Source organism: Genypterus blacodes, unplaced genomic scaffold (genome assembly GCF_046128005.1).
Source record: "Genypterus blacodes isolate CSIRO-AG114 ecotype Tasmania unplaced genomic scaffold, CSIRO-AGI_Gbla_v1 ptg000061l_1, whole genome shotgun sequence".
NCBI classification, from domain to species: domain Eukaryota; kingdom Metazoa; phylum Chordata; class Actinopteri; order Ophidiiformes; family Ophidiidae; genus Genypterus; species Genypterus blacodes.
Genome location: NW_027466873.1, coordinates 685,230 through 751,162, shown reverse-complemented (window position 1 = coordinate 751,162; position 65,933 = coordinate 685,230). Strand labels below are relative to the sequence as shown.

Genomic DNA, 65,933 nt, shown 5'->3' with positions numbered 1-65,933 from the left:
GAGGTATTGAGTTCCCTGTATCCATCATTTTCGACGAGTTGGGACCTTGGAGTAGCGCCAGCAGCGTCTGCGCTAGCCAGCCGTAACTGACATTGAGTGCATTGTTTGCAGTGGGAAGCTCACGGCTGTGGCCTAAAGGTACATTCCTGAGATCAGAATGCTGTTTGAAACACAAACAGCCTTTGTGCCCTCCCTGCTCTCTTTCCCTGACTCCCTCATCCACATCAAGCCTCAAGAACTAAACTGCCTTCTCCTGCTCAAGTGTCAACATGTGGGCTATCATCTTACTCACACCCACACACACCATTGAGGATGAGGTCCAGGTTGATCTTATAGTGCCTATCTAAGGTTTTTGAAAGGAGACTTGGAATCAAAACGTTGAGTTCTTTGGATGTTCAGTTGCATTTTTCATGGTCAGAGAACAGTTCATAACACTTCATAGTGGAGGCTGATGTCAGAGCAGCAGTGACGTAGTCTGCACTTTATGATGGTGATTTATAGGTGAAACACTCCCGGCTTAGTTTAACTAATGACTTAAGTAATGGGTAATAAAATGTATTAATAACCTACAGATTGACAATTATTTTCTCCATTTCAGTGATTTGGGGTTTTTCATATTGTGGCGTTCTGTAGTTGCAGATCAACATCTGCAGCCTTGATTACAATCAGGATATTTTTTTGCAATTTTAAGTTCAACTTGTCCTCATCAATAAAACTCTTTGGAAAACCATCATACGCAGTGTGAGAAAATGTTTATTACTGATGTCCAATCAGTTCAGGGTTACATGCAAAAGCCTGTAACTCTTTTAATGGGAGACACATTTTTGGACTGAATCACTTTATGTCATTGCTGTATATCAGCGGTTGCAAAATAGATGAACTCCATGAAATTCCCGTGCGATCCCACAGTCAAATTTACAATCTTTGCATCTTGTTGTTTTTCAAAGTGGCTGTCACATTATCTTAAAGCGAACCTGGCATTTAATGAAAACTGTTTTAGATGTGAATCCTGATCGATCTAGTCCAATGAACACAAAAACATTCTGATAACGAGCGCCACAGAAATGCTATTTCTGATGTACGGCATGTTTACTTTATTGTTTGATGTACTTTGCTTCTCCTCCAAGCTCACATGCCACTCAAAAACTTTTCGGGCCTTGACAGCCCTGTTACCATGGTGATTGGCACCGACGTACTTTCATGAATCACACAAAACAGAGAGTTGTAGAGTGTCGATAGCCTGAACCAGAGATTGAGATGGAATACACCAGAATGCAATGCAGCCATGCATGGGCGACTCTCCCTGGGGCGGCAGTGGCTCAGTCCATAGGGGATTCAGCTTGGGAACCGGAGGGTCGCCGGTTCGAGTCCCATATGGACCAAGAAAGTGGACTAACGTCTGGAGAGTTGCCATGTTTGCCTCCAGGGCACTGCCGAGGTGCCCTTGAGCAAGGCACCGAACCCCTAACACTGCTCCACGGGCGCCGTATAATGGCTGCCCTGCACCCCCTCTGTGATGCATGTGTTTGTGTGTGTGTGATATGAGGGGGTGCAAGATAAATTTCAATTGCATGCAAATTTGCTGTGAATTGCATGCAAAATGACGATTAATAAAGTATCTTAAATCTTAAATCTTAAATCAGATGCTGGATGATGATGAACACTTTCTACCTTTATACATTGCAGACTGTAGTGGTGATTTGCTCCAGAAACAACTGGGACATTTTCTAAGGAAGGCAAAACAAGTCCCTTCTCCAGGCAGACGCTGCATTTCTGTGAAGGTTATTTCACAAGATTGAAACAAACGATAGAACGCTGGTACCTGCCTCCCCTCTTGCTCTATTAAACCCTCCACCCTCCCGCTAACATACAGAACTGGTCCCATACCTACATACCTACAACCACTCCATATACTGTATACTGACCTGAAGTGAAGGCAGTAGCTCAGTGGGTAGAGCTTCCACTTCGGAACCGGAGGGTCGCCCGTTAGAGTCCCTGCCGAGGTGTCCCTGAGCAAGGCACCGAACCCTCAAATGCTCCCCCCCTCTGTAATGGGTGGTAATGTAAGGTAAAAAAAAGTATTCTTGATCATTGTCAAATATTTGTATACATTCCGTGGGAGACATCTAACTATATGTTCTTTGAAATTTGAATAACACTGCAGATCCCAATTACATTCAATGATCTGTATATGTTTTAGTTTTTCATCCTCGATTCCCCTGATTTAATATTCATGCTTTCCTTAACTTGACTGACCTTACATGTTGCAGCTCCAATGTTAAGGGTTCCCATTAGTAATACACACATTACTCACAACTCTAAATGTGGATACTTACGTGTATTTACTGGTATAATTTATTCAATTTTGGTTTCAGAATTTGACCATTGTGTTGCTGCTTCTTTTTCTTGAAAAAAAAAAGGATCTGATTCGTTTGGACTTCTGTGCGTGTAGAATGTTGTGCAAACTCTGTAGGCTCAGTCTTCATCAATGTTCCCCTCTCGTCCTTCCTCACCTCTCTCCAGACCATCTTCCTCCCCAAACTCCCGCCCATCACTACGTAGATCCACAACAAGTGGCCAACCAATGGGAGGCCCCTCGCTCATATCGGAGAGGGGGGCTGAGGAACAGTAAGACAAACGCTCAGAGGGGGACAGGACCACTTTGCGACCCAGGAGCCGTGTTTTTCCCCCCGTGCGCTGTTTGTTTGCACTCCTGCGGATACGAGGACCGCGGATACGATCCAGCTCAGCCCCAGCTAAGGACTCCAGGGACTGCGGCTTCGCTTTCTGGTGGAGACCCGCTAGGAGCGACGAGAGAGGAAAACAGGCGAGAGGAGGAATCGCTGAGTTGGGAGCAGTTTGGTTGCGTTCGCTGCATTGGAATGAGCCGCTACAAAGTTTTCCTAAAGTAGCGGATCTCTTTTCCTCGGCGTTTGCGTTGCTTCCCGTACGCGTAGATGTCCGCGCTCGCCGCAGTAATGTATGGATAACATCACCATGGATCCACGCTGACGGGCTTTTCCACGGGCGCGTTGGCTGGAGGCGATACCGAGCCGGGATTACACACTCAGTGCCAGCCTGTTGAACGCCCACACACACTCACACACACACACACGGGTCTATCAGGCACCATCTGCTGCGGAATTAAATAAACACTCCGATGAAGAAGCTTTTCCGTGGAAGCACCGCAGTAGCTAAACACATATGCATCTAGCGTGAGTTTAACCGCGTTTGTAGCCATAACAATGGCCAGCTCTGGCACACTGGCACACGGCGCTTCCAGATACGTTTGGCCGCTCGGTTGTGTACTTTTGGTTTTTGGCTACTTAGCCGTCGCCTCGCCGTCCCACAATCGGAGACTGATATGTTGGCAAGCCATCATGAACTGCCAAGCCGAGCCCGAGTGCCATTACGCGTACGGACAGTACATGCACGCGTGCGGCCAAGTGCTGAACGGCCACAGGAGGAAGTGTCCCAGCCACTGCATCTCCTCTCTCGTCCAGCTCAACCTCACCAAAAACGGCCCGGCGCTGGAGGACTGCAGCTGCGCCCAGGACTCGGTGTGCATGAGCACGAAACGGGCCATCGAGCCGTGCCTGCCCCGGACCACCAGCACCGGTTGCACGGAAGCGCGGCGCCAGTGCGAGAGGGACCAGCAGTGCAGCTCGTCGATGCGCGACTATCTGATCCACTGCGGGAAACTGTTCAGCGGCGCTACCTGCACTAACGCCTGCAGGAACGTCATCGCCAACATGCGTAAAATCCCCAAAGCGGAGCAGCTGGACACATGCGTGTGTGACGGGACAGAGAGAGCCATCTGCGAGTTCGTGAAGAACAGCATGAAGACGCTGTGCTTCGACGCGCCGGTGCAGGCGGAGGACGGCAGCGGCTCGGAGTACTACGACGACGACGAGGACTTCCCGCAGGAGCTGGAGTCTGTCGGGGAGAGCGGAGCCTCTAGGGGGGCGAACGGAGCCTCCGTGCCGGCGGCCCGCTGCGCTCTGACCCTGCTGGCATCCATTTTGGCTCTATTGCCTCTCCTTTAATCCCCGGGTTCATAATCTGACCCTGACTTTTGTCCGGATGAAAGGCAATCTAAACTTTTGTCACTCATTGACCTGCAGCCATTGTGTGACGTTTAGGGGCTCGGAGTGTAAAGCAGAGCGTGTTTTGGGGGGACACAGAGTCTTGACATGCTGAAGGATCCTCACATCAGGATATTTTCTATGCAAAACAGTCCGGACAGAACAAGTTTTTATCGGGTTCACGGCTCTCAAGATGCTTTTCTGATGTGATAAGCTATATTAGATCCTCTCAGACTCTGATTAGGTTGTTCAGACGCAGAGGGTCGCTGTCTTGTTTTTAGTAACAATGCAATTTAAATCAGTATAAGCTGTGCACTGCCAATCTATGGAAAGATATGAACTATTTTTATACGACAGACTGTTGCCATTGGTGTCAGGCGATCGGATTTAATGTTTTAGTATTTAATGCTGGAATCTACTCCAATGGAATTGTAAATATATTCGGTAAACTGAAACAGTAATTTATTACTTTCCACCTAGTTACATCCAAATGATCATCGTGTGAATAAAAAGTGAGAATTCCAGCTTTAAAGGGAAGTTATTTAGTGTGTATTCTCTTCAAAGTTACTATGTACATTGTATATATGTGTATAGCCTATAGATTTTTTTTTCAGAGAATCCTCTATGTGTAAGGCTATGAGATGATTTATTCACTGTGTAGCCTGGAACAACAAATGTCTAAATCCACTGTATGACTGCCTTAACGATATACTTTTATAGAAGGCATAAAAGAGACTTGAAATTATCCCTCTTGACTCTGAGTTATTTCTTATTTTCCACATTAGTTGAAAGTGTTTTGACTCATTCCAAATGGAAAAACGTGAATGTTTTGTAATGAGATTGCAACACATTTATTTTGCCGGAGTATTTGAACAGTTGGCTGAGAGATTGAATTCTTGATGTTTTGTTATCGTCAGTAATGTGGGAGAAAAATAGTGAAGTAGTAAAAGCAACACCAGCTAGCATGAATGTGACAAAGACAGAGATCTTTGCAAGCACCTATTTAGGTTGTCAAAATGAATATCAGGCTGTCAGAAGTATGAGGGTTTATTTCCATGTTGACTTTCAGTGCTTAAAGTTCACTTGTCACATAGCAAGTGAAAATGTGAATGAATCAGTGTCAAGTGCGCAAATAATCAGGCCTAAAAGTTCTGAAATATGTTTCAACAACAATCTGGATTTACGCCGTTCTCTCTCCTGGGACACGAGCACAGCAGTATCACCCCTGGTTACATCTTCACTATCACACCCAGCGGTCACAGCTGTGGCACAAAATAGCAACTTTTGACACCCCAGCATCGGTAACTGTTGGAGGATTCAGGCGTAATGAGGTCATTTAAAATGCAGGCCATCTTCCCCCAGTTAACTGATAGCCTAATGATCTGCTATGTCTTGATTTAGCTGGCTGTTGTCAAAAGCAACTGTCACCATAAATCTACAAAACGCCTCCCCCCCCTGCCCCCGTCACCCCCACAACCCTCACTAGTGCCGTCTGCACTTATCAGGTCGAATCAGTTCCTAGCTGTGACCACAAACAGTGACTGTATTTGCATTTATAATGGGAGAATATAATATGAAACAGAAGGGGATAATGTTTCTCAAATCTCAATCATTAAAGATATACATGATGGCAATGTTACTACTGTAAACAAACTTTAAACAGTATGAACTTGGCTTGTCAGTCAGATCATGGGAGTGACAGCAGGTCCTGAGCTTTGATCTCTTGTATATCTATTTATATATTTTGTACCGTTAGGCTCAAACTTCCCATGAATCAGTGCAAATAATTCTATTTATTTAACCAATTGTTCATTTTACTCACATCTGAAGTATTTATGTGTGATCCTGCTTATTTATTAGTGTAATGATTACACTTGGCCCTATTATAAATGCAGTTTGTAATGATATAGCAGATCAGGCCACCTCTCTCTGGTCGGCTTCGGAGACTTAAATGCAATGATTTGCTGCAAAATGTTTTATTAGCAGAGGGACAAGAGCCCTCCAGCTGAATGGATGGAGGAGAAGTCGAGTGGCATCTTTGTCATGGAAATGTTAAGCACATAATAGTTGGGCAGCACAATAGGGAGGCACTTCATTCTTTCAGGCTGGCTTGACACCTCTGGAGAGCCGAGCGGCAGGGAAGCATGTGGGAACGATCTGCCGCCGCTTGGGTTTCAACTCAAACCTCCACTGCAACATAAGAAGAAGAAGAAGAAGAAGAAGATGAAGAAGAACTAGAAGAAAAGAGCAAACACATGACAGTCCTGCTCAGAGTTTTATCTCCACTTCACACTCACCATCCCCCATGTTTTTCATCACATTATCTCCTTCCACGCATTTCACTTTATTCACACACTTTTGGCTTCTTTCAGAGAACAAACAAAAATCAAATCGTTTGCATTGTTGGTAGAACTAAGACACTTTTACTAAGCCTTTGCCCTTGCTTACATTTCTCAACTTAAACACAATAAAAAGTTACAATTTACATAACAAACCCAGCCTTATAATAATTTAAATGTAGCATTCGGAGTGTTAGGGCTAAAATAAAACATCTTGTGTAGCTGAGTTTCAAGCAGTGTCAGTGTATGAAGCTTTCCATGAGGAGAATAATGAGGTGGTGCAGTCTACACCCCCCGTCCCCCCTCCCCCTTTTTCTTTGCTTTGCATTTGTTGGAGCACTTTAGAAAAAGCGCAGCATGTGTTGATTAGGCTATAATAATGCACGGTGTGTGAATGGATGAATGAGCTGACAAAAATTCTCACAAAACTATGCCTGCTTGTAATAAAATGTAAACGAGTGTTTCTGAACCTTTTCATTCAGAATACTTGGGTTTTTAAATTGATAAAACACTTTAATTGAAGCAGGAATCCATTGAAAAGTCACCACGGAATGCAAAAAGAAGATTTGTTTATACTTACATAGTTTTAAAATGTATCCCTGCACACACACATACACACACACACACATACTGAGACAGGGTTGGGGGGGATGGAGGGGGGGTGGGGGGGTTCTGGTGTAATTTACAAACTGTGGCTGTTTGTGTTCCAGCTCTTTGAGCGTGTGTAAGGTATCTCTGCCATCGACTTTGCTTCAGTGAGTTCAGTTCACCTCCGAGCTCTGTTTCTTTGGCCTCCGTGAACAAAACACCCCACACTTCACCTCATGCAGATCACCTCACCCCATGTAGATCACAGGACGATACGTTTAGAAAGGTTAAAGCGGTGCAGCTCTGTAATGCGAGGGCGCTTTAATCACATCTGCGGTTTGCCTAACAGCAATCCGGACCATGGGATTCTCTTCAAATAACATATTTATTCACTGTTTTCGCTTCAATTTGATCAACATTTTCACATGTTTGCTCTCATGAGAACAGAACATTTAGTCTGTTTGGCTTCCATGTGTGGTCAGATGTATAAATACACAATTTCGTTTTTTTTTTCAAGACTATGTGGCTGCATGGAGGATTTGGCCTCTGACCCCTTTTTTTCTGTGCAATGTTTCTAATTAAGTCCTGACATCAGCTGCAAGCATGCTTTCATGCAGACGTGAATGGAAAATCTATCTGGAACCTTTCAACACAGGAAGTAGAGAAAAAGACGAAATCAAATTGCAAAACTCCTGAACCTTGAATGTGACGTGAATGTTGTGGTTGTTGAAGTTTGTGTGTACAAACTTGGTATGTTAAATCTGAAACCTTTTCCCATATTGAGCATTACATTACATTACGATCATTTGGCAGACGCTTTTATCCAAAGCGACTTACATTACATTACCACCCTTCGCAGAGGGGGGAGCACTTGAGGGTTTGGTGCCTTGCTCAGGGGCACCTCGGCAGGGGCTCGAGCCGGCAACCCTCCGGTTCCCAAGTGGAAGCACTACCCACTGAGCCACTGCCTCCCACTGAGCAGCTTCCCATATGTGTGCCAATGCTCATGTGCATTGGTCCCAGTTTAGTTCCTGGTGTCTGTTTTCCACATTGCCAAACACTAAACTGTATTTCTGATATTCTACCTGCTGAGACCTTGAAGTTTGCTCCTGGCTGCTGATTTGCAGCGACCGTATTTCTCACAGGCATTCATTTTGGCCTCACCCCCGTGAGTGCTTATGCAGAAAGTGATGTAGAAGCGGTCGGACAGTTAGAATGGCTGAGACGAAGGAGGAGGCACTGAGATGGAAAGTTCATTTGAAAGGATTTGGAAATAATCCCCTAAAGTTACCGCAGGGTATTCCATGGAATGGGCTCCACCTCTGCTCCCCTCTGTGCTCTGGCCATGGCTGAGGTATGCACTGGCGAAAAGGTTATTGGTTTTAGGAAGAAGTGTGTGTGTGTTTATTTTTGTTTGTGATTTCTCTGTAAGTGCTTTTCTTTCATCAATCCAATGCGATGCTCTCCTCTACACCTTGCTGTCTGAATTCACGGTGTTGGACGATGCTGATGACACGGCCAAGCAAAGATCATTGATCCTGCATCTCCCTCGTTAGCTGCTCGGCCGGTGCCAGAGGACTTTCTGGAAACCCTTGTTGTTTTTCTCCCTTCTATTTCAGCTGCCACTTTGATTTCATCATGCAAGACCTCTGCTGAGTTCACAACCCTTTGAAATGAGAAAAAGGCCTGTAATCCAGTTACTCAAGCTGCTGCCCAACTCCTCGGGTCCTGAGAGAAAACCGGCAGGACTAATCCCACTGTCACTACGAGAATGCTTTGCTACCTGACTGTTTGTGGCAGCCATTTGATATATTCCCTGTTTAAAAATGTTACTGTGGAGTTCTGCACAAAGAGGGTCACAAAGTGTTGCACACTAGTTTTGTTAGTCGCGCTGCAGTGATTGTACGGCTACCATAAGTTTAGAAGATCCAAATGGATGATTTGGATAAAGTTCACTTGGTTTACCAGGGAAGGATCACAGTGTTGCTCTGGCACATGAGGGCTGCAAGAGTAAATTCCTTCTCTTCCCTCTTTCCTTTCCTGATGTCTATTCATCATCTAATCATTGTTAAAGCACAGTCACGAGGAGTTGGACGGCTGGCTTGTTCTTCTAGTGACAGAGGGTGTGATCGAGGCTGACACTTTTCCAAATCTTTATGACAGAATTAGTAAATGTTGCAGGTGAAAGTCCAACACTCCGTCCGTGCTCTGCAGAGAGAAATGAAAGTAAAAACTGTGCCATGTTATTCCTGTTTGTATCCCAGTTTATAATTGTGACACATGACACACACACATTACCATCGGCAACGCCCCCTCCCCTCTCCTAAAGTTCACCTTTGTACCATTTCTCCTGTTTACATCCTGGATTGCATCAAGATTACAAATACAGACACACTTACTAACCCCTCCCCTCTATTGGACAGGACGCGTTTCACTCTGTCTTCCACCGTGGACGTTTGGAAAAGGTTTTAATGCGTTTACCTTCCGACTGGGTTGCGATTGCGATGTGGCGGCTTGCCTTGGAAGAGCCGTAGAGCCGGTGGGTGTTAAGAGAAGAAGAAAAAGCCTCATCATATATGGGAGCCTATAGGCCTGAGGTCATCATAAGGAGAGCAGCAGTAAGCAGAGAGTGTGTGTTTGGTCTTGTGCATACCCTTGATTTTCTAAAGTAGCCCATGGGTTAACATTAATGAAGTTTTTTATTTTAGTCTATTATAATCTAAGAGATGATTTACTGGATGGATGGATGGACGCATAATCGAATGCCTGCAAAGTGAGGTTTGAAACCCAAAAGTGTCAGCGCTAGGCAAGTGCCATCGTGAGTAATTGATATTGATCTACAGCCCTATCAGCATCCCACAGGCATTTTATGGCCATTTTGAGGAGTGGGACAATAAATTCCTATTTCCTGCCCTTTAAGTAAATTTTTTTTCACTTTATTACACTCTGTCAGCCAGGTTGGAATGGAGCTGCTCCTCATCATCTAGTAATAGCCGGCAGGTCCAGCTGCTTTGCGGGCTCAGAGGGACATTCCCGGCGTGTTCGCACATCACTGGAGCAAGAGTGTTTGCCTTTCACTTTGACCACAGCACAAACAAACGCACCCACAAATAAACAAAACACGAAGCCGGGGCCACAAGTGTAGCAGGATGCCGTCCAAGAGATGCTAAACTTCAGGACAAGCAGTACTCAGGGCTAAACGGGTGTGTATGTCTATGTGTATTAGGTTTATTTGACCCAATAAAGTTTCTGTGTGTGTGTGGAGCATGGCAGGTTCCTATCACACTAATCTTGCGTGTCATTTTGTGTTTACAGGCCGATGAGTGTGTGCGCTTTTCTTGGAGATAGCCGTTTCGTCAATCCTTTCTTTTTCCAGGCACGATTACCCATAACCCACCTCTACCTCTAAAAGCCCTCACCAGGCTGTGCACTTTTGACAAGCCCCCCTACAATTCAGGGAATGGAAGGCGAGGGGCAGAGGAAAGGGGGGAGGGGCAGGGACGAGAGACAGAGAAAGAGACAGAGAGAGGAAAACACAAAACTTGCTGACACGGGGCATAACTTAATTTCCACGGTAGGGGGACAGCTGCGCGGTGTAATCTGCCATGGCAGGCCATTCAGACTTCAATGGCAGGCTTGACCCGCCAAGGAAAACTCAGACTGCAGCCAAGCCCCTTCTCAGTGAAGGAGATGGTGACCGGGCCACCATTTATGGGCTTGTCTTAAAGAAACATACCCCTCTCGCTTGTTATTGATAACACCCCCAGCCCCCATACACACACACACACACACATACACACACACACACACACACACACACACACACACACACTCACTCATTCACACACAATATGTGCGTTGGCCTGCCCTGAGAACAAAAAGTAGAATTATATTTGTGTGTGCATGCACAGACAGGTTTTTAATGTTCATACGTTCAGGTTATTTGTTTTAAGTATGTGTGTAAAAAAATGTAGTGACCCCTGATGCGTTGACACATTTTGATCCTGAATTCATACTCTGGCAGTTCAGTTCAAGCTTAAGATGTTTTTGAACAGATCGACTAAGAAACGATAAAAGAGATAAACAGGAAATGCGCCCCTCAAAATGAATAATGAGGCCGGAGCTCAGGAGTTGTGGGGAGTTAATAGTGTTGCAGTGGAAGTCAATAGGGGCCAGGGTCTCACTCCATTAAGTTGACCCCCAGGGCCATGTATTCATCCCTCACACATTCATTTCCTCTTTTATGCTCTCCCCTTTCACAGCGGAGGGCGAGGCATGAGTGCGGGCTCACGGAAGAACAGCCCCTGTACAGTCCGCAGGTCATAAATATGTTGGGTCGGTGTGTGAGCTGATGTGGCTTTGTTAACCCAAACACAAACAGGAGCCGTCACCGTAACTCATGGAAAGGCAGCTGTGGGACAGAGGACACTGAGAGAGGGATCCACTACCACTCCTACTTTCACTACATTTATCACTGCAGTAAGTGTGTTTGTGCGTGTGTGTGTGTGTGTGTGTGTGTGTGTGTGTTATCGTTATTGTAGCCTCTTCAATGTAAGCCTGCTGTATATTTATATATGTGAATGAGTTTATGGATTCAGTTGCCAGTCCGTCAACATATGAAAACACTAGACGTTCTATAACTTCAGGAATAAAAAAACATATTTAGAATTACAATTTTAATCATAATTACAACATAATTTTCAACACTGTGAAATAGAGCGCTCTCTCTCTCTCTCTCTCTCTCCCTCTCTCCCTCTCTCCCTCTCTCTCTCTCTCTCTCTCTCTCTCCCTCTCTCCCTCTCTCTCTCTCTCTCTCTCTCTCTCTCTCTCTCTCTCTCTCGTGTGTTTGTCACTTGAGATCCTCTTAAGTGTTGTGTTTATTTTATTTTCCTATATTGTCACATCTCTTCTGGCCTCTCCAGGAGGAGACTCTCTTTGCGTTGCCTCTCCCTCAGATTTCTCTCTTTCTCTCCTTTTTTGGGTGTTAAAGATAAGTTAAATTGAACCATACAGATACCCTTGACCAGATCTATCCCACTGGATAGATCTGGATAGATTCCCTGGATCTGGATGCACTACCTAAATATTATTTACAGATGCAAACACATTTTTCTGTCAGAACATAAAATCATTCTAATAATGTTGTACTAAAAGGTCTTATCATGTGTTTCTAATAATCTCTTTCTGGTATAAAGCTGTGATCGCTTCACAAAACAGACACAGATTTTAGTCTCAAAAGCACAAAACATGATGAATCTGTTATTAACTGCTCTGACATGAGCTGAACATAATGAATAATCCCACTTGGGTGACACAGCCATGACACAATGCTCCAGTTTACCAAAGCAACTCAGAATACAGCGGGTGAGTCATGGTCATTAATAATAATAAAGCCCCCTTTGTGCATTATTCCATGATGGAGCAAGACTTTTTTTCACATGTCTGCATTGTTTCAGGTTGACAGACTCAATCCAAAGATTTTAGCGCAAATGTGAACCAGGGAGACTTCCTGACGTTTCATTTCCTATGCGGTCATTTGTGCGCAGGCCACCGCCGACAAAATGCTACAGTCAAGTTCTGCAGTGGTGGTAACACTTTTGTGAATTAAGATGTTTTTTTACGCTCATGCTGTCGTGCTGAATTATTACATCTCTACGTGTGTGTGTGCATATTTCCCAGTCGGAGTATAAAATCATTACAAGGTGGTTGGAAGCCGAAAAACTAATGAAGCAGGAAGTTCTTTGACTTCTAACAAAGTATATGACTATAAGTGACTGACTATGACTGTAAGTTTATTGTGCATTTCCACTGTTCCAAGTTATTTTTGGTGGACTGCCACAGAGAGACGCAACTACCGCAACTAAAAATGGTGGCAGTTCTAGCTTGAAGTCCACATGACAAATAATTAAATTTGTTCTTTTGACGTGTGTATAATCCTCAAGGATGATGAGGTCAAACTAAGGAAAAATATATTACATATATTACATGAGTCAACAATGACAACATACAGAGGAAAATAAACTATGATGATGGCAATGACAATAATAAAGACGAGGAAGAGAAGGAAAAGTGTAACAATGGCAAAAATGATGACAATTACATAAAATGTCAAAACCATTCCACCATATAAAACTTTATGAACAGCCTCTCTGTTTGCTTGATGATGTTTGAGCTCTGCAGTAAGGGAAGGGAAAGCTGAGCGAGAGTTTTCCTGAGCTGCTCATATGTCATGTTAAAGACACTGCAGGAAAAGCAGAGGAAGGCGGCGCTTACAGTACAACAGGGAGTTAGTAATGTCTGGGACTAGAAACACAAGGTATGTGTGTAGTTGTGTGTGTGTGTGTTATGGGGGGAGGGTGCTGCACGAACTAGAGTGAAAGTGAACAGGCCAAAATGTAGGAATGGAAGAGGGAGTGTTTGTTTCAGCAAAAGCAAGCACGAAAGCAACATAGAGAAAAAAACGAGAGGTGTTTGGCCTGAAACCAAGGAAAATGGCTGTTGACATGTGCTGTATGTACTCTATATGGCCACGTATGAGGCTGCTGGTGAGTATGAGTTATGGATAAAGACCATAACAGACTGTTTACTTTTAGTTAGTTTAGTTCATTTGGTAACTCTACTGATAGCCATGGAAATCAAATGATTGAAAATGTTTGTTTAAATTCCACTAAGACTCAATCTTTCCCTCAGCATTATTACTAAGAACACAAAAAACATTGTTTACCTTGAATGAAATGAGCTTAAGGAGATAAGGAGTTCCAAGGAACGATCTGAAGTCCTCTAGCATTGCAAAAGTTACGTAAAGAGGATTGATTTTAAAAGCCATTTGTATAACCCATTTCCTCTATTACTTCTTTTTATTAATACCTGCACATGTGTTGTATATCTGCACATGAGTACTGGCAAGAAAATAAAACAGTTGGGATAAACAAAACAATATGTTTGTGTGACTTTCGATCATTAAATGCTTGGTAAAGTTACAGATAGGGACTGAAAAGCAGCACAGAGGCTGTACATGAATGCTATATGTACTGACTGTACAGTATATGGCCAGGTATGCATTTGATGATATGTATGAGTTATGGATAAGGAGCAAAGCATACAGCATATAAATAATTTCTACTCCGAAAACGAATACCATGGCACATATTCACATTTAAACCATATAGCTTTTCCATAATATTCAACCTCCCATACATGTTCCATGTTACAGAAATAAATGTGCTTTATATCATAGATATGTACTCCAAGTACATAGTTTGTAAAGGTTCAAGTGGGCATGGATTTATATGTGCAAACACTTTGATAGATTCAACTGGATTATAAAGTCGTTAGGCTCCTGGTGTGGATCAGACGGCTGCAGACAGTTCAGGGCTGGAGGCGGCCAGACAGGTAAAGCTCTGCAGCCAGCTGCTTCCACTCAGCTATGAAAGACACACACACGCACACACACACACACGCACACACAACACACACGGAATGAGAGAGCGAGAAAGACGAGAGGGAGAGAGAGAGAGAAGAATTCAGGCATAAATTATACTGTATATGAGAAATCTTTCTTAGCTCATTTCAGATCTTTTCGACATGATCTGATCTGAGTCAGCATGTTCACATTCCCACGTTTGTTTGTACTGCAGTTAAGTCAAAAATATGGAGTGCCTATATACATGGATGGAATTAACAGGATTGCGGTACAGCTCAATCAGTTCACAATCCGCCAGGTGAGGAATTACAGATGCACATTACAATTTTTACATGCTTCCGTCAATTTACAATCACATATACTAGGTCTGATACTCAGAGTACACCAATGTATTTCAGGCTGATTATATAATTTCCACGACACCCGAAAAAAATGACCTACTGCCATAATCGGATTCATCAAAGCTTGAATTTGTATGTAAACAAAAGGACATAATGCAGCTGTGTTCTCTGGAGCAACACACATAGTCGGCTTCAGATAAGATGATAAAGTGTCCCTGAGCTGCTCTAAGAAAACATAAACATTTCTGTGCATTGTCATATTCATAAGAAATAGACTCCAGTCCCACAGTGAGGCCTGAGATCCGTGTTTTACTGCCATTCAACACTTTCCCCTGCTCATGTCCAACAACTGTAAATCATGCAACGCCAACATCGAGCTTGTGGTCGGCTCTAGAAATTATAGGTGATTGATTAAAATGTAAAAAAAAGAAACCCTTCTTCGGCCTTATGGTTCAAGTTGGTAACACAGCAAAGAATTATGGGTCGCTGTCCGACTTTGAGCCGTGAGATTATTTACTGAGACATTAAAACCTAAAACCCTGACACTGGACTCGTAGAGAGTAGGATGTAAATATTTAGAATGGAGTCTGACCCTCTGCTGCACCTCAGGTAGCAGGCAAAGGGATAACATTATTCATGCTTTACAGTTAGATTTTATTACCATAAAGTTATGGCGATCTTGCTGGGTCTTGTTTAACTAAAGGCATTTTACTTCACATTTTAATCAATTACAAACAAGGGTTACAGTTTGATTTCCGATGCAGTAGAATTAATTACAGATATGCGAGATCAGTGCTGAAATAAATGTTTGTTCGCATGAATAATGCATGAATACATCATCCTCCTCTCCGCAAATGATTTGCTGTCAAGTGTGAGCAAGTGGTGAAGGTGTTGCTTATGTGTCGGATTTTCTGTGCTTTTCTTTGCTCATTTGTTCGGCACCTCCCCCCGCTGGCAACCCAGCTGAATAAATTAATCACCGGGTGTCTGATGATACACACACAAGTTCCTTAAGTTTCCCTGTGCTTCTTAGCTGAAGCTCAGAAAGTCTTTGAGGGTTCATGCCCTCAGACATTCTCTTCCCGTTGGACCGTCCCTGCCTGAAGCGACAAATCGTCACGGCTTAAGAAGAGAAGTGACTCATTCCTGTGCCGCCGTTTCATTTTACAGCCGCCCCTGAATGGCGTATCAGCTTCCAGTGGGTCCTTGGCCTTTGTTTGGGGAAAAGGAACAACAGCTGTTGCTTTCACAGGGTTTTGTAACTCAGAGTCATTGAAAAGGAAAGAAATCTCTCTTAGAAAAATGAAATAAGCAAAGAATCCCCTCACCACGGAAACAGCAGGATCACCTCTCTCTCACTCTGAAACCTGCATATCTCTTTTCTATCATTCTCTTTCTTTCCGTCCCACTTGTAAGCATGCACACACACACAGCCTTGCCTTGGGTTTTCCTGCCTTTGGGGGGCGGAGAGGGAAATCCAGCGAAAACAGGCAGGTTCAGCTCCTTCTTTCACCTGTCTCATTATTAACAGCGATGAAGGACACAGTCAGAATTCCCTCCAATTATTCTGTCTGTGGGCCGCCTGTCTCCCTCCATCCACCTGTTGACAGAGCAGCTAAATGAGTCCCGGGCCAGGAATGTTAATCAAAGAATCTGACATGTTGCTGGAGATTTGGCCTTCAGCCTTTCGGCCAGGTGGCTTTGTCTCCTTCTCCGTGGAGGAGATCTAGTATCAGGACTGCACTGTGTGAATGTTTCTAAAGTCCTGCTCTTTTCTCGGAAGATAACTGGTATTGTTGTGTTCTTGCTTTGGATATCTTTCTTGTAATGTCCTCTCTCTTCAGGACATTAAGTTTAGAGAGCTCAAGGATAAAAGTCGAAATCAGTGTGTAATTTGACATTTTTCTGTGGAACAAACCTAAGTAGCAAATAGAGGTTAGAAGTTTTGTTGACTACGGCAGCAAATTGGATTCACGTTGGTTTGGACTCGTCCATGGTCTGGTGTTGACTTCATCGCCTATCGTTTCTTTTCTATCATTTACATCCAAACCACAGAGCCAAGCTGGCAGTGGAAGTCTGAATTGTATTCACATCCATAAATTATTCAGATGGCAAACTAATTGAGATAAATTCATAGATGACCCATGCTTCCACATCATTAAGTGAACAATGTATGATTAAAATGGGATGTCGATACGATCACTAAAAAACAAAACACAAGAATATGCATGTAAGTGTATTGATTGATTGAGTTGATAATGTGTTAATAGTTATATTAACAGTAGACAAATAAAGGTAACATTTTCCAGTGCTATTTGTTTACTGAACTGTGTATTATAAAATCATAATTTATTATTTAACATTAGTAAAGACCATACAGTTTGTCTTTCATCCCAATATTGCAACACTGCATAAATATGTGATCATGTGACTCTATTGTAAACAGAAATGCAGTGTGTGTGTTTCCTGTGCCAGTGGAGAGTGAGGAGGCGGTGAGAGCTGCTGCTGGAGGATGGGATCGCATGGAGAGGTTGGTAGGACTAATTCATCATGTAGCTGAAGGGCCTCTGGGCAAAGCAGATCAACATCAAACAAAACACAAACTAATTGCAGAGCATTATATGGCAGGTTCAGTAGCTGAGGTGTTTGATGTGTGTGCGTGCATGAGTGTGTATGTGTGTGTGTATGTGTGTGTGTGTGTTCGTACGTGCTCTGGTCTCATTTTGGGGAGAAACCACAATGTTTAATCTTAACATTAGTACTTCTTTAGCAGCCCTGGGGCCAAGCTGTGTATGTTTGGTGGTGGTTAACCAGCCAAAGAAAAGAAGATAATGAAATACCTGTGAACACTAATGAGCCTAAGACCAAACATCTGTTCACCCCCAAGAAAGAAAATGATGGTATACTGTATCTGGAATATTACAAGAAAGCATTTATGGGGATTTCTTGGCGCAGAAATGAAGTAAAGACAAGGAGCTTTATAAATGACCACATGACGACACTATTCATACCAAAAACACACGATTTACTGCCATGTTGGGTGATAGTAGCAGAAAGAGACGTCTCAATATATAACAGGTGATAATTCCGCGGTGTGGCCTCGTTTGTTGATGGCCTGTGGATTTTTGTCAAGTGATTTACAAGCTAATCACATTTCTTGCCACATTAAAAACCCTTCTAAAATTCAGTTTCCACATCTGCCTGTGCTGTTCGATTGTTGGCGTGCATTTGTTGGCATTGAAAAGTCACACTTTCCCCTTTTTTGAAGAATGAGCAATGCCGGTGTTTGATTCTTCAGGAGAATCTCATTGGCTTTGGTGCTACCTGATGAGAAACAAACTGCAGGAGGTGCTTCCCACCCTGAAATCCTCCCTGTGTGACTGGATCCAGGCAATTTAGCAGCAGATGATGCTAAACCTGAACTATTGAGGGCAATATTTCTCTCTAATCTACCGTGTCTACAATCAAACAGATCCTAGACATTGCTAGGGGGGTATGTCTTATTCTTACTTGCTGTCTGCTTATGTGTAAACGGGACACTGGAGCCTGCTGGCTGTTTCCTCATTGGGCTCCTCCTGGGTCACGGTCCTCGCAAGGTGGAAACACGATGCGTTTGCTGACAGATGAGGTGTGTCATGGTCTTCTTCAAAACTCTTCCCCTGGTTCATCCTTCTCTCGCTTCTTACTGCCACTGTAGAACGACCTCAGTGTTTACATCAGATGAAATTACCAAAGTCATTCTCAGGGTTAATCATGTCATCATGCAGCTTCCGTCAAACCACATCAAAAGCCCCTTAGACGTACAATTGTGTGTGGCTAAGCTGCTTTACTGACTTTTAGAGGGTTTGTTTGGAAACATAGAGGTCACACACGGTAACTGAAACATGCCCAAACATACTTTTTAAAGAATGTTGCCTTTTATATCTACATATTCTTAAACTGTTTCGCAAATTTGCAGCAGTTGTGTGTTTAAACAAAACCTAGATGCCTCCCTGCAGATGAGCTCTAGGTTTATGGGAAGGGGGCTCTTGATACCCAGCCTGCTCAGCCTATTTAGCACCTCTAAAGAGCTTCCAGGATCTAACGCTGTTAAACAAACAAAAACTCAAGGAGAAGAGCAAAGGGCACAGGGCCACATCCTAACACCCCCCCCCCCCCCCTCCCCCCCTGCCTGCATAATCACACCACTTTTGTTGCTTTATTTATCCCTGGATTAGTTTTCATTCACATACTGTTCTGTGCGGGGTTTTTACTGTTCTGCTGCAATTCAGAAGCTGTTTTAGGTTTGTTCTTCTAAGTGCAGCACAATGTGGATTAAAGACATCTCAATGACTTTGCTCAGCTGTCAGTATTATCTCACATGTAGCTTTATACTCTCTTTGTCACTCCATGTTCATCAACAAAGGAAAGTGTCTTAATGGCACTCAGAGGAATTAGGTCTGACCAAACAAAGTGACCACAGTGTAAAATCTTGTGATCTCCTTTCAAATCCCTGCTTGACTGGGTTCTAATGAACACCAGCCAAAGAAAACTACAACTCTTGATATGTGCAAAAACCTGTAGGTGTAGCAGCAAAGCCCAATAAAGCCGTGCTTGTGAAGCGGCATTTTACTGGAAACTACGACCTACTGTAAGCACCACTTAGGTAAGGTGCTAATTCCACCTTTAAAAGCTGTCGGGACCATTTGGGTTTTGTTGGAACAAGCTGCAGACAGTGACTGTTAGACTGCAACACCTTCATGTAATTTTACACACACATACAGTACACACGCCAAATGGTAACATTTTCCACCAAGTTGTATGTAATCAAAAGTATGGACTCAGGAGGAATGCAATTAAAAACTACAATGTTTGCATGCAGCCTTGAAGTTGATGATTTAATTGAATTTAAGCATCCAGTGTTTTTAAATTGATTTCATTCATATAGTAATGTCATGTCACTGAATAAAAGTCACTAAAATAATTAATGCTGCTCAAAATGTGCCTAAAAACAAAGTTAATGTACATAAAAACACAAGGTAACAGACAAACACAAAGAACCCAAAGATTATCAAAGAAGACCTGCAGAAACATTTGGAACTAAATTCATTCAGGAATCAGAAGTTCTCATACATTTTCCAGCATGGACAGGATCGTTGTCATGGTAATTTGCTGAATCTCCTGCTATTACTGCTACAATGTCTCTACTCCTCAAATAGAAAAATGTTGTCCCTCATATAGAAAGGATCCAAAGAGAAATATGTAAAGTTATTGGTGGCAGGGGAGGCAGTGGCACAGTGGTAGAGCTTCCGCTTCGAAACCGGAGGGTTGCCGGTTCGAGTCCCTGCTGAGGTGCCCCTAAGCAAGGCACCGAACCCTCAATTGCTCTTTCCTCTGTAACTTTCCGGGTGGTAATGTAATGTAAGTCGCTTTGGATAAAAGTGTCTGCTAAATGCTCGTAATGTAATGTAATTGGTCACAACACTGTTTGTGGAGCGATGACCAGGAAGCAGAACAACCATTAGTTACATTTGAAAAAAGCTTTGGTCAGAAACCCAGATGGGTCATAATCCTTCCTGTGGTGGTGTACAACATAACCAAAGGAGAATTATTTCTTCATGGGTCTAAGATTGAATATCTCTTTGGTTTCCTTGGCCGAAAAAGTCAAAGAACGTTGCCCATCTTAATATTTATTTTTACAAATGAACCTCGCTGCGGTCATACGTCTCCACAAAATTAACACTGGTCACAGTGAGGAAAAACCACTGATGAACCGCAGCAGCACATCCACTTATAATTCACCTTATGATTATTCACATCATTTCAGGCAAAGAGAGAAAGAGGGAAAGACGAAGGCAGAAAGGTTAGAGTTGAAAAACTTCACAGAGTCGGTGCTGATCTCCGAGAGAGAGCAGCGGCGCGGCACAGACTGTTCCCAGAGCAGAGGAATACTGTAGTGACCAATCCCATCGCAGGGCTGCCGCACCACAGGAAATGGCCGTTAGACTGACTGGCGAATGACTCAGTTCTCCATCTCTCCGCTGGCCCGAGGCCTGACAGACAGAGACGGGAAACATCGAGATTATTGTTCACCGCACAGTCGTAAGTGAAAAAAAAGAGGGAAGAAGAAGAAGCATGCTTAGGGCTGTACATGGATTTACAGCACGGCAGGCAAAACAGATTTACACACCCGCTGAGGGAAGAGAGAGAGACAGTAACATGTTCTAGCCAAGGCAAACCCAGACTTGTGTTTATGGACTTTGTTTTTTCTCACAGACCACAAACTTTCCGGCCGTGGCTTTGGATGCGCGTGTGAAATTCTCAACAACATTTATTTCTTTCCATCGCTCTGATCAGTATTTTAATCCAAGCATGGATTAAATGTTTCGATTTTTTTAGTTTTTACTTTGATGTTTAACTAACTATAGCAGGCTTGGGGAGAATAACGGCCTAATTACAAATTTAGCAAGTAATCATGACAAATCTCTTCCCGTGGCGCTCACGAGTCAACAAGTCACCTGCAGTCGCAGCACATTGTTCCAAGATGAATGCAGGCGCCGCTTCTCCTCAGCAGAACGTCTTTATTATCTGTGCAGAATGATTTTTCGTCGCTGTTCCTTGTTGTGCAACGACAAATAACACAATCCACGTTGGTATTGATCGTCTGCCTGCTCAGTTTATGAAGGGAACTATTTCACGGTTTCTTTTCCAAACACAAAGCCCGATGTGTCTTGGTGTTCTTGTCTGAGCCTGTAATTTGAGCTCAAAGCACAGAGCCCGAAATTGTGTGACAAATAAACCATAAAGCACAAAACCGCAATTTTGGTATTGTGAATAAATTTAAAATTGCGACTCTGGTCCTAATGATGGCCTAAGCTATTTGGGAATATCATGTTTTCGAGCCTTGTAGTGTTTTTGCAGATGGCCAGCTGCTAGTGTTTTGGCCAGCCATGGGAAATCTCCCCCCCATTAGCTTGTCTCCTGCCCTTAGTCGTCTCTCTTATCTTCGAGCTCGGCCCCCAGAGCACGCAGTCCTCCGCCAAACGGACAGAAATATTTCCCCATGAATGGAGCTATAGATAAAATTTCCACCATGATACCCTAGAGCATAGTCCGTCTCCCTGAGCGCTACCCAGAGATATCAGAGGTACATTCAAGCCCTCCATCTCCTAAACTATTCTGATGAATGCACAATTAGAGCAGCCCTAGGTCAGCTGGCCTGGGGGTCCAAATGAAATCCTTTTTCTAAGACAGTAACTGGTTTAGATACAGTGTTGAAATCAATTGGGTATTTCAGATTTCATCTTTGTTGTCTCATGAGACTTCAGCAATGTCACCAAAAGCTTGTGCTTATGTAAAAGTGAATATTATAAGACCTCTGTTACATGTGAAAAGTTTCCTTGCATCCTGTCCTCTATTGAGGGTTCAGTGCAACGGCCCTGCAGTTATTAACTGATGACATGTGAGCAAGTTTGTTGCATTATGTTCCATGCAGGATGACGATGTCACTGACCAGCTCATGGTGATGTATGCGTTGGTTGCGTGAAGCCAAAAACAAAAAATATTTTGAATCGACTGTCACCCCATGAGCAAGAAACAGCATAATGAACGCTTACGGCAATCCAATCACAGTGCAGGAAGGATACAGATAACGAGAATGCACTTTAATGTGATGTGTCAACACAAGTCCCAGTTGGACCAGCAGCCAGAAAAGTGTTGCAGCTCGTTGTACACCGTGGTTGGCGACGGAGGTCAAGATCAGAGGTTGGCCAGGCCATCTGGGAAACAGAGAAAGGACTTTGTTTGGCCCTGATTATGTACAATACATTCACCACACCTCAATATATGATTTGCCTTCTCTAAAAACTGATCAAGGGTATCGTTTTGAAATGAAAGTGTCACTTGCAACTCAGGCCCAGGTGCCGTAGAGTGATTTTGTCATTTCTGGCGTCTGAGATCAGGAGACCAGGAGGTGAGCTTTCATACTGACCCTGTCTCTCTAGGATTGGCCAAACCCTCTAGTGGGAATTTAGCCAGGATACAGTAATGGTTATCAGGTGCTTCTACCACCGTAGCTCCATCTGGTTTACTTTAATGTGGTCATCTTTAGTTATTGTATCTAAAGTAAAAAATGCAGCAAAAACTCAGCCCTTTTCTTCTTCTTTGATTTGAATGTGACTTTACTTTATTCCAGCGAATTGTTGGAATGCTTGAAACTCAAGAAACCTGCTGATCCAATGGAGAAAGTGGTGCTAGTGTTAACATGCAAATGCCGGTCATGAGTTACGCAGGCTGCAGCTGGATACACCAGAGTGTGCAAAGATGTGTGTTTTCTTCAAAACAAAACAAATACTGTGGATAATTAACAGAGCTGTGTTGCCAGTAAAACCACACCGAAATACAACGGTTCTGCATCAATCTCTCACCCAAAATGTGACGTGACTCTGTGGATAGGAACAGAGTCATGAGTGTAGATGTCAATTATGTCACACACTCATCATACAGGGACTTAAGTTACCACAGTGACAATGTACTGCTGAGCGAAAAATAAAAACAGGCAATCAGATTATGCATACCATTTAAATATACTTGGTCAGATTGCAAGTGAGAAAGGACCTGAGTTTTCATTGGTCACCTTCAGCACTTGTACCTGTTGTATATGTTTTAGTGCTAGCAGCCCCCGCCTGCACGCTCTCTGCAAAAGCAGGAGACATTCTTGGCCAGCAGTGCAGATAGCACCAGCACAAGCAGGAGATGGAGAGATAAGGAAAGACTGTCATGACACGCATGTTATCTTTTCAGCGAAAACTAGATGCGCAGAAATCACCGGAGGAATTCCCGCATTGAGTATTTCTAGGATTTAGAGTGGAACAAAGACAAACTCTGGTGTGATGTTTGAATTAGAGAAACAGACTCCTTTCTGATAATAAAATGATGGCACACATGGTCTAACACCTCTAAAATCCACATGGAAGCACAATGAAATGTTTAATACACTGTCTCATGCCAGAAAAAAACAAATTGTGGTGAAGGAATCTAAACAATAACTGCGATGTAAAAGAGTTGTCTCGGTCCATTTCAAACCGCCTTTGCCTCGGGGACTGTTGGCCAGCTGCTCTTCATAAGCCTTTCGCCGACCAAAGACGCTAGTTAATAAAGAGTCTCAGAGCAAACTCCTTCAGGTTTCATATCTGGGCCCCCAAAAGCTTGACTTCATTATTTCAATTTCCTCCGCTCAACTTGTATTTTCAATTTCCTACTGAGAAGCATTCCTGTGCACTCACACACTATAGAGGACATGTGGTGCATGAGCAGGCTGTCATTACTGATTAGCCTGCACCGACTCAATACTTTTCTTTGAAGCCTAAGGTAAACAATTAAACATATTTTCTCGAATAAATAGTTTACAGTGCATCTAGAATGATGGAAAGTTTTGTAGGGGAGCAGAGTGGTGAACATGAAATGAATTGCTTTTGCACTGAGCATTGGCATGCATATACTGTACATTTGTGACCTGCAGGATTCTCCAGTATCAATGTTTGGCCTCACTTAGAGCCATTTAGGTTTAATTGAGCAATTAATAAAATAAGAAACTCCCTTTTGTAGTTATCCTTTGAAGTGAACAGACTTTACAAACAACGTTGTCAGATGTCACTGAAACAACGTCATGAAGCAGATTATCACTGTGATTGTGTGTGATTCTCTCTATTCTTTTGTTTTCAGTTCTATCTAACTGTAAGCAACTGTCCTGGATGTGTTCGGCATCAGGCCCTCCTCCAAAACTTGGATACTCATGATGTCATGTAAATTCCTCTGGTAGGGTATCATTTACTGCGTCAGCTCTTGTAATTCGGAGGAGGTAACATGCTCGATATCACAAGTGACAACCTGTTGATATGTTTTTGCAGAGTAGCAGAGGGAGTTGCTAGGCGCCTTTTCTTTTCTTTTTCTTTTTTTACCCAGCGATTAATTTCAGCTCTGGCCAACAGTGGGTGTGGAGAGAGAGAGAGAGAGAGAGAGAGAGAGAGAGAGAGAGAGAGAGAGAGAGAGAGAGAGAGAGAGAGAGAGAGAGGAGGAGAGACACAGAGAGAGAGAGAGAGAGAGAGAGAGAGAGAGAGAGAGAGGAGGAGAGACAGAGAGAGAGAGAGAGAGATTCCTTTTCAGCTGACTTTCTTTATTTTTATGACTTGCAAACCGCAGTAAACAAACAAAGAAGCACATAAATTGTTCATTGACTCCCTTTAAAACCCAAAGCCTTGGAGCAGTTCTGTAGAGAGCAACAAGTCTGTTTGCATGAGAAATGTACAGTAAGAGTTATCAGATAGTTCATCCTCTTTCATTAAACCACAGCATAATTGCAAATGAAGCAATGTAAGTATACGTGATGCTGAGCGTTCATGTTTTGAGCAATCCAAGTAAGTTCTCCTTTCCATGTGCCCTGACTGTGTCCAGATACACTGGAGAGAACATGTGACACCTTAGTAGTGCATCACTGTGAATGTGCAAAATGATGACTCAAATCTCAAATATATGACTAAGTCAAATTTAATCTCTTTTAGATAAGACAGAGACTCTTACCATTCCATCATTTCCCTTATTTAGCCGGGATGACAGTGTTTTGACACGGAGGTGTAAGCACCCGAGGGCCAAGATAGGAAAACCCAAACACCAGCAGCACAATAATAACCCAAACCCACCCTCAGTGCGGAAATACATTTAAAGATGTCAAATGCACACAAGTGTGCGTTAAAGACAGTTGTGTCAGGGCCTCCTCAGTCAGAGGAAACTTGCCGAGGCATGTGCTCGTCTTTGTCAATCCTCAAATCCAAGAAGTTTACACAAGTCAAAGTGGAGCCAGCGAGAGGAAGTGTGAGCAGTCAGAGTCTGTTTGAACCAAATGGGCACTTAAAGGGCACATATTGTACAGATGTTATAGATGCATGTTGCTATTTTCCTTTTTGGGGTCTATTTTAAAATAAACTCACATTGTTTGACTTCTACTCTCCCTTGCAGCAACACCACTGAGCATAGTGAGTGAAAACCAGGCTGTTGAGTCTCTGTGAGCCCCAAACATGGTGTATGGTAGACAAACAAATCTTGTACTTTGTCGGTGTGTTTAACCAGGTGTGTCATATATGAGGATGATGATGTGTGTGATACAGGGCAGAGCAAGCAAATACCAGAAACTATGATTTAAATAAATCTTGTGCTTTGTTTCATAGCAATGTAGTAGCATAAAAAGCAGTTGCTCTAGCATATTTTGGTCAGACAGTGTGTATTTTGCCTCGATTTTGTTTAGGGGCGAGTCTGATTCTTGTTGTTGTGGTCGCTCTCTCTGTGGAGCAACTTGAACTAACGGGGGCTAACAGCATCTGGACTCACTAAAGGGCTATTAGCAGTTTGCTTATAATTGGCCCTGACCTCTTATTCTGAGGGGGCATTGGTCAGAACAGGCTGGGTAGTTTAGGAACAGGAAAATTAACTTCCTGTTATTCAATGATAATGACCGCATTAGGTGCAAAGTTAACTAAGGGTCATTAGAAAGGACGTCACACATACCAGGGGGGAATGGGCTTAGCATGTTGCTTTGATTTGCTGAAAACAACATATAGTAAGGAACACTATTGTTTACCACTGAATATACTTAGAGACAGAGACACAGATAGAGACACATATATATACTTATCATTATAATTACTTTCTAATTATCTCCGTAATGTCAACAGTTACTTCACAACAAAATGTGGTGTTTTGAGTTTAGGATCGTTGAAGAGCCAAATGTTCTCAACCTTTAAAGCACCGTGTGCCTCCTGAAGGAAACAAACATCCCTCCATTCTCCATCATAGTGTTGAGGATTCTTATTATCTCATTCCAAACGTGATTGGTCATTTTTTCACTTAGGGGTTAAACACCTCACCTCCTTAATTTAAGAGATTTCACATTATACAATTTGGACATTTCATCATTGAGGCATTAAAATGCTTCAGCCACTTAATAGATTAGCAGCTCATGTGATTCTTCTTCTTCTTCTTCTTACTTGTGATGCCTGAATAGACTGTAGCAGTGATACAGCCACGCATTTACTTAATTGAGTGAATTCTCCGTTGTGATGTTACTACCTTCGCTCAAGTTAATGAGCGTATGTGTATTCATCCATCATCGCAGGTGTCTATATACTACTTTGTTATTCCCATAGTAACTTCCAAATGAGTATTGATAAAGTCATATAATGCTTAAAAGCTTTTGAAGGCAAAAACCTTCTCAGAAAACCTTTCATCATCAGCAGATGCTAACTTTTCGCTGTTACCTCCCAAAACATAAACTTTCACTGTAATCTTTGAAGCTTTATGCAGCCTGCAGCAATTTGAAAATGCCTCAGTGGGGCGACTGCTCACTGCTTGTCCTGTGCAGAGGAAGAGAAAGGCCTGAGGCGCGCCCTTCTGTTGCTAACTAACTCCATATGGCAACGGTCTGGACATCCAACTGACTTTTAAGACTGTGGCAGACTGGTACAGCGTAAACTCAACATCTCATCTGAACGGGGCTATGAGCAACAATCACCTCTTCCCCCAACACACATGCACATGTTCTAAAGAGAAGCATCTGTCCCCTGCACTCCTCTGTTCGTCTCATTATCCACCTTACCTCTTGCCTAAGGCTCTGACAGTAACGTGGCTCACGTTTTCAAATTTAATTTTGAGTTTCCCCATTTAAGTTTACACTAATCAAATCACGCTAAAGTACCATAAGGGTCAGAGGTTTTAATAAGAAATACTTGAGAGTTTAAACAAGCGGCACAGAAAGTTCCCCTGTTTCAGAGTTTGTCAGGCTCTTTCTATAAGGAATTTTCGTTGAGAAGTCTTTACAGAATGGGACGGTGAAAGAGACTGCTGGCACTGAGAATGTGTTCATGAATGAGCAGGGCAAGAAAGAGTACAACAGGTAACAAGGACCTACTGCTGAGAGACAGATGGCTGAGCTGCACAATGAGAGGCCCGTACACTAATGGGAAACTCTCTCTCTGTGTGTGTGTGTGTGTGTATGAGTGTGTGTGTGAAAAACTTTCTTTTATTTGCTGCATATCAATTTGTCCAATGAATGTCTCATGAATGACTGTTTCACAGAACAGTTCTTTGGGGGTTACTCACTCCCACCTCTCTAATGAGCAGAGTAAATGTGACCACTTGCAAGAAATAATATTCAATGGCTGCAGAATTTCACACAAACTGAGCCTAATCACAGATACTACAGGATTTGAAAAACCATATTACAACAAAATAAAACAAAACACATAAGATTTTCATAAAATTATTGTTTCCAGTATTTAAATATGATAATATATAATAATAATAATAATAATAATATTTAAATTTGAGGCTGTAAATTGAGGCAAATTTCCATAAAACTTGGATTTATGTACCTTCATTCAAATTGAACCAATTTCATCTAACACAGGTAAAATTCTCAGAAGAAGCAGTCAGTGTGTTTACATGGAGGTTAAAACTTTGATCATACTCAAATTTCAGCGCATTATGTAAATTATCCACTGCACAACAATGAAACAAAGCACAAAACGCACAGAAATGCAAAGTACATTGCAAGCAGCTGTTACAGGACACTTAAGTGATTAAATTAGTGTAAGAAACAAGCCTCTATTAAAAGGTAAAGGCTCCACTTAACTTTCAGTGAATGCATCATAGAACAATGTAACCGTGGATGCCATGACAGCAATGAACATGTCAAGACTTTTTTTCCCAGGCACAGACTGGTAATCAGAATTTGCATTGTGATTATAGCAAGTGAACACGCATACAAGCCAAGCCTGCGAGAATAGCATGGATGAATCACAGTGGATCTCTGATTGCAGGGCTCCAGCCACTGTAATTGATAGGCAAGCCACCATCCCCCACCTCGGGGAGAAAAACCTACGGCAAAGAATCAAACCACATCCAGTTTGGATCTGTGCCAGAGAGTGATTCATTCCTTCAGCTATCTGCCTCATGGTACCAATGCATATGAAATCCATACACAGCCACACACACACACACACACACGCACACACACACACACACACACACACGCACTCCACAAACACACTGGTGCCATATCGGGGGCTGGCTGAGCTATTTTCTGGATGTGAACTTGTTGGCTGCAGCGGCTCTCCACACTAAATAGCGAGGCTAACCAGTGTTTGCTTTGTGGAAATCCCTTTGGCGTTTGCTGAGTGAGATGGGATGGATGGTTCACACAAGCCTATTGCACTCCCTTCTGCAGTCACGTGCCTTGTGTCATGTGTGAGAGGCTGTGTGCTTTCACTCATAGTTCTTGTGGCGGTGGTGGCACAAGAGAAAATATGATACGAATGAAAAAGTGCTTGTGGCAAAGTGGTGCGTAATTCTAAATGAGGAGCTAAGAGTAACTTTTTGAAGTTAGATTCCATTGTTTGGAGGGCAATGGACCAAGTTTATAATGAAATGTACATTAATCAATATTATCATCAATCAAATCAATCATATATTCTTCTTCTATCTTCAGCCACTTGGCCACATTATTTTGGTTTTATGCCAACACATTTCATGTATATTTGAGGCCTGTCTGGTCTCGTCTGCTGCATTTTGAGCATTGGAAGGCAGTTGTTTCCATTTTAAAAAGCTGTGATAAGACTGTCGGCTGCGTTACAATTTCAGCAACCCAGACAGATAAAGGTAATACCTCACTGTTTCTTGGGAGTTAGTGGAGAACATTGCTGCAGGTTTCTGAGTTCCTCTTACATTTGCTGTTTACCACCAGTATTGCTCAGAGCCATGAGGTTCCATATGTACTTCCCATGTCTTTGTGTGTTCCACAAGAGGATGGATGGATGAATGGGTGGATGGATTCATCACAAGGCCAGAAAGCGTAATGAATGACGATGTGTTTTGCACAAAGAGTGGATGAGATTTGCAAATGGATTATAACTACCTCAACCTGTTTAAGGTTTTGCCAAAAGAGTGATTGATTAGACAAATGGGATGAGCATTGGGCTCAGAGAATGGAAGTTTAGTTTTTCAGCAATTCAGTGAAACTGTAATCAAGATATATTGGCCATGATACAATTTGAAACCTTTTGTAAACACAAAAGAGAATGTTTCTCAAGGTTCTGTAATTTTGATCTCTTCCCCATGATCCAGGCAGGATGGGGGTCTTCCCTATCAGGATTCGACCCAGCAACCTGCAGACCCAAAGTGAACGCTCAGTCAGAGTTGGGGCCCAGGCCACGTATCATCTGGTTTCTATTCTCTCCGCCCTGTCCAATGAAACCTGACCTGCTTCTGAGGAGCGCTGAATTATGGGCCCATCAATAAATACCATATTTCTGCCTTTGAAGTTGCAAGCGTGATGGAAAGTGGTAAGATGTCATGTGTTAAAGTTATTACCCAATTCCTCAGCGCTAATCTACTGTGCTTGATGTTCCTCACTTTTGAAGACTGTTGTGGCTTTATCTTTTCTGACAGCAGCCAGACTCACCACTTTTTTCATTTCGCCCAAATGTCAGAACTATTTTCTATCTGCCTTTGGTTTGATATTGCCCCCACAGAGGGAAAGGGGGAGGGGATAGGTGAGTGTATTACAGGAGAATGATTGGCTTCGTGTGGTGACTATGGTGGATCGTCTTACCAGCTGGTGAATAGTCTACTTTTGAGTCATTTTGAAGGTACGTATAAAGCCTGTGTGTAATCTTCCTGCCTCTCACCCTTTAATTGTGCCTCTCACGGAACGAGTTGCCTTTGTTAAAAGAAGAGATCGCCTAAGGTTCTTCAATCCAACCAGGCCAAAAGACAATAAACAAGACAATAAACACATATTTTGAAGAAGGCCAGAGATGAATTCTTGGATTTGTAAACACATGCAAGGCAAACTTCAGTCACCAGGAAGTGTCACACAGGATGTTTACGTGTTCTTTTGTCAGATGTTGTGTGTATATGCTTATTTGAGGTAATAGACCTAGATTATGCAATCTAGGTCTAGGCACACAGAGTGAAAGTCCATTTTCCTTCCTCTCTTCATTGAGGGAACTGAGTTTTGTTGCTACTCGATTACAAAAATAGCATTCAGCATGTTGACTTAAAATGGTAGTTCAAAGTATTTTGAAGTAATTAATATTGTGTAACTTAGCCACGATTAGTTATTGTCACGTTTGTGTTCAGCCAGTGTACAATGTGCTGTGGGTAGCGTCTAGTGGAGCAAAAGAAGATGTTCAGCCCATTTGACTGCCTGAGAGCGAGGAAAACTCTGTCACATTGTTGATATCGTTCATTTCTGCAGGGCAGGGAACACTGACATGTCATGCCCTGTTGGAAACAACACATGACTGGCTACAATCCCCCAGTAGACTGATGCGTTGCTTGCCTATCACTGCTTGTGTTTACCAGGACAAAGAACTGTAAACAGATCCCTTTGTGCCGTCGGTGTTTGCAGAGCTTGTTGTAACTTGTGTGTTGTGGAAAAGCAGGATATAATGAAAACTGCATTGATAAAGCCTCATTATTATTATGAATGGAAAATTCAAATAATCAACTACTAATCAGCAACTAAGCAAATCCTGAAAATGGTGTGTGAGTCATACATATAACATATAGTAGAGTGCAATTTTCAAATTCTTTCTTCTGATTGATATTTTGTTAGTCTTGTGTTTGTACAACCGACAACGAAGTGACAATCCTGGGTAAACTCATGGTCACAAGGTAAAAGTTTGTGTAAGCTTATACTGTATTTATACCAACATTGTATTTATTATACTGCATTATTTGTACTGCTACCATAACCTATTATACCAGTAAGTGGATTCTGTAAAAAAAAATGTACTATTATCTAATTTTGTGACGTACTTTGTGTGTTTGTGTATAAGAGGAATGACACACTTCTTCAACAGTGGCTTGTATAGTATTGTGTATCTGTTGACACAGTCATTGTGTAATTTCAGTGGTGTGGAGGAGGAGGTGTAAAGATCTTGTGGGTGATATTCATTACAAACCAGCACATCAGCCCATCAAAGCTCTCCTTTGTGGCGGGGATCAAGCCAGAGGCAGGTTAAGGCTTTCCACAGAAAGGCCTGCGGTTTTTTCCTTCCTCTCAGTTTCCTCTTTTCCTCTTTTCCTCTGCTGCCACGTTCTCAAACATCTCCTCAGGAGGGCTGCACAAGCTCAAATCAAACCTTTTTCTAAGCTTTACCTTTTCTTTCCACCACAGACTGATACTGACATGCTTACAATTTCTGACCAGGATCCATTATCTTTTCAATTGAGCTTTTTTAAGACTACGTCTAATCATTAGTGCACCAAGGTAGGGAACGCGTCTGGAGTAACATTTAAGTCATCGCTCGACGCAACAGTTTTCCACTGAAGCCCGAGGAAATCAGACTTGAGTGGGTGGGAGTGTGTTTGCAGCTGTTTAAGGTGACGTGACCCACTGAACCTCTGGGTTGCATCACTGTCTGTCATTGAAAACGCAGCTCAAGAGCGAATAAAAATTACATTGCAGACTTGACACCGTGTTTATGTCTTTAGGAAGCCTCTGTTATATTATGTTATGGGGTTTATTTAGATTTTGATTTATTTGATCTTGATTAGCTAAACATTTACGGCGCAACAATTTACAGGAGAATTCTAAATCAGAAATTGAGCATTGGTTTACAGTTTTTGTAGTAGTTTGCATTAAATATATATGGAATTGAATTGGTCTCTGTTCAACATGAGGGCGAGGGTTATGTTTAGAGAGATTAGGAGATTTTTTTACAAGAAACTGGTGAAAAATTCAGAAACATCCATTTTCTTTCATGTGACCCGACACACACACACACACACAGACCATGGGGGAATGGAGGAGCGATAGAGTTCAGCGTGATGCAGAAGGTCGGGTCACTGAGTGATCGGGAGCTTGCAGGGTCTTGTTCCTCTGCAGCTCAGGTTATGACCCAGAAGGATGCAGCAGCTGCTGCAGACAGAGCCGTCTGTTCAGATAAAACGCTGAGCCAACAGAGCTGGAGGAGACCAGAAGAAGCTGCCCTGAGACCTTTGACAGATTCAGATCAATCAGCCGAAACCACCAAGGCCTCAAGGGGTAAACCCGAACGGAGAGCATCCCACCTTGACCAGCGGAGGTCAAAGCCTTTTAAGTTTCAATTTTAGATCTCCGCACAGAATCTTGTGTCCTGTCTTTCAAACAACACACTGAGGAATTGCTGGGAATAGATCTGATCTGCCTGTGTGACTAATGAGCCTTCACACACTTCTGTCTAAATCAGGAAGACTAATCACCGGTCTAATCAGGTGACTATGACTGTGTGGAAGCTACAGTGTGTTTACTTTGTGCTTTATTATTGTGATAAAACCACTGAAGTGTTTATCTGTGTCCAGATAAAGCCCAGTCAGAATGTTTACATGCACAGTAAAACATTACTTATACCGCTATTCTTTCAAACAGCCTGTGTAGACTATATTGCCAATGAAATTCATCATACATCAAAGTATGTTTAGTCTGCGTATAAGACCACAGTTGATGTATAGCTTTCTAAAGGTTAATCTGTTGTCATATGTGTATAAGTCTGTTTTATTAATAGAGGTGGATTTAGCACCTTGTGTGCATTCCAATGCACGTGTGTCTTGTGTGTAAGATTCATAGTATATGACACACAGTTTGAGCATTTGATATAATATCTTACAATATTGTATGAATATACTTCTTACACAGCTGAGTTTGTCCTACAGAAGCTCTGGATTTGGTCCCTAAGTGTCCAGCGGGACAGTCTGTGAAGAATTACTAGGAGTGTGTTACATGACGCCCCCCTCCTCCTCCTTCCAACTCAGTCATTGGGCCCTTTTTACTCCTCGGGGCTCAAACACCAAGCAGCAGGCTCCAACATGCAAAAAGGGCCTTTGAAACTCTGGTCAAACCAGAAAAAGGGTGTCTCTTTAACACATAAACTTTCAGACTCTCCACCCCTTTTGTCATTCAGGGTTCACAGGATCCCATAGTCTCGATCTGCCAACGAGAGGACAATGCTCCAGTCCTCCCGAATTCTGCGTGTTGCCAGTTTAATCCCAGTGAAATGGTTGCTCGTGAAAGCACGGCTGCTTTTAATAATTCATACTGAAGAAAGCAAGATTGATGATTAGATCGTTAAATAAAGGTTTTTCCTCAACTGTGGTGTCCGAGAAATGTTAGAGTACAGAAACATTAGAGTGGATGAAAAAGAGAATAAGGAATCGAAAGAAAGGGAAGCAAAAGAAAAACCATGAATGAAGCACCCATGAAACCCATGAAAAAGTATTCATGAGTCTCTCTCTCTCTCTCTCTCTCTCTCTCTCTCTCTCTCTCTCTCTCTCTGTCCATCCATTCATCTCCATCTTTCCCCTGTCCGCCCAGCCAGGACTTTGCACTGTACTTTGCAGAGAAAGTGTTAGCTGACAGATTTCTCTCTTTCCTTACAGACTGATGACACCTGTGTAGGACTCATTTAAGACTGTTTTCAGCCCCCTTTCAACAGGGCACACACACACACACACACACACACACACACACACACACACACACACACGCACACATTTTATTTGGTCAGGACATTCTAGCCCTTTTTAAATGGCCCTGATTGTCCTGCCCTATATCACACACAGATAAAGTCTTTTGGTGAATGTAAACATTATATCTACATTCAACATGCAATTGACTAAGACATGTCAAAATGCAGACCACTGCATCTAAACAAGGGTAACAGATTTGTTACTAATTGGCCAAAATACTGACATATCACATACTTTCTGCTGATTTAGTTTAACAATACCATCAAATTGACAGATGCATTCAAGCACCAACATGGGAATACACACACACACACACACACACACACACACACACACGTTAGGTATCTAAAGAGAGAGGGAAAAGAACAGAACAAAGTTGGGAAATAAAACCTATAAATACCACAACATGACTTAACAAGTGAGACGTGTAGGCAGAGAGACGGCTGTTTAGCCAAAGGATATAGGAAACACACATTCCAGCGTGTGTCAATTAGGCTGCGTCTTATTATTATTATTAATTTACTTTCATGTTTCAACTCAAGACTTACAAGGTTACACTCGTTATTCTATAGAGAAACCAGCTCTGCGTCTCTGTTGCACCTACAAAACATTTGCCAAACGTCATGACAGCAGCAACCACAACATCACATCACTTTGTTGTCCTGACATATCGACATAGCGTAGTTATGTAAGTAAGCTGGCAGAGATGGTGTGTGACTTAGCTCTGGCGACGGTATCTCACAGTGGAGAAAAAGTGCTTATATATCAATGAAGTTTCTGTGTGAGTCTTTGGACCCCTGTGGCTCCCTAATACCCCCTTCAATCCTCTTTTTTGGGGTAATCGAATCAAAGTTCACAACTCCACGGGGGACGGGGTGGGGGTGAGGGGCTCTCCTGTGTTGGACAGCTTACTGCAATTAAAATTTATTTAAGGCTTACAAGGAATCCTTTCACTCCTGAATAAATCAGAGTGAATTCCTCTGACTCTGACAAGGTTGTCCCTCCCTGTAATTATCCTCTGCACTGAGGGAGCTGCTCCTCTTTAGCTCCTCCCTCCCCCTCCTGCAATACCTCCAGACTTTACACTTGTAATTAAATCATAAAATAACAACTGCACATTCGGAGCTTTCAAACCTGTCCTACGAGGTGAAGATTCAAGGGAACTTGACGCTGAACAGACTGTTTTTGTTTTCTTGATATTTTGAAGTTTGATTTCAGGGGCATTGGACCTTCAGAAGTGATTCAGGGCGCTCTGGACGCTCATTCTCCTGCAGGGAGTATCGCCTCATTTATTTACTTGAGGCGGTACTTATTCAATTCGTATCGCTCCTCTTCCAATCACACGCACCCTAACCCGCCCCCCACTTTGGGAACCACTGGACTAAGGGAAGTAAATGACTAATGAAAAACAAAGATGCACTTCTACAAGCGTCAACTTCAACTTTTGAGGCTTTGACGATATTTAACACTGCTGTACTTTATCTATAACTCCTGTTTACAGCATTGCCTCTTTGACCTCCATCATTCAGTTTCTGTAGTTGTCGTCAGCAGTTCCTCACATAACCAAAAGTTACTTTGTGAGCTATCTGACACTCTCTCTTGTCCTTTTAATATGTTATCTGAATTCCCACTGATTACTTTGCCCTTGTGACCGAATGTTGAATTAAATGCCTAATTTAACATGGGCCTTTTGTTAGCCGCCGCTTTGTTAGGAAGCTCTTTCTAATCGTTCAGCAGGGGCCTTGGTGTTGTTGATGGCCGGGGGCCACTCAGTCCGCTCTTATTATGCCCCAGTGACAGCGTGTCCCTGGGCAAGGCAGCGAACCTGTCAGGTCTCTCTGTCACACTCCTCTGCAGGCAGGATACAGCCAGCCCATGGCACAGCTTGGGGTCCTAAAGACTCAGGGCGAAGCTGCTCCTCTCCAAAGATGCCTACCTTGGTTGTTTAGCAACCAACTGTGCTTGACAGCGTTTGTTGGTTTGCGTTTGGCTGCCGTGTGATGGAACGATGCTCGTTACAGGAAAACTAACCAAACAACACGCTGCTTTTGTTGCCTCGCTAAAAGAGGAGGAGCTATCAGGAGAGCGCATTGTGTATGCTTTCAGGCCTCCAAGTCATGGGAGGAGTACACACAAGGAGAGAGAGAGAGAGAGAGAGAGAGAGAGAGAGAGGGTGTGTGTGTGTGTGTATGTGTGTGTGTGTGTGGGGTGGGGGGGGGGGGGGGGGGGGGGGGGATAAAGGGAAGCTCTTAATATTGTATTAATAACCACACATTTAAGCATCAAACTTAACACACACATCTGACTCACGCCCTCAACTTTTGCAACCCTCGCTTGGCTCCTTCCCTGCTGCGGTTCTTGGGTTGTATCATATCAGTGTTTTTCACAGTTTCTAAGTGTTTTATCATGACTCAAACTTGATTTCAATCCAAATTCTACGAAGCAACAACACTGATTCAGGTTTCGACACCCTCAGCTGGATACAGTAGCATGAAGCTGCAGCCTGCTGCCAAGGACTGACTGCACCAGCGTCCTGTCTCTGCCTCTTTCATCTCCCCTCTAATCTCCTGTTTGCACAGCTCTTCGTCTTGTCAGAGTAGTTTGTTTAGGTCTTACGCCCGTCAATACAGCTGTATTCCTTCATCGTGGAGTTTCACCCACATCTGAAAAGACCAACGGTGATAGATTTGAGGCAGAACATTTCCTCGGCTACTATCCCAGGGCTTTGTCTGCAAAATGATTAAGGCTAATTTAGCGTTGCGACCTAAATGGCAGCAAAGGAAACATCCTTGTGCTACTGAAAGTCTCCACATTTCCTCTGTTTTCAACACCTGCTCTAAGTTCATCCAAGAAGTGACAGCTAATTACAGAAGAGATTTTTATTCTATAAATTCATGGGTAAGAATTGGTGGGGTCTTATTACATCATTTTAGACCGAAACTCACACATATAAATCTACATATTGGTCATCTGACAAATAAGGGCCCTACTGCGGTTAGAATGAAAACGAAAGAAGATTCTGTCTTGTTGTTGTTGTGGTTTTTTCATGCACAAGCAAAAGGTTTAATGCCTGTCACTCTTTCATGAACAAAGATGCAGTGGAACCAACAGTTTCTTGTGTGAAGATCTTCTGCACCTCAATGTTTATACTTGTTTCTTACAACAAGTACTTGATTGCACTGAAGTCGCACCATGTTAACATTTGGCATACACTGCCGTCTGATGAGCAACTGAACGCAGCGCCAGCCCTTCAGCTCTGATATGTTGTTTTTCATCCAGGGGAGACTTCAGGCTAACCGCAAAAGAGTAAAAAGGATTATGCTTAATTAACAATTAGATGCAGCAGCAACTGCAACACATGTAAGCCCCCGCTCTCCCCTCTCCACACAGATACTCTGATCACACCCCACCACCAGAAATGTGTTGTTATGTATTCTTTCACTAAATAAAATGTTACTGCAATAAAAGACATGTTTCATTGTAACCATAATAAATAAATAAATTAGATATACAGCACAAAGTATACAAGATGCAGTAACATATACGATACACATACAAAGAATGAACGTTAATATGCAAACGTTCTTTCTCAGCTCACCTCTGCCGCGCTGAGCAGCCCTTCTCAGCAGAGAAAGAGTGTGTTGTTTTCCTTCACCCTCAGCAGTCAGTGACTCACACTGGAACGTGTTGCCAACAGACAGAGTTTGACAGTTTAATATTTATGCTGTCAATTCCAAAGACTAACCTTAGTAATTAGGGGAGGTGATTCCCGGACAGATGTGGATGGAGGGACAAAAGAGCCTTTTGTTTGGCTCTTGTGAATGCAGTCACCTCTCCCATGACAGCATTAAAAAACAGGCCCTAAGTCACTGGCAGGCTGATGGTTTCACTGAATGAAGTCACTTTTCCTCACGCCATGACGTCACTGCGACATCACGTCATGCAGCATTAGAGGGAGACGTCCTGTCAGGCTGTGTTTGTTGAGTGCTGAGCAAATAGTTGAGCTAATTTCATTTCCGAACCGGTGATTATTCAGAAACTCCCGGCTCAGTATTTTGCTAAAGGTGTGTTTCAAACAGATGAGCAGGTGAGCCTTGTGTGACAGACTGCTCTATAACAAGAGTCACAAGTGTCAACAGAGGGGAAAATACACCTTCATGTATTACTGAATTCAACGATTTCACTTCTTACTCTGTTTGTACTTTGGGTAAATAGCATAAAAGAAATGAACAGAATCTGCCCACTTGTTTTTAATCTCTGCTGCTTTTCTCAACTTAAAGCCTTTGGATGTGTTCACTGAGCGTGCACCGGTTCTGATCCTAGGTCTTTCTCCGCCCTGACCACTGCTTGTAAAATGTTTTTCTTCCTTACAAATCTCGCACCACAACCGCTGAAGACAAACACCACAAACTGCTGCCCACGCGGAGCCAAACGTCAGGTAATGCAAACCTCCAGCATCAATCATCTACGCTCCTGAGCAAGGTAAGGAAATGAAAAAGGAAATACTACTCTAAGGCTTCCATTAAGAAACCACCGCGTGTCATAAATTGGCCCTCTTCTTGGTCTGCGGTGGGAGATTGTCAGTGAATATTCTGGAGCTAAAGATGAAGCTGAAGTCATTGGATAAGATGTCACTGGACAATAATCACACAGGATCTGACAAAGTGGTAAAGCTGAAGTGAAGGACAAAAGAGTGAACGTCTGGGTGTGATTTTCCTTCATTCAGCTTCTTCTTCATGCTTTGGCAGGGGTGTGCATTTCTCCCACCTCAATGAATCGTGAGGAGAAACTCTGAATGAGTTGAAACATAAAATATAGGCAGTTGGCCTGGGGTGAGCAAACCCACATTAACATGACCCATTGATTATACCAAATATGGGCAAATGTACAAAACACATAATAAGAACTTTTCAGTTCTAAGCATCAGAATAATGATGTGGCGACTAAGATCCATATAATCTTTTCGATTCCCTTTAACTTTGACAATCAATTGTTTGTTGCAGGAATAACAAGCAACAGATTCCATAAATGCTCATTTTCTACATTTAAACTTTCAAAAAAGGAAATCAAGAAAGTCTCAAGATCTTGTTAGAAGAACCAGAGACGTCTGGCGTACCACCAGGGGGCGCTGCAAGTACCACTGCTGGTTCACATCCCTCAGTTAGAGAACCCCTGCATCAGATTATCTTCGCTGGTACTAAGACAGCATGGTTGACTCAAACATCATTAGAGATACATTTAAAAGAATTCACTTATATCTTATAAAAGTAGATGTAGAAAAACTTTTTGAAACATTTAAAAGCTTGAATCGAATTTCTTTCTGTAACATTTAACAGAGACAATGTGATCACTCCAATTAGTTTTTACTATATTACAGAATATATTAATATTTTGTGTGTTAACGTTCAAATCATTTTATCCATTTCACTCCTGGGAAAGTTGCACAGACTTTCATCATTCGCTGCAGTCATCGGACACAACATGAGGTCAGACATGCTGGGAAACATGGAGAGGAGGAGCCTTGTACATGCACGCACAGACCTGACAGCACGGGGGCCTTCACCAGAGGCACACTGTTGTTGTGCAGGGGCCCAGGGGCCCAGACCTTTAAACTGAGCAATGTGCTCTGATTTGTGATCTTTTGTTTTATCTCCCTTTTACAAAGACGGAGGCCAGACTGAAGATACATTTATGTAGTCAGCTTAAACTATTTACCCTGTACTGTTAAGCACAATTTTGTCATTTTGTGAAACGTTTTACTTTGTGCCATTGTGGTACTAGTTCTTCCACCACTGTACACTCTCTCTCACACACACACACACACACACACACACACACACACACACACACACACACAGGATAACGGTTAGTGTTCCGCTTTTCTCTCCTGACTGTGAGGAGAGCAACACACAATGTGCTGAGATCTTCATATGAAAGAGGAAAAACAGAAACTTCTGTTTAGTTATCGGCTTTGAAAAGTTTATAGGTTTCTTTCCTAAAGGGGAATTGAGAAGTGAAGCGCTCGACATTACACCCCGAAAAACTCCAGCAGCTTGGAACCTTTATGAAAGTGCCAAATATGAATCACTGCACTGCGGATGCCAGACGGGCCTTTCCTGTGTTGCTAAGAGAGCTCATTGGACTGGAACAGGCCGGGGAGCCGGAGGGGGGTTAAGTGTTTCGGATGGCTGTACAGTGCTGCACGGTAGATATGACTTGATGCTCCTATTCCTGCCCCTCAGCATGGGTGGTCTTGCTCTTGATTTTATACTGCCACCTATTAGCACCGTGAGCCACTGATTTATGCAGCTGTCAACATTCAACTTCATCAGCTCCGTTGGCCACTGGTGAATTGTGGGTAGGCTGGCAAAGCCTTTCCTCTCTGCACCTCCTACATTGGCCTAAAGTAAACCACCCCTGTGAGCAAAAAAGGAAAAAAGAAATGCTGTTGGAGAGAAAAATACAATTTAGATAAATAACAACCGTGCATACCACCGAGCCTCCTCTATGGAGGATTTCCAGCCTAAACATCTGGCTTGCTGCATATAAGGAAGAGACTGTTCTTCAGTTAAAACAAGGTGAGAATGGAGGAATTCATGGCGAAAACAGCCGTCTAACAGTTATACTGAATCAAGGATCAGTACAACTACACCGTATTATTAAAGGAAATATTGTATCACATACAGAAAGTATGTGTTGGCTATTGTTCATGAGAAAAAACAGCGACGGGAAAATCATTTGGAAATTACTAAGCAGAATGAGGGGCAACTTATTTAATGTTTGGAGTGTGGAGAACAAAGTAACACTGTAATGGAAACCGGGCACTATAGTAACAACTCTTATTGGTTGGTTAATGAAGAAAAAGGTGTTGTTCCCTATGGGCTAATAGAGTAATGGGCTTTTGGGTTGTAATGAGGCCACATGATTCATGCCGGACTGCTGCTGCAGGCCAAATTCAACAAACAGCGGCATGAAAGGAAGGTGGACGTTACATGTGTGTGCTTTACAATATGTAATTCTTTACCATACGGCTAACATTAGGGCCAAAAAGGTCCTCTGCTGCTACTGAAAGGCCCAAACACACGCTGATTCCATTCCTGAGCCCATCCTCAGCTTTTATTGAAGTCACAGCCTAAGAATCTTAATTCCTCACCTGTTAAAAAGCACATTTGTTAGTGGTATTATGTTATTGTCGTTGTGTCGTTCTATCTTCCTCCCTTTTTTCCTGTTCTGCCCCTTTTTCTCATTTTCTCATTGTGTCGTTTTTCTTTCCCTCTTTCTTTTTCTTTTTCTTGTTTTTTTGCCCTCTTTTCATTCATTTTCTTTTCTCATTTTGTCTTTCTTTCTCTCTTTTTTGTCATTGTGTTGTTCTTTTTGCCCTCTTTTTTCAGTCTCCATACATAAGGACAAAACCCTAAACTGTTTCAAGTTTTTGTCTGGGTCATTGGGAAACACACTAGACTCCATAAAAACGATAAAAACCCTGACACAAGGACAACGGAATGAGAAAATGAGAAAACAGGCCTGAAAGTATGAAGTGCCTAAAGGAAATTTGAATGTATCTTAACATGGAATGGCTGAAAGACCTTTACAATGGGAAGCATTTTAAATTGGCGGAAGTAGTTGAGTGTCAACAAAGAAAGAGAACAAAATACTTGTGATAGCTGGAAGCAAGAACAAACACGACAACACAACACACACAGAAATCTCACAACGCTCTCACAATCAAACGGGAATGGACAAAAAAAAAGTTGTGTGACGTCATGGAGAGGGTGTAAACTAAATCCATACATGTTGCTCCATAAGCTGAAGGTCAGTAGAACCTGGAAGAATTGGAAGATTTACTACAACTACTGGTATGAACAGGTCAAACTCTCAGCTGCACTCAGGGTGTTTGCATTTGTCTCTGTGATGCTGATGCACAGGCGCGGTGCAAAACCACACCGCTGCTCAGTTTGCGATGACGTGCAGCCGTTTTTTGGTGTTTGCAGATGCAGCAGACCTACATCACAGACGTTCACAGTGTAATGTTGGTGTTGGCTACACGCAGGGTGTGACTGGTGGCAAAGGCCTCCCCCTCAGTGTAACGTGGTTTACTTCATTTATGCTGGGTCACAAGGAAAGGTCATACTTTGAGATTTAAAAAAAAACAGCCTGTTAAGGTCACACGCAAGCTTTCCAGATGCCAGAAAGTGTGATCAAACAGTTCCCAATTAGAAGCATATAATTTGGTAACATTATGATATTAAAGATGGCAGTTTGGTTTTCCCAAGCAAAACTAACTTCACGAGCGGCTGACCATAATTTGGGGGTTCTGTTGCATTTATGCAGAGGGGTAATGGTAGCGGTGGTGGTGTGTGTGTGTGTGTGTGTGTGTGTGTGTGTGTGTGTGTGTGGGATGGGGGTGGGGGGTGGGGGGTTGCTCAGAGACAGAGAAGTATTCGGAGGGGAAAATGGTTGGTAAGCTTTCAAATATGCATTTCTTTGGTCCAGAAGCAACATGAGTCTGGGATGAAAGGGCGGAGAGGAGGCAGGAACATGAGTGTGTCACCGAGGAGGCTGCTGGCTGTGAGCGTCGGAAAACACGAGGGGGCGGGGGACTTTACATACATACATCTGAACACCAACAGCTGTAAGTTGTCATGGTGACAAAGGAAAATAAACACCCAAACAACAGCAACAACAACTTCTTACCGCAGAGTAAAAACATGGCAGACTGGAAAAGAAACCTCAGCAGATGAAGGAGTTTAAGGCTCAGTGTATTTAGAATGATTTATTATAACATAATACTATGATGATACCATACTGGATTTGTGAGACCAATGATAAATGTTAGTCAATATTTTTTTACATGGTTACATTACGTCTCAGTTTTGGTTACTAAAGATTTCCCTCAGAGAACTCAGAAATGAACTCAGAAATGAATAGTATAGTTCATATGGATGTTGTTGTGTGTGGGTGTGAAATCTATAAATATCCGTTCATAGATAAGAAATGTTTGCTTCACGCGTGTATATTTATATTACACATTATTATATTATCATATACAGTTTATCACACATATACAGGAATATATAAAATCTTATTTATTCATATCTAGCATATATTGGATGTTATGTATGAGCGAGAGAGAGAGAGAGAGAGAGAGAGAGAGAGAGAGAGAGAGAGAGAGGAGTTTGCTCAGTTCAGTGAAGCGCTGTGACCCCTTCACGGCCAGGCTGTCAGTGAAGCGTACTGGGAGGATCCAGCGGGGCAACGGGGAGCGGGGATTCACTGAGAGTTCATGGCTGAGCCGAGTCCCAGAGGATCCTGCCGCTGTTGACACTCTCCCACTCCGATGACTTTTTCATTAACCCCTTATCAAAATGTTTTCCTCTCCCACACTCCATCAACATTAGCCCCATTTCCCCTCTGTATCATGGTCCAGCTGTTCCACCTTGTGGTCATATAGGATATGAATGTAGTTTTCCTCACACACACCTAAAGGTTTTTTTCTTACCTTTTATTAATTTATTTAATTGGTAAAGAAACACAGAAGGATAAGGAAACTTTTACCTGTAATATTAGAATATCTTTTTTTTACCAATATAGCTTTAATTGGAAAAATAACGCTGCATCTCTCAAACCCTTGTTTTCATCACATCACACACACCAAGTTGCAGTCAACATGAAAAACTGACCTAACAGAAACACATTTTATTTGGTGCTGAAATGTTCTCATTCGGCTTCTCACTTATTTTAATTACTAACTTGTCGCACAGCCAAAATCAATGTTTTGGTTGGCCTGTATGGAGAGCTGAGTCCCTGCTGCCCCGTATGCAGCCATGAGGTCGTCTTACACTCTAACGCCAACCTGAGGACCAATGTGCTTCATGAGAAATGTGCAGGACTCTTAACAGGCCATTTACAAATAAAAGGTCACGCTCATGTCCGGTTGCCAGAAGCAAATTCTTTCCCAATCCCAGTTTCCTATACCTGCTCTGCTTACCACCTTGTGACCGTCATGAGTCTTACGCCCTTAAGACTTTGAGAGAAATTTGCAGTGCTTGTGGTGTTTATCTCCCACGTAAAATCCATTAAAATGGACTCAGCGGGGGCGCCATTCAGTCACTTGCTGTCACTGCTAGTCTGTTGCAGCTGTGAAATGTGTACTACACAGGTACAGCACCCACTAGTGGCTATAAAAGGTATCATACTTGTAGTACAGTACAGTGCATCTCTCCTCCAGTCTCAGGTTGAAGATTTCCATTGGCAGGAAACTACTTTTGACTGAATGAAATGTATGTTATGTGATTTTAAATTTTAAAATGTCAGATTCAGCTGGAGATTTGTGCTTTATTGCTGTTTTAATTTCTTTTTTCAAGAAAATCGTCCAAGACACACATTAACTCTAATCTTTGCTTTTACTTGAGTACGTTTTACTATCATTATTTCTTGAAGGGCAACTTGGGAGTACACATTATTTAGCATTTATTTGTACTGATGGCACTCTAATGCTTGTAATCATCGACACCCAATAAACAACAGAGCCAGAGTGGCGGTACTTAACACTTCTCCTTCTGCATTTGTTCCACACACCTTTTAAAAAGCTCCATCTACTCAGAAGTGTTGAAGTGCACATCCTCCTCCGAGCTCAAGTGTAATGGAGCGGAGGGTGTAAGTAAATAACCTGCGAATCCAGTAAGCATGTAATGAGCAGCAGTAGGTGTAAACCCTCCACCGCATCACATCCATCACTGAGCTCTGTCCCGAGGCATGATGGGTATTGTGAAGGGAAGAGGCTGCCCGGTGACAAAGATCCGCTGACAATATAGCGATAGAACACCCACACACAGCTCGCCAACTCCCATGCACTCATCCACTCCCCTGTGAGAAATAACACATTTTCAGTCCAACTACTGAAAAAGTGCTGCTTTGGCCCTGATGTAGAATCGTTAACCAGAGAACTGAGTCATAACTTGAGAACTCAATTTGGTCACAGGCCTCCTCCCCCCCCCCCCTCCGCTCCAAAAGCTTATAAACTGAACTCAATGTACCACAAAATCCACACATTCACCATCAAGAGAACGGTACATTTTTATTTTTAATTATCAAAACTGTAACTCGTATACAATTCCCTGAAGAGACATGATTGACGGATTGATCTGCCACCTATTCTATGGTATTGCTGTAATCCCGTTTCTCACACATGGACATTTGAGGGGGAAACAAAAGTTGTGTAAAGTCACGAAGACAGCGTCACATATAGGTCAAGTTTTATCAAGTGTACTTCAGAATATAAATGGCCAATTACACAAAATTCCGGTATTAAAACTATATATAATAGTACAAATGAGTTGATGGAAGAAATCATATTGCTACAGTTAAGACTCAGCGGAAGACACAGGATCAAATATTGTGTCTATTCTGAGAAGTTTGATCTCTGGAGGACAAAGCTACAATGAGGAAACAATGAGATAGAAGTCCTGTCCCTCACCAGAAGGTCCTGAAACATGATCCCAGCAGAGCTATTGAAAGAAGGATGAGGTGATGGGAGGACAGCAATCTTAGAAATCTTCTTCGGCGTTCCGACTTCTGCTGGACTTGAGTTGTTTCAGACGCTCGACGCACTCCTCCACACTGCGCTCTCCGTGGACTTTGTTGTCGCGGGTACGCACGTTCACGGTGTTGCTGGTCTTCTCCTTCTCTCCCAACACTTCTCCCAGCAGAATGAAAGACATGCAAGGCAGAGAAAAATCACACACACACACACACACAGACACACAGACACACAGACACACAGACACACACACACACACACACACACACACACACACACACACACACACACACAAATCAATATCTAGAGGTTAAGAGTAGAGGAGAGACAGACGGCGAGGAGGAGAGATCTACCGAGATAATGATACAGAATGACAGATAAGAAAAAAGAGGAGCGACAGGGAGAGAGTGAGAGAGAAGGAGGCGGTGTTGTTGCCACTGACCCAGAATGAAGTTGTACTGAGCCAACTGTGCGTTTCGGATCTTTTTGTTCAGCGTGCAGCTCGGGTCCAGATCCACATCGGTCATGAAGCCGCCCTGGTGGAATTCCTGCTGAACCTGCCGACGTGAAGCAGAGGGAGAAACAATCCGGGGTTTATTCTACGACGGCGGTGGCGGCGGGCCTTAAACTACACAAACGCATTTATTCAATCTCCTGAATGGGGAATTTCAGTGATGAATAAGATGTATACGAATATCATCTTGGCAATAAAGCTGTCACCTTGGCTGATTTCTGTTTATCTGCAGCCTCTAAAACAGTGTGTGAAATTACAGCAGGTCCCCGGCTGCATCAAACTGTCACTGGGGGATCGGCAATCAACATGTTTGTGTTTTAGGCCTTTCATGCAAAGAGAGCTACTTCAGCAGAATTGTTATTTTGTGGAACTCTATCTCTGATCTTACCTTCTGTGCATACTCATCACAGGTCGGTCCTACAGGTACGACCATGACCTGACGGGGGGAAAGCCACAGGGGCCTGGAGGGAAAAACACACAACGTTCACGCCTGCACTCAGAGACAATGAGGTCAAATTCCAACGCCTATTCCACAACGCAATTACAAACCATTTGCCGCCGTAGTTTTCCGTCAGGATGGCCATCATCCTCTCCACCGACCCCAGGATGGCTCTGTGGATGATCACCGGCCTCTTCTTGTCATCGCCGTCGTGGCTACAAGGTTATTTGAAAGGGGTGATAACGATCAACAACCATGCCGGACCGCCGAGTACCGAGTACAGACTTATTAGAGATTAGTATTTATATCTATCGCATCTCATTCAGTGAAACCTGCATTTGTAACATGAGGTGAGCAGGTCAAAGTTCCTTAATGGAGGATGGTCTGGGTTTGATCAAATGGACTGTGCTTTTCAATTGTAGACATCTGCAGACGCATTACTGTATTCTTCTAGTGCTGGGCTCCAAATAGAACCAGAGGCAGAGGAGTTACCTGACAAAGGAGAGATTGAAGCGGATCGGAAGCTGGAAGTCCAGCTGAATGGTGGCACACTGATGGTATCGACCAATAGCATCTTTGATCTGAATGTCGATCTGCGGGGGAACGGTACAAATGAGGCCCGTCGTCATGCTGCTTCACCGTGCAGCGTGAGGGTCATGGTGGTTTTACTGCTTACCTTTGGTCCATAGAAAGCTCCGTCACCTGGATTGAGAACCCATTTCTCCCCAAAGTCGATCAAGCTATTCTCCAGTTGCTGTAAAACAAACAATGAGCACTTTGTTAAGTTGGTGGCTCGACATTTTCTTCATCTGGACCTAATCACTGAACTGAGAAATGTTAATGTCTCAATGATATTTTATGGCTGATTGTAGGAGTTAATGAGGGGGAAACATGCAGGCAGTTTCAGTCACTTCGCCAAGTTTTCCTTGTGTGTGTGTGTGTGTGTGTGTGTGTGTGTGTGTGTGTGTGTGTGTGTGTGTGTGTGTGTGTGTGTGTGTGTGTGTGTGTGTGTGTGTGTGTGTGTGTGTGTGTGTGTGTGTGTGTGTGTATCCTTTTCCACCTTTGTGCCTGCAAACATTACTCACCATAACAGCTTGTTGAATTCAGCTTTTAATTTACTACTGTGTGTGTTGTATTTTATTATGACTGTTTTACTGTTACGCTGCTGTGACTAACCAAATTCCCAGTTTTATCTAATGTAATATGTGTTTACAATCCCTGGGCAGCTTTGGCCCCCTTGAATCATTCAGGACAAAAGCCGCCCCTGCCAAGGACCAAACAACTGATTGTCTAAAGATAAGTGACTTTAAATCAAGGTCACAGGGCTCCTAAAGTCAAAGGCCCGTTCAACACTGAGGTGAAAAGTATTCAATAGATTTCCTAGTTGGTTCTAGGTCTAAAACTGTGTTTCCAACATGATGCCTGACCCGCTTCAACGCATTCTTAATAGCTGCGGTAAAAGATCCTGTGCAACAACCCTCAACCGGAATATTTCAAAAAGGCTTAGAACCATTGTTTGTTTCAAAAGTATCAGTGTCGTTTCTTCACATACGAATGCAACACTGCCCCCTGTGGGACGCCATGCAGGACGCAGCTTACTGGAATCTTGCAGGGTCTGTGAGAGTAATCTCATTTTCTGATGAGGAAACAAGCAGCCAGCAGTAGGAGAAGCCTCACACACACCCCACACACACACATGAAAGATGAAACAATCCATATAACAAAGAGCACAATTAAGGTCAAGGGATACGACACACGGGCGAGGAGAGAGAGAGGCAAACAACATCGCCCGATTCAGGCAGGAGAGATTCTGCAGCAGTACAAAGACATTACAGAGAAAGGAAACACACATAAAGCATTTTTGTGGCCCGAATGGACTGTGCCAATGTGCACTGCAGATGTTACACAGGGAAACAATGGATTCCAGTAAGAATCAGATAAGGGCTCATAAACGCCATGTTACCTTACTGCAACACAGTAAAAGCCCCTGAGACTAAAATGCTTTCAATACTTCACACAATTCTCTCAGAAATGTTGACAAACACCATGTGACTCTTTATCCAGCAGAAGCCAATGAAGGAATGAATCCTGATTCTACAAATCCATCAGCAGAACATCGGGCCGAGCCAGCTGTCACACCACAAATGCTCCACTGCTGATTCAATCACTTCTGCTCCTGCTTAACCTTCTTTACAATATGACTTCATTCATTCTCAGAGCCACACACAAGACAAGGCTGCCAGCAATTGCTCGTAAATAAAACTAGTTCATGTATGAAAGTAATAATGGTTTTTTTGGATGTAGAAATGACCTCGTCCGCACTGAGGAGCTCCAAGAATTCTATCTTGAAATTATCGAGACAGAACATTCTCAACAACTGAATTCTCTAGTTGCTTAAGCTGTCCACATGCTGAGCTGTCACGATGTATGAAAGAAGAGAGAGATAGTATATTTCCATTACCTTCTCTGCTTGGTCCCAGACTTCAGGCTCTCCCAGGAACTTCTCAGGCCGTGTGGAGAGGTTGAGTTTGAACGTGAAGCCAAGCACGCCGTAGACAGTGCGGAGGAAATCCAGACAGCCTTTGATCTCCTCCTCAATCTGGGTCATAGACAGAAAAAGAAAACATAAAAGTGCATCTGTGCTGTCGTCCTGGAGCCGGGCGCAGGTTTAACGTCTTTCAAAGTTTGATTTCTCTGTGTGACCCAAATAAGATCCCACATCAAATCCATTCAGGGCAAAGAAATGAGCCTTTCATAAGGAAGGACACACAACTTGTGTGAACAGGGCCGCAAAGCGTAGCAGAAGGAGATCCCATCGCATCATCACTACTATTACACAACGGCTACACTTCTCTGTAAAACCACATTAAACAAAGACCACAGGAAATATCGTGACATTGAAAGTGATGAGGGGTGAGACGCCGCTCCTCCCTGACGTCCAGACTCCTGCTGAACTACAGACAGAGCGAGGCCGAGCGCTCACCTGGTCCATGGAGCAGAAAATATGAGCGTCGTCTTGCTGGAAGCGGCGGACGCGGGTGAGGCCGGTCAGAGCCCCTGACAGCTCGTTCCTGTGCAGGACGCCAAAGTCGGCCATGCGCAGGGGCAACTCCCTCCAGGAGCGCGGGCGGTGGTCAAACATCAGACTGGGGGAGAAAATACACAACTATTAAAAAAAAGACGTGTTTGCAAATCCAGAGCAGTTGTAACTTTAGAGCTGTCACAATAACTGAAATGTCTGATAAGGCTTTTACTACAATACAGTCAATGTTTGATTTTAATGACATTCAACATTTTAATTAGAATGTGTTCTGCAAGCTTAATTTCCATTTCAAAGTAATCTCCAGAGGGCCTTTCCACGTGCCACCAAATTGGATAAGTTTAAGAAGATAAGAGCTGGAACAGAGAGCGCTGCAGCCTGGCTCGTTTGAATATAACACATTAGTAAATGTTACATTCCGCTGAATCAAACAACTGGGAACATGGCAAGAGCAGCAATCAGCAAAAACCTTAATTAAAAGATGCGCAAACAAACAATATTGAAACTGTTTGTACCAATGCTGACATAAAGCTGTTGGAGCACGGTGAAGCGTGTGTTTGCTCTGCTACTGTGGCAGGATCATATTGTGAGATATCAAGTTTAAAATTGTATCAAAGTTTAAAAAAATGTACCGCCGAAGCCTCCGACAGACACCGGGTTAGAGGGAAACTACCTTAAATATCAGTTCACACTAGTGTAGAAGCTGAAACCGAGCCTTGATTCAGTGTGAGTGTGAGGGACAGGAGGCTTTACCAGTGTCCGGGGCAGTTCATGGGTTTGAGAGCGAACGTTTCCTTCTCACACTCGAAGGAGAACATGTTCTCGCTGTAGTGCTGCCAGTGGCCGGAGGTCTGCCACAGCTTACTGTTGAAGATGTTTGGCGTGACCACCTCCTGGAAACCCCTGTTCCTGTACTCGCTCTGGGACCGGGAGAGAAGAAGAGAGAAGAAATGTTTTCTCAAATAGAAGCTTCCATTATCAGTCTTTCCCACTCAAGTTTAGTGGCAATTGAGTGAGGAATATTAAAAAATTGGATCTGTAAATGTGCACTGCAGTGTCTGAAAGCAGGGGAGCAGGCTGTGTGTGTGTGTGTGTGTGTGTGTGTGTGTGTTTAGACTGTGTGGCTCTCATCGGAATGCAGGGCCAGTAGGAGTTTCCTTTGTTAGCCATCACCTCTCTCTATTGAACATGTTCCAATATATTTCTAATGCTTGATAAATGTGGACCCATAACGTCTTTCCACATTCATTATTAACGTTGTGTGCAAAGATGAACTTGTTTTTTTGGGGACAAAACTGTGAAATGCAATATTAAAAAGGCAAATATTAGCTGATTCAACATTCATCCATGATTCATTGTGGAAACAGACTCGCCTCATATGAGCACAGATTCAAAGTGTGGGTTGTGATTTCACCTCAGCCCACCTCGAGCCTTTTTCTTGGCTGTCTTAAGAAATCCTTCACGGCGGATGTGGCATCAGCATTGGGAAAATCTCAAGTATGTGTGTGTGTTTGTTGTAGCAGGGGGCTGTAGCGCTCTGGAACTTGTAATTTCTAGTAACACATCCTGCCTGGTTCCTTATCTGTCAGACTGAGACTGAGAAGGTTCACCTTAGTGTGCATGAACCCGAGGTAGAAATATGAAGCAGGACTTACAAATGTGGCTCTGGTTTCTGAAGAGGAAACTTGCTAAGGAGCCAGAGTATGAAACCACTATGTAAGACAATATAAGAAAAAGAACAAAAATGTCATATTCCCCTTTTTAAAATGAAGACGAAGAATATGATAATTTCAATTCCAAGCATTTCACGTACATCTAGTGAACAGATGACGACGTTATGAGGCTGACTAAGGGTTCTTGTAGAGGTCTTGTTACAAATCTGAACTTTCTGAGTGGCGCCTTCTGAAGGGTTAAGAGTCATATCACATGGATCCACTCTGGATTTCAACACTTTGACTTACCCTGATGAACTCAATCAGGGTGTTGTAGATGAAGGCACCCTTAGGCAGGAAGAAGCAGCTCCCTGGGCTCAGGTCATGGAAGAAGAACAGGTCCTGCTCCTGAAGGCCAGACAGGGTTCGTTAAGTGTCTGATTAGAAATGAAGCGCACTTAAACTCAGGTCAAGACCATTCCAATGAGATAATACAAAAGAGGAAGTGTGTGACTGACTTACTTCTGCTGCTAAGTCTCTGCTTATTGTTTTACAGGTTTATCTTTTTTTTTTACCGTCACTGTCTTTAACAAAAACAACAAATACTATTATTTCACATATTCAGGAAGATTTTACTGACAGATGACTGACAGCAGCTCCACAACATGCTGAAGCACAGTGAAGGGAGTAGAGCTTTGTGCACGGGTTGGATTCCTCTAACTCATCTGACAGTGAGTCATGGCTCCACTTTTAATCATGTCACTCTCGATAAGACTTTATCCTGGTAGGAAATTGCGAGTATGCTGCTGCAAAAGCACCGCAGCCGCATTCCATTTCCACGCCGCTCAGAAACGGCGTACAATCTCCTGTCAGTTGGGAAGGCTTGACTGGATAACATCAAATCACAGCCTTTGCTTTTATTTCTTGCTTAAGGCAAAGCTACCAGTCATTTACTTTGGATTGGAATCTTCACTGTAGCCAATATGTCAAATCACTCATCATCCTCAAGACTTGCTTCATGCAACTGTCCACAGCACTAAACAAGCTTCCTTTTGGAGAATAAATGCTAGAGAACGCGGTGTTAAATCAACAATGGACCCTGATTGTTTGGCCAGCATGCAGACTCCTCATATCTCAGTCGTACCCGGCCCAGTTTGCGGTGATCTCGGTTCTTGGCCTCCTCCTGGAACTTCTCCCACTCTTTCAGCATTTTGGGGTCAGGGAAGGAAATTCCATAGATCCTCTGGAGGGTTTCCATGTCCGCCTTTCCCTCCCAGTAGGTGGACGAATTCTAGCACACCACAAATACGTTAGATTTGAGAACTTTTTTTTTGGGTCCCTCTTCTCCCTTGATAATAAAGGCAGTCTTAGGCAGCTTTGCTTTAGAAACGGGGACAAATGAACTTACAGAGAGAAATTCAGGGCAAAGACTGCAGAAAATCTTTATTATCAACTGGCTCAAACACACACACACACACACACACGCACAAATCTACATGTAAGAAAACATGTTTACTACACATAAACAGTGATGCACGATTAAAACCGAAACAAAAACTCACCTTGTGGATTTTCAGTGCCTTGATTTTCCCAGTGTGTCTCACATGGGGCCCCCGACACAAGTCAATCAAGGGACCACACCTGTAACACAACACGTTTGTCAGTATGTTAGTCTATAAATATCACAATATACTGAAGTAAACAGTCAAGAAAAACTGGAAACCCAACGCAGGTCAACCCTCTGCAGTCCCATGGCTCACCTGTAAACTGTAGTGGTGGGGGTGGTGACCTTCTCGTTCAGAATGCGGCACTTAAAGGTGTTGTACTGTCAAAGGAAAAGGAAAGGGGGGGGGGGTTTCAAATGTTTTGTTGTGACTTAGGCATTGGACTTGGTATTCAACTTCTGTGTCTGTGTGTAGGTGTTTGTTTAGCTACCTTGAACATTTCGAGCAGAGTTTCCTTCTTGATCTCCAGCCTCTCAAACGGTTGTTTCTCCTTCATGATTTTCTTGCACAGGGTTTCCAGACCGGGAAAGTCGTTGCTCGATACGCCCCTGTCCAAAACATCGCGAGGTAAATACGACAGGAACAATATCTTTGTTTCTTTGTGGCCTACATCAGTATGCATGTGCAAGTGCTTCCAAATCTAAATTTAGTCAGAGCAGTCATCTAGCTAGAAGCTGATAACCATGCCAAGTGTGGGCAAATAATTGAAGCCCTTCACTTTAGGGTTGAGCAAGTGTCAAAATCCTTGCAAAAATATTTTCCGGAATAACTTCAGCATATTTACACTTCAATGAGAAAAATGTAGAATTAATTAGAAAGCACAGTGCTCAAACTCTCTCTCATCCTAATGCAGGAGGAGTGTGTGTCCGTGTGCATTGTGAACCTGTTTCTTTTGATCAGATGTCACACCAAACATTCCAAACACACACCTAAGACAATCCAGCTCGACTGTCTGCAGTAAAGCAGAAGGATTGCTGCTAAGCTTTAAAGTACACACCTATGAAGTGGAGACACGACTAATAGGAGTAATCAAGCACACAGCCAGTCACACTCACTCGTTCTCAAGGAACATGTCATAGTAGAAGCCGCTCTCGATGGGTGGACCGTAGCACAGGCAGCCTCCATACACACGCTCCATGGCTTCACCCAGAATGTGGGCACTAGAGTGCCAGTACACCTGAGGGATTTACAATAATATCCTTATAAAGTCATAATGTATTCATTGAAGCGATATGTAGTAACATAATATCTTGATGTATGGTATTTAACATTAATCTTCATAAATGTGTTGTTGTGCATTACTCTTTTGAACGCTGCTGTTTGTTATTTAAAGTAAAGCTCTTACTCAATACTTTAAAGATCAGGTTTGTCAAGCGGCACTACGACATTCCAATTCAGGTCAAGACACTGACAGATGTGTTGCGTCAATTAACAATCAAATACAGTCCTGGGCAACTATAAACTCGAACCAGAGCTGATGTGCACTTACAGCTTGAGCATCCTCATCATCAAACTTCAGCATCTGGAGGCTGCAGTCCTCCTCCAGTGGCCTGTCCAGGTCCCACACAACGTTGTTTACCTTAGCAATGACTGTGTTGTCAGCAAGGCCTTGGCTGGAAGAAAACACGCAAAATAACCCCCGTTAAATAAAGAATGATGACATAAACACTTTGATTTTCAACTACATCAGTGCAGGCTGTACAAATAAAGAAATAAACATCTCTGACCTGATTCCACAGGCCACTTGGTATGGTGTGGTCTTCCAGGACTCAGCATCCACCACCTTCCCATCAGGCAGGGTCACCTTGATGGCACGACTATCCTTTGCAGCCCTTTCTGCCATCAGGGCTTCATGCTCGGCCTTCAGTTTGGTGTACAAAGCGAGGCGATCCTCAATGTACGCAGGTGGTGGGGAAAGCTGGATAGGAATGAAAAGAAAGCCAATTGATTTGTCTACACACTTTACCTTGTATCTTTTTATATCTTTAAATGGAATCCATACGGTGACTCACCTCAGCTTTGACATTAGAGTCTCCAGCACCTTTAGCCTTCTTCTTTCCTCCATCTTTACCACTTTCACTTCCTCCCTTTCATAAAAGCAAAACGTAATTTAGGTTATTGAGAAGTCAAGGACCGCTGAAGTGAATGACAGACTGAACTCGTGATCTTTAAAACACACACACAATAACGAAACAAGCCATTAGAACATAACAGTTTAAACTTAGCAGGTCATTAACTCATCATAACAACACAAATGAGTAACCTGTATGGGTTTGGACAGGAGCTTTTCTTGGCTTATGCGTTCTTGTCATATGGTTTAACGTCAGCACAATAACAAACACACTCTCTCATCCTTGAAGCCTTCACGTTAGCACACAAAAAGCGCATTTTAACGCTCTTTATCTTTACAACAACACAAATGAACTTAGTGTTAGCAACACATTGCTTGTGGCTAAATGACAGCATGAACCTGCCTGCTAGCTGGCTAATATTAGCTTCTGAAACAAAATGTAACCGCTCAGTAAACCGACTTTACCGATTTTTTGCTTCCGTTCACTTGCAACTCGCTCATTTTCTCCACCACAGCCTGTTCAGCCATTAGCGACAGTGTACCAAGTCCGCAGGGGGAACTTCTAGCCGGGTCAGTGTGTGCTGAATGAGCCGGGAGCGAGCCGGTACGAGCTGATGACGTTTCCCGGATATCGCAATTCTGATGCAACATTGCTGTGACGGGCGGAGCCACGTGGAGCGGCGGCGGGCGGAGCTAAGCGATGCGGCGGCGGCGGCGGCGGGCGGGCGGAGCTAAGCGGTGCTGCGGATGCTCACCTTCGGATGACCCCGAAACTTTGATCAGAGCCCCCAGAAGGCGCACTGCGTTTTACTCTCTCAGTATGAGACCGTCATGCATTCTTAACACACCAACACCATCTCACACTCAACACACACACTGAAGCACATGAAGCACCTACTCTGGATCAAAACAAGTGGAATGTATTAAATGTTATTATGGCACTTTATTCAAAAACAAGATTGGTTTCATTCAAGATTACTTTTCTTTTTAATTGTAAATAGCTGCTCCAGTGTACAAACGCACACACACGCACACATACATACACACACAGTACAGACTTTCGCTCTGCTGTCAGTACAATTTTATATAAACAGTTTGTTCTCAATTTCAGCTCCACACACATGCACACAGTTTTTAGTATTTGGTTTGCTCTGATGCTCTGATGCCTGCATCTCATTTATTTCAATTAGTTCCAACACTGTTTTATTTTAACAGTATCTTACACAACTGGTTAGGAGAACCAGACATGATATTGAAATCTTTGAAATGACGTAACCTTTTTTTTTTTTAACCCTGGATGAAAGTAATTGCTGAGATATTGTGCGGCGCAGAAGTAAGTCTTTGAAATATGTTCGCTTTCTCTAAAGGGAAATGAAAGAGAGCTTGATGCGGTAGTGTGATTATTTTCTTCAGTCTGCCTACCATTTGCATTTATCTGCAGGTTTTGATTCCATAGAAAAAAACCTCAGGCAGCTGCTCTCAATGTTTTTTGTTGTTGTTACTTTGCAGGAGAGCGAGTCTATGTAATGAAAGCGTATGTTTGGAGTTGTGCTCAGTAGCAGACATTACATGAGCCCTCTAGATGTGGATAGAATCATTGCTGAGATGAATCATCGCTGATATCCAGTTTGGCCCCGTGTTTCTCAAAGCACAGTTGTCTTAGTTTTTCAGTGAAATCAAGACTATATTGGAAATGCTGTTTTATATTATTGCTGATTTTATTACCATGAAGCAGGAACTCATAGGAGATGTTTTGTTTTATTGAATCCTGTTGATCAGTAGTACAACATTTTCATTCTCCTTTCATCAAATGTTATTTGGTGTCCAGAGCTCCACAGAGGCTCCTGTGAAATGTAACTGCTGAGAGCTCAATAACATAAAATACCATTAATCATTAACCCCTATTTTGCTTGTCTGGTAGTATTGTTTGTGGCACTGGCTTCTTGGACAGACCTAAAAAACATATTTATCAGCATAAAGACCACACATTATTTCTAAAATAAAGGCTAGAAACTGAATCTGAATTTATATTCTATATTCTTTTTCCAGTTAAGATACTACATCAAAGGTCACCATACAACCACCTGTTTAAAATTGCATCCATGAGGATCCGTGGGATATCTTCTTTGTTTTTCTCTCGCCCTCGTGTGTCGTGTGTTTTTTTCTCTTCAGCCTCTGATGCGACCTGTAGCTGCCTGACATCATCCTTTAAAAACTGTACCTATGAGGTCATCGCATCAACATAACTGATGTCATCACTGACTCTGCCTCCACTGACATCATCCTGTAAAAACTGTACCTTCTTTCTGCTCATTCTGTTTCAATTTACTTGTACGTCATATAGCCTATTTTGCCTCAGGGTCTAAGCTCTCCTTTCTCTCTCTCCCTCTGGCTCTTTGCCTCTCTTCGGAAAAAAATTAAACGACAATAATAACAAATATACAACCTTCTTTATTTTCTCTCTTTTTCCCCCTCTTTCTATATAAAAAACGATCTACAAAATGTCCCATAACTGTATGTGCACTGTCATGTCAAAGGCTTGCTTCAATAGAAATATATAACAAGGGGGGTGAAGGTGTTGCACAATCAAATTCATTTAACACACCGTTCACATTTTCTTTGCAAGGTTCACTGCACAATCGTTTGTCCAATGTGGCCAGGGAGCACAATTTTGTCTATAAGCCATTCAAAGGGATTCAAAAAGGCCATGAGGCAGATAAGGTCTAGGCTACTGCTACAGAATAAATGCTGCATTTATTGACACTTTGCTGGAACTTATTTAGCAAATCAAATGAAAGAGGAATTCAAAAGAGCTTTGTGACTTTTTGGTGATGTTGTGAGGTCAAATCATCTGCCTGGTCTAAAGCTGAGCTCAAGGACTGTGGATTTGTTTTTGCTTTTTAATGATTAGTCTAATTTTCATCCACTGGCTGGCTTTGACAGCTAATGATGCAAAAAAATATTACGTTGGGAATTATAATTCAGGCATAATATGAAAGAGGAAGATTTTCAAACACAAGACATACAGAAAATTCATAATATAACTGTAGGCTTACCTACACAATAAGGATACACATACTGTATAATTGATAGTTTTCTCATTGATAGCTCTGTTTACAAAGAGCATTTTTGAGGTTATGTGTCCTACATTTTCTCTATAGCTTTGTGTGAGCGCGCCAGACTCAAGACAACGTGTGCATTTCAATTAAAGTTGAATAGCTCCTTTAAACTTCTGACACTCTCCAAGGGAATAAAGAAGAAGCTGCAGCACACTGTGCTCTCCTGCTGTTCCTGGCTGGTTGTGGAGAGGGAAGTTGATGAATAATTAACCTTCAAGCACTTCAAAAGTCAGAACCCTGTTCTATCTGTTGGGCTCTGTAGATTGGGTCTTAAACAGAGCTCCGCTCCAAACCCGGACAAACTGATAAGGAATTGAGGTTAAGTCATGGTAGATTTCATGAAACAGAATTACATTAATGTAATTAATAAGTATGTAGGCTTTAATCTATTCCACAAGATGAAGTTATAATGTGAATCAAAACACAACTCAGCTTACTTTCATGCCGCACAAATTCTTTATATATTACATGTTATATCAGGCCAGAAATGAATTGAAAGTAAGTTAAAATTTCTGAAGCCCGATGGTCTTAGAATTCGGTTTTCGATCACATTTTCTGAGCCCCAGCCAGTCGGCTCATTCTTCAAATACAATACACAATCATCATGAGTGCGCACACACACACACACACACACACACACACACACACACACACACACACACACATAAAATAGATGATAAAGGGGACCTGCAGGTTTCTTGAAGCAAATATGTGTGTCTTGATTTTGTGAAGATATACTGAACAATCTTCACTGTGAAGGTTTCAGATGTATTACTGTGGGTGTCCTGAAAAAAATAAACCACATTAAAAAAAAAAAAAAATTCTAAGAAAGAATGTGGACAAAGTTCAGTGAGCCCAATTTGTAGAATCAAATGAATGTGTCATGTCTATAATGTTCCTCTAGTTATATTGAGTTATTTTGAATCAGCTGCCATTAGGTGTCAGTAGAGAAACCATTCAAAAGTCAAACCTGGACTGGTGAATCCAGGGCAGCCAGTCTCAGACACTTTGTTCTCTGCCTGCAGTTTGCGCTCCCACACAGTTCAGCGGCTGACACTGTCACCTCCTTCACTGAAGTTTTGATAGAGCTAGCGTTTGTCTACAGGCATCTCTTGAGAGAGCAGCACAGTGTTCGGGCCTCTTTCACTCTGCTTCACATTCAAAGGAAATGTGGAGGCGAATACACGATGGAATTTGTTCCAAATGCATCATAAATATTTTATCCTCTTTTTTTGATACTGACTTTATGAGATCATCATTCTGTTTGTCTCACATGAAATATGTCTCCGATACAATGCTCAGGATGTCTTGATTTATAAATTTATATCTGTAACGGCCTTGGGAAACTCAATTAAAATTTGCAAAACTTTTTTTTTTCCAAAGCCAAAGCGCACAGAATGAGGCCTTAGTGATGCAATTAAGATGTAAAAAATCTGCAGCTATAAAACAAATGAATGAGGATAGGCGATCAGAAAGGTGAAGGGACATGTTTCTCGGGGAAGACTGTGAAGTTCAGGTCTGATTATATCTCTTCAGAACTGCCAAAACCATCCTCAGTGTTCCAAAACCAGACCTGGTGTAATTGCCCAGGTATGTCACAGAAAGTATATTCACACCTCCTCCATCACAGTCACTACTGTAGCCTCTCCAAGGACCAGCTCCAGTATGAAAGATCACTGGGTTTCAGCTGCCTTCCATACAGGAAGATGACACCAGGTCAGAGACAAGGGCAGTGAGGATTGCTGCTCAGACAACCATCTGCTCTGAAATCCTTTATGAGATGGTCCGATCCTCCCTAGACTCTTACAAGAAGCTGTCATGCTACTACCACCAGCCATTCTAAAACTCATGCCCACACACATCTACAGTTTCTGGGCTTATCTCAGTTGGTTTCCATTCTTTTAAATCCAGTGCAACACTCTACTTCTGGCAGATGGCTGCCAAACAGCATTGCACTGATAAAACAAATAATACTAAAACATAACCATTGTGAAAAGGGAACAGCTCATTCAATTAAATACAGTTTAGCATCCAACTTAGCTGTAGAGGTTTTGCACCTCAATATTATAATTGGTGATTTTTAAAAAGCATTTAAAAATCTTCACTTTTTAATGAATACAGAAATATAGAACCAAGCAGGATATGCAGTATATGAACATAAAGAACAAAGGGGCTGATCCAATGTATTGCACCCCTCCAAACACACACACACACACCTGCACACACACACACACACACACACGACACACACTGATGCATTGATGTATTTCTGGGTCGTTTGCTTCCCTCTGCTTAGCTGCCTGCAGAGGTTCTGGTTCAGACAGAGGTGCTTCTTTTGAGTAGAAATTCAAATGCTGATGCACATGAAAAAGCTGTGACAGGACTCAACAACAACTTCTTAAAGCAGAAGCACAAAATACGATCTCAAAGGTATTTTAGCACCTCAGTTCAACTTATTTCTATTCAAGAAAAAAAACAACTGATATGAAATGTTTCTGTAACAGTGCAGCGGCTTATGCTGGTGAAACATCCTGTCACACACACACACACACACACACACACACACATTGAGTCAACCTAAACAGAATTGTTGCAATTCTGCATGATCCACAATGCTGTGATAAAGCAAACCTAAAGCAACAATTATCAAGGAATAAGTGCAGTTGGTTTAACCCTGCAGAAGTATTTTCCTGACATGACCCCATTAAGGCTGGTTTACACTGCTGAGGTCCTGGTGTGGGTGTGTTATGAATATTCCACTGACAGCCAACTAACAAACAACATCTCTTTCCTTTTAGTAGTAGAGAATGTCTGGTGTAGATAAAACCTATATTGTATTATATTGGTACCGTAAGAGCAAAAGACCATGAACTCAGTGTTTACACTCTACAGACAAAGGTTTGTGAGGATTGAAACACAAATATGCGACTAGATAAAATACCAGAAATATGATGGGTCTCATGTCAGTGATCAGCGACCTCAAAACATTTTTGAATCCAGTTTATGTTTTGTTTGATATTCATTGTCCACTTTACGTCTGTCTGTCTGTCTGTCTGTCTGTCTGTCTGTCTGTCTGTCTGTCTGTCTGTCTGTCTGCCTGTCTGTCTGTTTGTGTGCTTCCAGCTGCTCCAAGACGCACACACCAATTAAATTCCATTAGTAGAAAGACAAATGATATCATTCAGCTCTTAATCAAACACCAATCAATGTGTAGTTAATTTAATGAAATTATTGGAATTCAGAGTTGCGGCGGGATGAAATCATTGGAGGTAATCAAGACACTAAGCATCCACAGTGTGTTCATTTCAGATACCTGATCATTCACCTAAGGGTCTCCTTTGCACAGCCCCACACGGCTCATTATTTTTAATTATCCCTTCCTTCAAAGTCGCTTACCATCACTTTCTATAGTGTCACTGCTGGTGACATGCACCGCTGATAAATGACAACCACCTTGAAACTAGCAGCCACGTTTCACAACTCTGCGTAAGACCACAAGCTCAACTAATGCACGACTGCATAATGTAACCTGCTCATGTTTAAAATATAGTCTGTCTAGGATTTGTGGTACCAATCACTGACAGTTTGTATGTTACTCAGACCATCTCTGCACTGCTACACAAAGCCAAATACATCAAGAGAAGACTTCAGTAAGATTACGTTTTCCAAGGCTGCTGTGCTGCCAGGGGAGAAGAAATCCAAGGCGCAGAGCTTATTTCTCGCCATTTGCTTCTTAGTGAGAAACTATAATGAGTTGCGGTGGAAGACAATAAAATGTTGATCACATCCCACCCAAAGGGACATTTATTGGCTTCTTAGCACAGCCTGGGGCAAATGCAGATCAACTGTTAGTGGTTAGTTTGAGAGAGAAAGGGTGGGAGATATAAGGATTAGACTTGATTCTGGTCCCTTATCATGCAGTTCAGTCTGCTGGCTCAGCAGCAGTAAGCAAATTGAAACTAACAGGATCTGCTACTACATAGAAATATGTGAGCCAAGATAGCTCCTGACTGTCATTAGAGGATTATGTTTTACGTCCTCTACCTATTGCCAAAACAATCCCACTGCACTCTTCCAAACAATCCTGCCCCAAATAAACAAAAACACACAAAATATTGGTTAAAATACAGACGTCTCATCCAGAAATTGAAGGCTAACAATGCTGTTTGTTTTTCCTATAAACCTTTACCTTCTTTAGGCCGTCTTTGCTTTTGTTTTGGACTTCCATATTTTTATAGCTCGAGCTGTGAAATATTTTAGTGCTGTAGTTTGGAACCTGAGCACACACTCATAGCTGAGGAAATGTTCCCAAGGTGCTGTAACAGTGTCGACAGAATCTTCACAATAACACGTTTAGACCCACTGACCCGTCCATTTATATAATCATTATATATCAGGGTTGTTTTGTATGTATGGCCTGTTAATGTGAGCGCTAACACGTTTATACCACACACACTGCTTGGTGCTGTTTAATACATTTTAATCTCATCAATTATCTTTAAGTCACCTTGGTTGTACTGACTCAAAATTAACCCTCAATAAGAAAAAGGTGCAGTATTACACAGTAGAAGGTAAATGAATCTAATTCCATTCACTTTATTAACTTCAATCGCAGAGTAAACCCAGAGAGATCATTTCAGAAGCAGAAATACAGAGAAAACCGCCTTCAAATCAGCCTTGGTCTCAGCAGCTATGTATGCATATTTTGTAAATCTAAATCTAAATCTGCATCACGAAGGCATTTTGAAAACCCACCAGTGGCTTTGAATGGCAGATTAGACTGGAGCATGTGTGGCCATTTCTGTAGAACGTGCACATTTCAAGTAAATCAGTAAACCTCGGATTGCATTTGAATTCAATTGGATTTCAGTTGGCTGTGTGACTGCAGTTGATGCCTCTCTTTAACTGAAGTACTATTAGGGGAAATTCTCTTTGGCAAGTACCTCTTCTGAACCCAATATTAGTTATGTTATTAAACTGTTAAATGATTTCATTCATTCCAAAGGCTTTCAAATGATTTGCATGTTCCCAGTGCACATATCCAATCAACAGCCCAAGGGCATAACATTTACAATGGAAAAGAAGGTTAATCACTCACACTGACCTTCTAGTATCAATGAATGAAGCAGCTTCTTTATTTTCTTTCTAATTAGAATTTTGTGAGGTGACAATTACTTGCCCAATTAATGTTGCCCTCGCAAAGGCTCATGGTATTTTATTCTTTCATCCGAGCATTAGACACTTTCAATTTCAGGTCACTTTTCAGAGTTTTAGTTTCAACAGAATATGAGGATCAAAACAAAACTAGAAACTGTTACAGAGCAGGAGATCTTACTTAGCACAGCCTTTGACACCATTTAACAGTTTGAAAACGGGCATGTTCTAAGAACTTTCAATCTTCATATCTTCATTTAGATGTCTATTGATTTAATTCTTTGAAATGCTTTAATCTGCAAAACGACTCTGATCCTTGTCAAGTCTCCCTTGCTGCAGCACCGCTATGCAGATTGAAATAAAACAGGACAGTTTTAGATACTGTCACTTGAAGTAGCCTACTCTGTTCGGACTTGGTCACTTGCATCGGGCCTGAGCTGGCAACACCCACGGACTTGCACATTTACACACCCTGGCCAAACACTCCCTCGCCTCTTTAAGGGTGTGTCAAGTCAATCCTCAGTATCATAAACATAATATCTCAAAGGGCTTTAACAGGCTCACACAGCGATCAGGCATCAAACCAGGTGTGTGACATATTGACGTAAGAATGTTACAAACAAATCCAATTTAAAGTGTTGAGGGCGTGATGGTTTGTCTTACTGGTTCCCCCTCTATAAGCACATAGGCAACATGCACTCCTGACCATACTACATTACAAGAAACCATAATCTTCCATATTGAAATTATGGCATTTCAAACACGGCACGCTGTTGCGGTGTTCCTCAAGGTTTTCCACCCGTTTTCCTTAACTTGCGCCCACACGGCCACACAGCTGAGAGGACGTATAGCATAATGAATTCCAATATAACACCTCTACAATAAATGCGACCTTTGTGAAGCTTATAAATGCTCTGTTTTTGCTGCGACTTTGTCAGAGGGATGTTGATTAAACTTAATAGCGATGTTGAGGCTGCAGTCTATGGTGTTCCTTTATTGGCTTGTATTACATTGTATTACTGTTCATGTTATTGTATAAGTCCCTTGTATTATCTGTAAGCATTGTAGTTCCTTGCTACTACACTGATTATACAAAGACATTTATACAGCTGAAACACACAATATCATAAGAAGTCGTAGCTAAATAAAAAATTCTCACTGCTGTCTTGACTCTATAATTGCATCAGTACTTACTAGACACACTGTCAAAAAAAATCACTTGATTGATGAGATTATTTCATGTTTTCCTCTTAACACATACAGTACGTTACGCAACTGTAGCTCTATTTTGGCATCAGATCACGCATCACTTTCACATCTCCAGCTTGTTGAAAATGCAGCATCTAAAATTCTAATTGGTACAAGAACAAAAAGCAGATACTGCCGTGAGTGACATTTTTTGTTGCATATTTTTATTGAAGTGAGCATTTGACAAGACAGTGTGCATACAGTTATGGGACATTTTGGAGATCGTTTTTTACATAGAAAGGGGGGAGAGAGACAGAGAATAGAAAGAAGGTTATTACTATTATTATTGTTGTTTAACTTTTTATGAAGAGCAGCAGAGAGCCAAAGGGAGAGAGAGAAAGGAAACTGAGGCAACATGGCAATATGGGCAATGTAAAGTAAATTGAAACAGAAACAGCAATGTGGTAATTGAGAGCGTGGCACAGTAGTGTGCATGCAGAGTCAAGGATGACATCAGTGATGTTAATGTGATGATCTGATAGGTACAGTTTTTACAGGATGATGTCAAACAGCAGTGTAGGCAGCTACAGATCGCATCATAGGCTGTGGTGAAGAAAAAAGAAAAGAACACAGAGGACACACGAGGGAGAGAGAAAAACAAAGAGAAGATATCCTACCCAGTCACACAACCCCCACATTCACACAACCCCGTCCTGGCCCGCTTGGGATAAAAAAAAAATGTAAATAAAGAAACTGTTGGGTCTGTTGGTCTGGCATAGCCTGTAGATCTGTGAAGTAGGAAAGAAATCACATACTGCCATGAGTGGAATAGCTGTTGTATATTTTTATTGAGGCCATGAGTGAAATTTGACAGATTCTTTTTAAACCATATTTATATCTACTCTGGGGCCACATGATTAGTATTTGAAAGCTCTTTGAGGGGCTCTGTTGCCTCAGGACCTCAGGCACAGAGCCCCCAGGCTGTCCCAAAGTCCAAACTGAAGACTAAAGGTGGCGTTTTGCCTTCAGGGCCTCAACCCTGTGGAGCCTAGATTAACTGAAACGTCAGTACACTCATTTTAGAAGTTATTAGAGACCTAAATACTGCCTTTTCTTGTTATGTTTACAATTGCTTCAATTGAATTTGTTCCAAAGGATTGCCAAAAGTTAACTTCATCATCTTCTTTATCATCTTAATTTTATGTACACTATGATTTATTTCTCATTTCAAACGTGCAATACTTACTTATGTGTGTATCTGAAGAACAGAACATACAGCTTATGATCATTTTCAGTGAGGGAAAGGTTTTGTAGAACACATAATGAGACATGCCCAGTTCACTGCAGCACCTGCTGTAGAATGCAAGTAATGGAGAGGGAACAGGAAGCAAAGCCCA

The 65,933-nt window shown here is 42.5% G+C and overlaps 2 protein-coding genes across 3 annotated transcripts; one reads left to right on the top strand and one right to left on the bottom strand.

The window, feature by feature from the left end:
* The first annotated feature begins 2,593 nt into the window (after positions 1 to 2,593).
* On the top strand, positions 2,594 to 4,831 carry gas1a (growth arrest-specific 1a). The gene has a single exon (XM_076154342.1). It carries the CDS (start codon positions 3,246 to 3,248, stop codon positions 4,044 to 4,046), a length of 801 nt encoding a protein of 266 aa, XP_076010457.1. The 5' UTR covers positions 2,594 to 3,245; the 3' UTR covers positions 4,047 to 4,831.
* Positions 4,832 to 45,376: 40,545 nt separating this feature from the next.
* On the bottom strand, positions 45,377 to 55,720 carry tars1 (threonyl-tRNA synthetase 1). Of its 2 annotated transcripts, none has more exons than XM_076154179.1 (19): positions 55,541 to 55,720; positions 55,017 to 55,091; positions 54,732 to 54,922; positions 54,494 to 54,617; positions 54,060 to 54,181; positions 53,435 to 53,552; positions 53,260 to 53,324; positions 53,062 to 53,140; positions 52,644 to 52,790; positions 51,809 to 51,907; positions 50,601 to 50,767; positions 49,791 to 49,953; positions 49,269 to 49,406; positions 47,484 to 47,561; positions 47,300 to 47,400; positions 46,918 to 47,022; positions 46,757 to 46,829; positions 46,297 to 46,411; positions 45,377 to 46,010 (listed from the first exon to the last, which is right to left on the bottom strand). In XM_076154179.1, the coding sequence occupies exons 1-19, from the start codon at positions 55,601 to 55,603 to the stop codon at positions 45,862 to 45,864; spliced, it is 2,172 nt and encodes a 723-aa protein (XP_076010294.1). In that variant the 5' UTR covers positions 55,604 to 55,720; the 3' UTR covers positions 45,377 to 45,861. The 2 variants fall into 2 exon arrangements, with proteins under 2 accessions (XP_076010294.1, XP_076010295.1); XM_076154180.1 differs by having other exon boundaries at positions 55,017 to 55,087; positions 55,536 to 55,683.
* Positions 55,721 to 65,933: the final 10,213 nt, after the last annotated feature.

Excerpts from the sequence above, each read along its gene's own strand:
- gas1a (XM_076154342.1), top strand. The coding sequence starts at position 3,246 with ATGGCCAGCTCTGGCACACTGGCACACGGCGCTTCCAGATACGTTTGG.
- tars1 (XM_076154179.1), bottom strand. The coding sequence starts at position 55,603 with ATGGCTGAACAGGCTGTGGTGGAGAAAATGAGCGAGTTGCAAGTGAAC. Across the intron at positions 54,923-55,016 it reads ACTCTAATGTCAAAGCTGAG|CTTTCCCCACCACCTGCGTA; the intron begins GTGAGTCACCGT and ends ATTCCTATCCAG. Across the intron at positions 53,141-53,259 it reads CCCACCACTACAGTTTACAG|GTGTGGTCCCTTGATTGACT; the intron begins GTGAGCCATGGG and ends GTTGTGTTACAG.